We start from the raw sequence: 67,428 nt of genomic DNA, 5'->3' as shown, positions 1-67,428 counted from the left end.
GGTAAGTATGAAAATAATGTGAATCACATGCTGCCTTTGTAGCCAGAACAAAGTCCGATTTTGGACTGACCTGTCAGACAGCAGCCTCTATGATCAAAATAGCTGGCATATTTCATCCCTGCAGAAGAAACTGGAAGAAATGCTCAGGACTTCACCAATACATGTGACATGATAATTTTTTCAGTACATTGTGTATATACATTGTAAAAAGATGCAAAAATAATTATTCCCCAAGAAAATTAACAAAGAGTGATCTAGAGTAACAAAAATTAGGATGGTAACAGGGGTAAAATAAAGATGATGGAAGGTTCCCTAACTTTTCAATGGTCAGTGTTCCCAACATTTTGAGATATTTAAAAAAAAGAATATAAAATCTTGTGATCTGCTATATTTTAAACTTACCAAAATGAAAAAAATCTATCAGAATATTACAAGAAACTTTGTCACCTAGTAGTCTGTATGGGTCAGTGCGTTCTCATATGAATTCAGAGGTCAGGGTCAGGTTTTTGCTGTTTTACGTGATGGAAATACAGTACATGGAAACAGATTGATGGGCCTATAAAACAATTACCAGCTTATAACAAAACCTCTGACTGTTTTTACTTTTAGATTGTGAAGCATTGCCCAAAAATCTAAGACTTAAACGGGGGCCAGAAACCTCCGGTTTGTCATCAGTATTGGGACATACAATAAATAATAAGGAAAAAGGACTGAAGCATTTCTAAAAATAAGAAGTAGTTCAAAAAACAACCACAGGCACAGAAAGAGACATTTTTGGCCATATGATGACAGCTCCGAAACAATAAATATCTGTAATTCCTGGCATGCTCCAGCCCTGTCTATTTGTAGGCCTCCTGAATCATTCAGACATTTTTCAAAGAAAGAGAAGGAAAACAAAGCCTTTCCCACTAACTGGTCTTGTCTGTTTCCATGTTGTTGACCAGAACCAGACCTCTATAAGTACACTTCCTCACGCCATTCCCACTAGGTATGTCTTGTGATTCTGTGTTTCCGCTTGTCCTCAGCTCAACTCTTTTAACTTACTTCAGCTGACTTTTCCCTGTGTCTCCGCACTGACCTCCACATTTATTCTTGCACTCTATTTCCCTCAGGGCGCTCTCTCCCTCTTTCCCTCTAAGCTTTCCTATCTGCTCCCACCTGCTTCTTGGCTGTAAACAGCCTTGTGAATCAAATGGACAAACCTCAAGCAGCTGTAGGAAAATTCCACAGGTCTGGCTTTCTTGGAAGAGTATTAGTATTTCATCTCTGTCTTTCTTTGCCTGTATCTGGTGGCAAATCTGCCATTTACCACTTTAAATCCAGTCGATCCTCTCATCTCATCTCAGCACTGCTCAGCTTACTCCTCCCTCCTCTGTTTGCTTTGTAAAAAGAATGATGACAGCCAAGCCTCATCCTTCAAACTAACCTTTGGACACTGTCTCCTCCTCTGACCCCTGTAACACAAGCTTAACGCCCTAAATGAAGTTCTGAAAAACAGACTTAACTTCTGTCCTCTTGAAACGACCTCCTGCTTGCTGTCCCGGACCACTGCTGCTGATCTGCACTACTTCCTAATGAGTATTATCAACCGTCCCTGACATCTGGCTGTGAACCATCTGCCTTTGAGTCAGCTCTCTGAGCTAAAGTTACCCTCACAAAACATCTTCTGGACCCTGTGACATCAACTGTCAAAAACAATAAGTTATTGCCAAATATTAAGTCATTTTTAAAATTTTAGCAATGCCATTTTACTGGATTTTAATGGGTGGATAATGCATACTTATCAGTGTATGGGTAGAGAGGTGAGCTCAATTTAAAAGCAAGATTTACATTCTGTTACATCATTTTGTGAAAGCCCAATAAAAGCTCAATCATAAATTACAGAGTAATAAATTTAGAACTTACATTTATTTATTTTTCCGGAAAATGAACGAGCAAGTGTGCAGGTCCTCTTCTTTGACGATCTACAGCACAATTCCAGGATCACTATAACTGCAAATATCCAGTAAGCAGCTACAATGCATGCTTATCATTTAGTAATTTATGAGCATGCTTTGTTTTATTAAATTATGCTAACAAGAAACAACATGTGGTTGATTGCATTGGCGTTAGTTATGCAAGCATTAGTCAAGAACTAGAACACAATTATGATAATTACAGTAATATAATAATATCTGATGATGGTAGATGTTAAAAACATAAATAAATCCAGAATTCAAAAAGTTTCTGCAATGCATCATGGTGGAGGCGCAACTTTGTGTGCTGAGATTTAGGCTAAAAAACAAAACTCAAAGGATTACGAACTCAGCGGGCCGATATCATCAACCAGTATCAGCTGTCTATAAATGCTGATATTAATCTATCAGTATCGATATTTATTTATCGATATCATTCTATTAATGATAAGGGAAAAATGAAGAGATGATTGAAGAGATGATTGAAGAGATCACCATTCAGATGTTACGAGTGTGAGTTTGCATAGCTTGTCCACCAGAGGGCACTATGCAACTGCCCTGTTTGTAACAACCAGCTGATCCAAGCTGCGTGAACAAGTAAATAAATATCTACGCAAAATCAGTTTACATTTTGTGTCTGAAAGAAAACAAATATTCCTGATAAATTGATTATTAAATGTGCAAATATCAATCTGAAAAAACGTACATCAAGTTGGATGATTATGCACCATCAATATCTATAAAGAAAAACTTGTAATTCTAATCTTTCTAATAGTGGTTCAAATGTTTCTATCATAAGAAAAACAATGTCCACCACAACAAGTCTTTATTATACTGGTATGAGAGGCAAAAGCAGAACTCTCTGTACTGAAAACAGGCCTTAACAGGTCTGAAGTGGTGGGGAAGGCCTTGGTCAAGTCCATATCACAGTGCCTGTGGGCATCAGATAAAGTATGCCAACATTCCTCTGCTGAAGCAGAGGGTATAAAATAATATTTCACTCAGCTGCAGTTTGGCTGTGATTGCACAACGCCAGGCAATATAGACTGAATCACAAAAAAGGCTGAGGGTTAGGGCCCAGTCCTACTAGTCTTAAATTTGAAGCTTAAATCCATTCCGGTAAATGGTTTCCATATTTAACTTTGTACCAAGCCTTTAGTTATGTTCACAGTATGGGCAATAAAGTTACAAAATTGCCAAACACTGGCAGCTACGTTGTCACTGAGTTGCAGTTAAACTGTTGCGCAAAATGCAGGATTGCATTTGTGAACTTTCACTTCCTATTCAGTTAATGTTGCAACAGTAAATCACCAAAACACTTGTTTCACAGGGTTCCTCAGTCTCAGTGACTGAACGAGCAAAAACCTCTGACAAAAAACAAACAAAACAAAAAAAAGTCTGACAGTAAATTCACCACCACCAATCCAATGAAACCACAAAACTAACACCAGCACCGCCAACCCACAGCAACCCTCGTCGGCTTCCTGCTTCCAATGCGTGTCCCTGCAGCAGTGCCAACTGATGAGGTGTCAGAAATTGTCAGACTGACAGATATAGAGACAGTCACACTAACACAAGGCCAGCAGGAACTGATCAGTGAAATAGTGATGCACAGTAGCTGCTTTGCCATTTGTCTTATTCTGCAATGAATCACTTCCTCCTTTTTTTACTATTTTGGTTCCAGGAAAGCACATACAGGACGAAGTAGCTCCTGTGTTTAGCTTTGGTCAAGTGTGATAGTCTAATGCTGTTAGCCAGTTAAAAATACTTTTTTCCGTCTTTTGTGTGCGTGTGTCTGTGTGTGTGTGTGTGTCTGTGTGTGTGTGTGTGGGGGGGGGGATTTGTCTGCCAAACTCTATGAAAAGCTCTTCTCCGCACTGTGCTTTTATGAACTGCACGCTCTTTATTACTGTAACACTTCTCCAGCTCTGTGGAGAGACAACACTCTGTCTGTTCACATTTTCTATGCTGGCCTCGGTTAATTGCCATAATGTGCTCCTAGTCTGTTGCAATTACTTTTCCCCCCTAAAACATTTAAATGCTTGGGTGTGGGCAAAATGGCCTGCAGGCATTATTAAGGTGTCAGAAAACATACTAACGCCACAATCATTTGCTGTACTGTTGACAAACTTATTTTTGACTGGGAGGTTCTGTTTATGAATGAACAGTATGTCTGTTATGCATTGACCTTGTGACCTTGATTTGTTGATTGCTCTGCACTAAATAATTTTCATCGTTAGTTGAAAATTGACATCTGTCTATTATTGCAATATAGCCTGTATATAAAAGATAACCACTATAACATCATGCCTTGGTCAATGAAGTCCTGTCTTTCAACTGTAACTTGGTGTTATGCAACTTAACAGTGGTGGATCTGACAGTAGGACCCTTATGCCAGTCCTTTATCTTCCATTTTGAATCTAATGAAGGCTACAATTATGTTGTGTTAAATAAAACATGAAATTAGCAATTGAGACTATAAACACAGTAAACTGGGCAGTTTCCCCACAGATCTCAAAACAGCTTCTTTTTGCAACCAGAGGAGTTACTCTAAAGAAATCAGACTGGCTTTCGATTGGCCAACTTATCTGTGCGATTAGGGTTACATCGCCACCTGCTGCTTCGGCATGCTGTGGACATTAATATTTTCATGTGGACAGTAGAAAACTCCTCATTTACATGCACTCAGACTAACCCTTTTAACACAATACAGCGACAGAACAGGTGCGAAAGTGAGAGAAACTGAAGCATGCGAAGGCTTGCACTGAGATGTGGTGAAAAGAAGCATAGAAACAGATGCAGGTAATGTGTGTTTTAATTGAACAATAATGCTGTAGATGCTATTAGTTGTAACCATAGCTGTTCCATCACATTTATCTCTCCCTAACTCACTTCCATTTCTGAGCTTTCTCTAAAACTTATTCAACTTTCATTGTGTTTTCCCCCCACTTTTATGTTTTATTCAGTTTGTGTTTTGCGTGCTTTTTCAGCATTTTTCTATTATTTTTTCACGGGTTCAGTACAATTAACTGATTTGCTATGGATTTGGATTCTTTCAGATTGACAGTGTGATGGATTTTGAAGGATACACTTTTGACAAGTTGAAGTAACACTCCTTATTTTCTTCCTGAACCTGGTCCACAGAGTAAAAAATCTTCTTGAAAAAGTAGCTAATTTATGATCGATACTTGCTGAAAATCCTGTTTTTAATCCACATCAAGATTGCAGCTGCAACCATATTCCAGTTTATTTTCTTTTTATCTCCCTTTCCATGGTGACCCTGCATTTTATAACCCCACTTAAGGACCAGAATCATTTCCAGCCTCTCTGAGACCTTTCATTGTCATCTGTTCCATTACTTCACAAAGATCACAAAGATGCGAGTTCAGAGAAGCAATCCACCTATAATTAACAGGCTTACAGGTTTTCCAAATTCTGGGCAGTCTGCCCTCCAGTCTAAAAATGCCTCAGATGCCTTATCACTAACATCATCTGACCTAACCTTTTGGATGATTTTCGCTTTGATTTTTCCATCCTTCCATCCATTCATCTAAAAAAAAAAAAAAGCACTTTTCCGTGAGATTTGCTTATGTCTGATAGCTTTTTAACAATCACTTAGTTTCTGTTTTGTTTTGTTTTACAGCCAGGTTGATTCCACGTGCATGCTGCCCTATGTCACTTACGTCATTTTCTTTGCTGAGAAGATAAATTTATCCAAAGGTAGACAATACAGAGTAGTCCAACAATAGTTCACAATCTGAACCCCTTATCCTGCTCAGGATTACTTCCCTAGCACATCACATTCAGGAAAATGTGAGGCAACTGCATCCACCAGGACATTTGGTGCTGATAAAAGCATTTGTCTTTATTCAAAGTCCATGTAATATAGGCCAAAAGCATCTAATCACAGAAACACTTTGTCCATGTAATAATTATTAAATGCCACTATATGGGCTACTACAGGGTCATAAATGATACTTACTCTGTCTCTGACGTATGAAAAAACTGATACTAGCCAAGCCGCTGTCCTAACAGCACCTCTCCTGACAGCTATTTTAAAAACATAATGTAAAACATTCACCTTCTCAAAATTGTACATTTGCAGCGTCTATGTAGAAATAACAACCCCAGAAGTCCTGTGTCCATGAGGCCCAGGCTGTTTTGATGGACAAAAGGAGCCTACATAATATAAGACAGGTGATTTTAATTTGTGGCAAATAATAGCTTACCAAATCATCCAAATAACTTATCTGGAAACTTATCCTGGAAATCCAAATGCATGTTAACAACAACAACTTGGTTACAGTATTAGTTTAACATGTGCTTACTTTTTAACTTTGATAACAAAATGTTTACGCACATAAAAATATTTATCTTGGACTTGATAAGTCTGAACATAGTAGCTTATCTGGCATCACACACCCCGGTCGTTACTAAAGGAGAGCTGAGCATAAATTAAGAACACGTACACTAAGTATAAAAGTAAATTATCTCCTGGAACGGGATCAGAAGATGACGGTGACAAGAAGGTTTGAGTGTTTTATGCCTACAAGTAAATCTAAAAACAACCATATCATAGCTGTTTTAGGAACCGTGGAAATAGTTCTCAAAGTGGGTGATTTTTTTTTCCCCCACAGAAAAAAGAGAAGAAAATAAACCAGTCGGACCATAAAAGCAGGAGACTAAAGCTCAAAGAGTTCAGAAAAGCATCACTGTAATTGGTTTAAGGTAGTTGGCAGAATGAATGAACGGACCTCTGGGGCTGGCTTTACAAAGATAGATTAGACTGGTCTGTATGGTTAGATAAAGTCTCACATTTCCACAATGGAAGTCAGACCATTTAACAAAAACAACAATGGACTAATTTTCAGCCACAGAAACATCTTAACCCCAGACTAACTAACTCTATTATAATAATCTAATATAATAATATACCAACTATTTGTACCCAAATAAAAAAGAAAAGGGAAAACTGCTGATATGCAAGTGGTCTGTAGTTTCCTTGTATGCTGTATTATAAATTATATTAGTGAAATTCAACCTTTCAATTTAATTTTATTTATTTGGCACCAAATCACAACAACAGTCACCTTATATTATAAGCTAGAGAAACTAAAACAATAAAGAGAAAACCCCAACAATTAAACACGAATCTATGAGCAAGTGATTTTGGTGACAGTGTGAAAGAAAAAATCCCTTTTAACAGGAAGAAACCTCCGGCAGAACAAGGCTGAGGGAGGGCCAGACATCTGCTGTGATCGATTGGGTGATGGGAGGACAACAGGACAAGAGACACACTGTGTAAGAAAGCAAGAGATACATAATAACTAGTGATTAAATCCAGATAGGTGTTTCAACGTATAATGGGTGAAAAAAAGGTGAGTAAAGAAGAAACTGAGTGCATCATGAGAAGCCCCCCAGCATCCTGGACCTATTACAGTATAACCAAGGGAGGATTCAGGGTCACCTGACCCTGCCCTAACTATATGCTTTATCAAACATGAAAGTTTTAAATCTAATCTTAAAAGTAGAGAGGGTGTCTGTCTCTTGAATGCAAATTAGGATCTGATCCAAATTAGCTTGTGTTTTATTTTTCCATTGATTAATATCAACCTGTCCACTGTTTATTCCCTAGACCAGAGGTGGCAGCTCATATATATCTTCAACGCTATATGTTTTATGGTCCTCCTCTTAATTTACCCATAATTCACTGCACTATTGTCCTGCTTAAGATAGTCAGAGTCTAAAGTTCTTTGTGCAATGGATGAATTTAGTCACCTACAGTGTATGTGAACTATGACTGCTTTATCAAAGCCATAGTCAAAATCTGTTCCCTGAAACTTCTGTGTACTCCTCTCATAGGCTCTGTATGTAATGAAGGTTTTACTTTGTTTTTTTAGCTGCTGCCATGTCTAATGTTGGTGCTGTTTCAAATTTCAGCAAAACTTTTGCTAATGCCACTATCTCAACGTTTATCTTTCAAAGGCAGAAAGAAAATTGTATCCCAGATGTGATTATTTGAGATCTCAAGACATCTATATGTCACCTTCAGACTCCAGAAGTTATCCTGTCCTTTTCTTAGGTAACAGTAATGTAAAAATTGCTCAGTACAGGTGAAGGTTATGCTTTCAAAAGTAGAAATACTTTCTTTGTATATAACTATTGGATGTGGCTGATACAATACTACATATGGTATAACATTACTAAATCTGCTTCATCTACTTAAGAGCAGTAAAGGTGTTCTATCACATAAACTCACTTAAATCTTTTTGTCTTTTTTTTTTAAACTATTTGGCTCTTTGGGATTTAAACAGACATAAAATTACTCATGTCTGAGAAAGATTATGAAGAACCTCGCGAACCTGAATGGATAAGTGTTTAAGAAAATGAATAGGAAGAAGTTAAACAATGTGGCCCCAGCTAAAGCAGATACATTTCCACAAATTGGATACATTTCCACAGCAAACTGTAGTAAGAAACAACAGAAACTGGAAAAGTATAGATCTTGAATGAATGCCGTTGATGTCCAGCTAAGAAACGCCTCTGAACTACCTGTTAAATATAAAGTAGTAGACAATATTATCTCCATTTTTGGCTTCCAGAGTTCTTTCAGTTATTTCTCTTGTTCAGTGACGCACCACTTTTGCAGAGTTATGCTACTATGCCACCTTGTGGATAATATAATATAACATATCTAGTCTGTCTGTCACAGAGTGAACACAGAGGGGCATACAACCATTCACACCTAATTTAGAATTACCAGCTAACTTAACACGCATGTCTTTAGACTGTCAGGGGAACCCAGAGTGTCACGGATAAATACAACAAAATAAAACTAGTACTGGTACCGAAAAAAAGAAAATTTATTCATAACACAGGTGAAAAGACCCAGGGAAACCAAGTAAACGATAAAACGATAGCAAAATAACGCTGAAAACCGATAAAAACCCTGAAAACCATACATTTCACACCCGAGCCTCAACTCTCGCGGCCCGGTACCAAATGACTCACGGACCGGTACCGGTCCGAGGCCCGGGGGTTGGGGACTGCTGACTTAGATCACCTGGCTTCCCCTTTCTGATGCTCGAATTGATCTTCTGTATTTTTCTTGACCATGTCTACCTTAATGGACTGAGTTGCTGGATGTGAATGGCTGATTGGATATTTGCTTTAATGAGCAGCTGACCAGGTGTACCTAAGAAAGCATCCAGTGAGTGTATATTGCAGTTTGATGCCTTTAAAAATATTTTTTCACATCATCAAAACTAAGTAGTAATTCTATTTTCTTTTCTCTTTTCTAAAACTAACTATTATAGGCAGCTTTAAGGCATATTATTTATTTATTTGTTACATATTATTAAGGCAGTGTCTCACAGTAATGCTTGTATTTTGTCAGTTCTTTTGTGTTGGCATACGTCTTCTTCAGGATTATATTTCTCCCATTTTCCTAATAATAGGAGATAAGGTAAAGATCAGTTAGAGACAGTATCTGTAAATAATGTGAGATTTGTACAGCCACAATGTTTACACCATACGAGAATTAACCAGCTTTCACAACTTCTAGGCACACAGCACTGAACACCGTGGGTGTCCCATTGGGATCATCACTTATTTGGAAACATTTCTATTGTTGTTTGGGCTACACTCAGAGTAGCGCATATTTGGAGCTTATTTTTTTCATATTTGGATTTTCAATTTTCTTGTGTTTCCATCAGTTGCATGGTTTTTCTCAGCCTGATATTTTTATTAAAGTTTTTGCATCGACTTTTACAAAAGACAAATTGAACAATATGCCGTTTTCTTTTTAAAGAACATAAAGCAATATAAGACATACACTCCCACCTCATAATTATAGCAGTACCAGTGGGTGTACAAACAGAAAAAGGAAAAAATCCAATCTAATAATACTAGTAACAAACCCTAGGGTACAAGACAACAGTTCCTGAGTGTACAAGGGAGATGTGGAGAGTATCCAAAACCCCCACCTCCACACAGACACATAAAAACCAAAACACACAAAAAAACAACAAAAAAAAAAAAAAACCCACACATGATAAATGGTCAACTTAGTTATAGGGATAAATCAATTCTGTTAGAGAAAAGAAATATGTATAAAGTAGTTAAATAAATACCATCATAGAACGCAGGCACAATAGAATCCATATACTTAAACTTAGGCCTCTTACTTGAACATAAGATAAGAAAAAATAAAATATGATAGAGTCTGAGCTGGCTAATGCATGGTTTTTCTTAGGTTGCAGCCCACTTTGTTCTCAGAGTCACCACACAATAGGGCTCTCTGCAGACACCAGCGACACAGAGATATGCTCATAAGGCATCACATCTGCATTGAGCGCTGGAGATCACAGTTTATTTACCCAAGACTATTTTTTCACACTAGACTCACCCTCCCACAAATGATTGCTTTTTGGCACTATTCAGTAGTGTCTGTTTGTAGTCTTGCAGCACACTGATAGGATCATCTTTTGTGCTTAAAATACCAAGATGTCCCTGCCACGTTATAGATTGAGTCTTGGTGAACAGAAGCCGAGAGACATAAAACTACAAAGAAAACATTACCCCATCTGGAGACTTTTGATGGTTGAAGTCTCTGCTTGTGTTTTAAAATCAGGACCAAATTCAGCGCATGCAACTGAGCCTTAATCCCCAAAGAGCATGGCCTCATTCCAGTGATTGATTCTCATTCAAATGAATATTGATTGTCCTCATTCAGAGAGTTCAAGCAGCCATTTGTAACAGTAACAGTCTGATATCTCCTCCTCTATTCCTCTTCCTCTCGCTGTCCTGGCTGTATTCAGTATCAGTAGGATACTGTGGTGTAATAGTTACAAAAGCCTACAGACAAGGTTCAAGGTAAATAATAGTTTTTTTTAATCAGAGCTCATAAATATAATCGGTATCATAACCATATAGTATTATAATCATTGTCATCATGCCAGCCTTACCAGGCCATTACTGCCAGAGCTGTCCAGGGTACTCTAGTGTTTAGCTCATCATTACCTAACACCCTAATCTAATAGATAGACAGAGCAACCTTTTTCTCTAAAGCTCACTCTGCAGGGCACAATCCCTCACGTACTGCTGAAGCTTTAAGGCACACAGTGGTCTCTCTTAATTTGATGCTAGCAAACATCTCAGCTCCTGTTACTCTGACAAACTGCAGCCTGCATGGCAGACAGATTGTCCTAAATACAGGTGTTACTTTCTTAAGTTTGGCAACATTTGATTTTTGCGTCATCGTTGACCACAAGTTTGGTGATTTTTATTCCATTTTCAAAGTGATGTGTCTCTGTTTACATTTCTTGTGTTGTGCTAAATCAGTTATTGCCTAATTGAGCCAGCAGTCTCTGATGTATATAATAAAGAAACCTATGGAGCAACAAAGTGTATTTGTTTTTTTTGTACACCTATCTTGGCTTTAAAATACAAATATACCTGAGATACCCAATAACAGTCATTAGTTACTTCTTTTCCCTATTCGCACTTTGCTCCTCTCAGATGGTTAATGCATATCACTCTTCAATTAGTTTCGTTTTTGCATGCTGCAGTCTGGTGTTGGTTCTCATGCTGACAAAGAAATGTTTGCTTATCATAACAGGAAATTGTCATGCTCTGTGGTGACCACTGGGTTGTGCAGCGTTCCATCTGTACCATGTAATTTTTGCTGGCAGTCTTTAAGTGTACCACATGCACCTGTTTCCTGTCATTCTGTATTTGTAGTGGTTGTACAAATGTACCTAACACAGTGCCCCTTCGACCATGGTACATGTCGTCACGCCCTCATCTTGTTGAATTCAGTTGGGAAAATCCAAAGTTAGCTGCGAAGATTAGACCAGGTCAGCTGATCATAGCCTGTATGCAAATAAAATATAACAAGTCATTATGTGACTACTTTCTAATTAAATATTTTCCTCACACTGCACCGGTACACCCGATCTTAGGTTGGGTTCCCCCACCTCCCAAATCCCACTTTAACTACTGACCCCTTTTTCCCCTAAAAAATTTTTTTTATCAGATCATAAATATGAGTAAAAATTGGGCAATGTATGTGTTTTAACAAAAATTAAACATTTTTAGTTTGACAAATTTCCTTAATATATATTATATATATAATATATTCTAAAATTGAGGCGTGAACCCAATAAAATATGGAATAACAAGTTTGGTTGTATGTTTTTTCAGAGAAAATAAACAAATTATAGTTTGGTGCTATTTTGCAGATATTTATTCCACTTAAATTCAGCTTTGATCCTCTGTTGTTGTTAATGATTGGTTAAAAGAAACTGTGGTGTGTGGGGCGTGAACCTTTTCCAGTTTCCCAAGTTTGAGAAGCAATGCTCTAATGGTTTCTCCTTTGCTCGCTCCTCGTGGAGCTGGCAGTAAAAGAATACTATAACCTTGGACATAGATCTCACCATAATGATGATAGATAAAGTGCCAAACAGAAATTTACTGGTTGGAAGGAGTACAGAAGCACTCGAACAAGTAAGTGTGAGACGTATGTTAGTGCAAGAAATCCTGTGCAGGCTACAATATGTGCCTTCAGAGGTGGTAAGCAGAAGAGTCTAAAAAGAGTAAAGTATTTGCCGCAGCAACACTTTTAGGAACAACTAATACAGTTTTTGCCCTATCCAAGCTTTTTGAGCCAATTCAAATGAAAAATTACCTTTTTTTTTAAATGTTACAATTTCTCACTTACAACATTTGATTGCAATAAAATAAAGTTTCTGTTTTTATCTCCATTTTATTTTTTAAATTCAGTTGAAAACATCATCCTTGAATAAAGTAATCACTGGTTTAAGCTTCAACTTAAACTGTTTATATATTTGGTTGGTTATTGTTCAGTTCCTTAGGAGTTAGTTCATTTGCGTTATAATTACAGAGGATTATAATTAGCACATTTAAAGTTTCTGAAGATGCCAACAACCACTGCTAATTTGCCTGTGTATATAAAAAGCATAGCTACATTAAATCCCCACTGCTTCTTTAAGGAAATGAGTGTAGCTCTGCTGAGTAAACATTTGCTTTCTATATGGCTGTATTTATTGCTTTAAAAACAATAAAACCTCTGCTGAACAAATGGCAACTACAATAATGACTTTATTGTGCTGATGTCATGAAAGATTTTGATGAATCATGCAACAGTGTAATGCAGGAGGCCACACCTACATCGCTATCAATTACAGCACCATTTGAAAGTTTCAAGCATCACAGGTGGGAGCAGAGCCTTGAACACTAATCTATGGTTTGTCAATCCGGTGGCAGTTCCTCATCTGTACGAGCTTAGAGCCATCTGGTTTAGAAAATTGTTACTGCAGAGACACCTATTGGCTGCTGACAGTATTAGCTTCTTTATTTAGCTCACTATAGTTTTAATGCAGATTTACAATATACATTCATCCATTTACTTTGTGAAAATAATATATATATATATATATAAAAAGTAAAAGCTGTGATTTATTGATGTACAGAATTCAATTTGAGGTATTTGGTGGTGATAAGGATCGGGGCATTACCCTGTAGACACGGGTGGTGGAGATGAAGATGAAGGCTTGAACTGGGTTGCACAAAGGCAACTGCAAGGAAAAATGACAGATGAGCGGTGAGATTTAAAGTATGGAGTGAAGGCTGATTGGCCTGAAGAAGGCAAGCAGAAAGCTGATTGGGCTAGACCTGTGGTGTCACAATCAGCTTGAGAGTGTGGGAAAGTGGAAATGATGTAAAGCTTAGATTAGCCAGAAGCATAAGCTTCATGTAAAACTGAGGTTATTGTAATCACCTCTAAACATTGACTTAATACTTACATTGGTATGACATATACGTATGTATGTACAAATATGTAGGGACTGCTTTCTTGCATTTGCCCAATATAAAATTAGAAAAATCCTATATTAGAGTGATGCTAAAAACTCTCCTCATCCCCAGCTGATCCAGGCAGACGGCTGCCCCTTCCTGAGCCTGGTTCTGCCATCGGTTTCTTCCTGTTAAAAGAGGGTTTTTCCTTACCACTGTCATCAAGTGCTTGCTAAGAGGGCTGGCCATTTGCCAACAAACGATTGTTGGTGTTTTCTCTGTATTATTGTAAGGTCTTTACTTTATAATATAATTCTCAAATTTAATGGACTTGAATTACTTCTTGTATGTTTGTGTTTTTCAGGCTCTTGTTGTGGTTGTAATTCTGTAATGGATCTTTGTGCCCATCTACATTAAAGCTGGGGTAAACAGAACTCTAAGGCTGCATATTGACCTGAAAGATCCTCAAAATCTATTCATTTCCACTACCCAAATGACATAAATGACTACTATGTCTGACAACACTTTGAGTAATGACAAAAATCTCATGCTTTGTGGATGTATTTAAATCATCACCTGAATACCTGAATACTTCAGAAGAGGTTTGGAGGACAGTGCATTCGCATTTATCTCTCTGTTCTCTCCCTTGTCTTGTATATCTTCACCAGAATTTCAGTAAGTGCCTCCAAAAGCAGCAGAAAATATTTATATTATACCTGTTTTCGATGGTCCTAAATGAAATCCTACACTTTTTTTCTCCCAATTCAGGGAGATATTTTTTCTGGTACAACCTTTGTCCAACAGGCCCTTGGGCCTTGGTTTTTCACTTCTAGCAGTTACTGCACTATATACTGTCAAAGGTTTGTACACAGGAAAAATTTCCTTCCTTTTCTATGGAACTCACAGATATTTTCCTAGAAAACTACAGTGTCATAGTACAATAACAAGTGTTATCGTACTTGAGAAGACTATGCCCAGTCATGGCACGATAATACTTGTTATCATACCATGACTGGACATAAAGTCTTCACAAGGCCATGTGACTACACATGGAGATTTAGAAACACATCACACACACACACACACACACACACACACACACACACACACACACACACACACACACACACACACAAATTCTCTGGCTTTCTTCATTGCTGGTTTAAATGTGCTGACTTGTTGTAGTCAATTGCCCGTGGACTATGATAACCATGAATTGGCCTTATGTTGCTGTTTAGTAACAAGACATCCACAATTGAAAATTTTACAGAAGGAGTAGTTACATAATTACAATATGTGTGTTTCCAATAAATAAATAATACATTTTATCCAAGGTGGACTGATCTACACAGACACTTTACAGACCATCATCGTGGTTATTGGATCATTCATTTTCATGGGCTTTGGTAATATTTTACTTACAATTTATTTGTTGGACAGTTTAAAAAAAGGTGGGTGGTGGTGATTCTCCTCAGCTTTCCATGAAGTGAAGGGCAACGAAAACTTCAAGAGACTCTAGATGCAAGCTGTCCCTCAATCAAGGGTAACATCAGTGCAAACTGCTATGAGCCCCTGCCAGACTCCTTCCATATCTTCAGGGATCCAGTTACAGGAGACCTCCCATTGCCTGGCATGGTGATCGGACTCATTATTTAGGCTACCTGGTACTGGTGTACTGATCAGGTGAGTAAAGAAATAAACAGAAACACTGGGCAGCTCAGGTGCAGTTTTTAGCAATCATTTACAGTTAGTCTGTCGTCATAACCAGAGACTCAAACAACTGATTTACAGATTAACTCATTAACATATACACATTAATGCCCCTTCATATTGCTTTTTGAAGCATACTCAACAAGCAGTCTACAATGGGAGGATAACTATGCTTTTAGTTTAGTTCTCTTAGTAAGAGCCTGACGCCAATGTAATATTTTTTGTTCCATTACAGATAAAGATGATTTGATTCATTGGTTGTGAAGGAAATTAATATTTAAAGTGGAACATGGTGCCATAGGCTTCCACACAGCTGTCAGGTGGCTAAGTCTGCGTAAAGTGCTAAAAAGAGTATGGGAGCAGAAACTCAAGCATTTTGTGAGGAGAAAGGCAATTGTATTTCAGATCTCTCATATGACAAATTATTGATGTGCACTAATAAATGAACTAAATAGCAAACTACAAGACCAGAATCTAATATGTGAATTGCACACCCTGTGATGACGTTTATGAGAATGTTGCAATTTATATCAAACCAGTTGGAGAGCAGCATTCGTACTCACATGTCAATAGTGAAAGAAATTGTACCATCCGTTGATCGCCTCAGGTGGTACTCATCCATGTTTGGAGCCTTGCATTTTAACTTTTTAAGGTGATTTGAAGACTTCAAATTAGTTAAGAGTGAAATGCATATGATTTTGTCTCCCTCCCCTTGCACTTTATATACTACATCCAGTGATGTTCAGCTTGAACTCACTGACCTGCAGTCTGATTCACTCCTGGCAAAGCATTTCACGTCAGTATGCTGACAAGGTGTAAAATATACACTCAAGTTTTATCCCAAACATTCATGTTTTTACACACTGGGTTATTCATAGATTAAATAAAGGATGTGTGTTAGTTACACAAACTGGTAAATGCTATTGTGACCATTTACCTCACGGCATTCACACTATAAAGATGGCCTAGGCTATAAGAAGATTGCCAACACCCTGAAACTGAGCTGCACACGGTGGTCGAGACCATACAGCAGTTTAACAGGACAGGTTCCACTCAGAACAAACCTCGCCATGATCGATCAAAGAAGTTGAGTGCACGTGCTCAGTGTCATATCCAGAGGTTGTGTTTTGAAAATACATGTATGAATGCTGCCAGCATTGCTGCAGAGGTTGGAGATGTGGAGGGTCAGCCTGTCAGTGCTCAGACCGTACGCCACTCACTGCATCACATGGCTGTCCTCCAAGAAGGAAGCCTCTTCTAAAGATAATTCATAAAAAACGCCTGCAAACAGTTTGCTGAAGACAAGCAGACTAAGGACATGGATTACCTGTGGTCTGATGAGACCAACACAAACTTATTTGGTTCAGATGGTGTCAAATAACCAGGTGAGGAGTACAAAGAGTGTGTCTTGCCTACAGTCAAGCATGGTGGTGAGATGTCATTGTTTCGGGCTGCATGAGTGCTGCTGGCACTGAGGAGCTACAGTTAATTGCAGGAACCATAAAGCAGAGCATGATCCCCTCCCTTCATAAACAGGGCCACAGGACAGTATTCCAACATGAAAACAACCCTACACACACCTCCAAAAAGACCAGTGCCTTGCTGAATAAACTGAGGGTAAAGGTACTTAACTGGCCAAACATGTCTTCAGACTTAAACCCTTTTCAGCATCTCTGGGGCATCCACAAATGGAAGTTGGAGGAGCGCAAGGTCTCTAACATCCACCAGCTCCATGATGTCATCATTGAGGAGTGAAAGAGCATTGTAATGGCAACCTGTGAAGCTCTGGTGAACTCCATGCCCAACAGAGTTAAGGCAGTGTTGGAAATAATGATTGCCATACAAAATATTGACACTTTGGGCACAGTTTGAACATTTCCACTTAAAGGTGTACTCATTTATGTTGCCAGCGATTTAGACATTAAGGGTTGTATGTTCAAGTGACAAATAAAGTATGCTGAAAAGCATGAAACCATGGTCGGGTCTGTCGTACAGTGATGAATTAGAATGGATGAGATGGATGGTAACGTTTTCAGACAATTTAATTGAAATTTTTGCTGTATAAGATGTATATATGTGTTTAAATGCTTTATTATTGCTCACTCACAACTTACATAACTTCAAATGGAGCTTTATATTCATACACAGGGAATTGCTGGTTGGGCTCCCATGAACCCCAGCTGGATGGGCTCTCCAGAGCCTCCGGCCAACGTGGAAGGTGCAGTCTCTGCAGAGTGTGCTCACTCTGAATAAACTGGCTTGGGTGCATAACAGTCCATAGGGGAGGCCTCAGTCTTTGCAGGTGCCAAGAAGAGGCCTAAGTTACAGTTTGTGACATTTGTATTTACAGACAGCTTAGAACCCAGCTGTGAAACACATGGCTTGGACTGTTCATGAATAGTGAACAGTATCGACCAGGTCCAAAAACAGACAGATAAACTGTGCTCACCTTACAGTAAGCACAGTTTGAAGAACACATTGCTGAAAAGCTGGTTCATGAACAAGGTACATGGATCTTTCCAATAACAGGCCTGAAACTAAATACTGCAGCCAGCTTTAGGTTTAGAAACATTAAACATTTTCTTATAACTCCCATTAGCAGAAATGAATGTTATTTTCAGTTGTCCCAGAGAATCCTTAATTATGGCAGATTTGGCCATGCTACATGCAGTCCTATTCCCATTGTTAAACACCTCTAAACACATAGCTACAGTTCTTTCAGGCACAGGGGTTATAATCACTGGACTTAAGTCTTTAGAAACAGAGTCAGTAGAACAATAATAGTCTCTTTTACTAGGCAAATTGGAAACAAAAGCCTCCTAATTCAGCTCTGCTGGATTGGCGGTACATGGAACTGATATGGAACCTATAGTCAGTACTATTTTAGTCTCAGCTCTCTCGGTTCTCAAGAGAGCTGGTGGCAAGAAGCCGCCATTACTCATCCCCGCTGTTTGATCCGGCAGCGTGGTGCAGAGGAAGCCGCTGGGTAGCCGACTCCTCATTCCCAGCTCACATTCTGGCCAGAAACATGGCCGGGCAAACCTGCTGCTGCGGCTGGGTAATGACTGGAAACCTGGAAGGCAGTAACGGGGAGGAGCCTCAGGGTGCTGACCTTAATCGCTGGGATGCCAGAAATACAAAACGAAACCGAACTGGAATACAGAAACCTAAACCAAACACACAGAGAAACACATAGCCATGAGGGAGATGGCAACACAGGACAGAGTGAGACGCAGACATGAATGAGCACGAGGGAAAACGAGCGAACAAACCACGGGAGGGAACACAACTGAACATGATCTAACTAACCAGCCAGACAGCTGTCACAATAAAACAGGAAACACTGAGACGTAGACTGACACGAGCTTGACAACAGGACATGGAACAAACATGAAAACTTAGAACAGACTGGGGAGACGAGATGGGAAAAAAGGAGAGAAACTCTGGAACAGGTAAGGGAGACAAAACAGAGACACCTCTAAGACTGCAAGGGCAACAGAGAGGTAGAGAAAACACAAGACAGAGGTCGAGCGAGCGAGAGAGGGCGAGGGAGGGCGAGGGAGAGCTGATGGGCTGGGGAAACATGGGTAAACATGCCAGACAGGGGAGACATGGAATGAACACAAGGAGGGGGAACTTGACAACAGGAAAGGAAAACAAGACACAAGGACACACATAAACAAAAAACACACAGAAGACAAAGACACAAGGGCAACCTAAATAGACAAGAAACTAAAACATAGAATAAACTCAAAATTACTAAATAAACCTGAATAAAGACCAACCAACCAGAATACAAAATTGACACCAAAACAAAAGAACTCAAAAACACTTTGTCAAATGACCCAGGATCATGACAGTTACACATTTTAACACATTTTTCAGGTCAACATTCTTGAATCAGCAACGTTCATATGTGCATCCACCTTCAGCCAACTGGAGTATGTGTTAATGTCTTAGACAAACCCACTCTTTGTTTTCCCTTCTTTTACATCTACACTATCTACGCCTCCTGCTTTCATCTCCCTCTCACATGCACACCAAAGGTTATAAAGGTAATCGCTTTCTGTAAACGCTTCAAACAGAGCCGACTCAAACAACACTGCTGTTGTCTGTCTCAGCTAAAATGTCTCAAGATTATTCTTATTTTGAATTCTCTTACATAAACAGAAATGCAGAAAATGATGCAAAAAACACCACGGCTCTTAATAATGCTGCAGATATCTCTGTTATTGTGGTGTACTTCCTGGTCGTCTTGGCAGTTGGAGTTTGGGTAAGTTTTGCAATCACTTTTAAAACCAATTTCTCTGCAATTCCTCAATAATTTTATAAACTGTTTCCAGCTAAGAAGATTTAGTATAGTTTGTATGTTAATGTGTCCTAATGTGTCTTACACCCCTGATTCTAAAAAAGTCAGGACACTGTGTAAAACGTAAATGAAAGCTAAATGCAATGATTTGAAAATCTCATAAATTCATATTTTATCTCTAGTGGAAATTTCAAATTAACCTAAAAAAACATGTACCATTAAAAAAAATCCTAATTATGAATTGGATGGAGGAATTTTGTCCCATTTTTGTCTAATAATATAGGATTCTAGCTGCTCAACACTCTTGGGTGTTCCTCATATTTTTGCCTAAATGGTTGGAGTTGGTGAAAGGTCTGGATTAATGCCAGGGCAGATCAGTCTTTTCTACTATGAAGATATCCTGTTGTGATAGATGCAATGAGCATTGTCTTGCTGGATAATACAATGCTCTCACTGAAAAAGATGTCGTCTGGATGGGAGCATATGTTGCTCTAGAATCTGCACATACAACACCTTGCAGCATTAAAGGTTCCTTTACAGATGTGCAAGCTGCAACGGCATAGGAAGCAAGTCACCCTCATACCGTCGAGTGACTGAGTGCTGTTAACAAGCCATGTTTTTCTTCTCCTCTTTAGTCTGGATGTCTTTGTTCCTTCAATGTAGTCTGTTACAGTTTTGCACATATTTAAGGATTTTCTAAAAACGTGCCTTTGTCCTGTTACAGTCTATGGTCCACACTAACAGATCCACTGTAGGTGGCTTCTTCCTTGCAGGGAGGAGTATGGTATGGTGGCCGGTGAGTATCTTTATATTTAGAATTAGATCCTTTACAGTATTCTTCCTGCATTTAGAGCCATTAACAATTTTTTATTGCTGTGTTCAAATGGAAAACAATGCGATGTAAGCTATCATAAAAGAAGCATTTTATGGTACAGTGGTGGTTATCATAGTCACGTCATAGCAAGAGTGTCCCCCAGGTTCAAATCCTAGCTGTGCCATTCTGTGTGAGTTTGCATGTTCTCCCTCTGCCTCCAGGTATCCAGCTTCCACCTGTAGTCTAAAGACATGCATTTAAGGTTAGCTGATCATTCTACATGGACCATGGATGTGAGATAGATAATGTGCTGTATGAATGCGTGGTCAAATTATGACTACACATAAAGCATGTTGAATGCACAGGGTTTTCCCAGGTGCCTGGTTTCATCTTATAATCCTAAAAAATGCATGTTAGGTTAATTAGTGATTGTGTTCTTATAGCTGGAATGTGTTATTAAGATTTTGTTTTGTATGATTTGGCACCCTCTTGGGGCCACAGTTGGCACTTGGGAAGCTTGTTATGCCCAGCTAGTAGTGGTGGGAAGTTCGTTTTCAGACCTTTTCAGAGTCCTGCTCTTGTGGCTTGTCTCCCAAAGAAGAGCTGGCTCTTTTGGTTCCCAAATGGCTCTTCATTTATTATCATCTGTAGCCTCACATTTTAGCCTTATTTGGCAAATATGAATGCTTTGTGTGTTGACAAACCCTTTTGCATTGAGTGTTTTTATGAGAAACCTTGTAATTGCATAATTTTGTGCATTTGTTCACACAAAAACAAAACGCTGCAAACAAATCCACAGAACAGAAACAGAGCCAAGGTAGCTGTTCAGTAGCCAAACAGTTTGTCCTCAGTGCAGGTTGACATTCAGAAAAATCAAATGCCTCAGCTTGGATGGGCTGATGCGGTTTCTCCACTTAGTTAGTGTCTGCTTCTTTAAACTGCAGCCAGATGCTGCTTTGTTTATGGGTGTCAGTCATATTCACTGCTGTATATCATCTCACTGACTGACTGAGGGGTAGTGATGTGTGGAGCGGTCCTGAACTATCAATGCTTCCATTACCAGCGTTTCATGTTGCAGGATCAATTCCCATATGAAAATATCAATAACTAATTTGATTACACTTTTCTAATTTTAAATTTTTTACATTTTTAATTTAAATATGACTTACAGACAAAAGTAAACTCCACAATTAGCGGGACATTTGGCAATACCCTTTGGATAGGAACTACAATCGCCTTCCGCCTCTCATTCAAGTGCGTGCTAAGGCTCCACAAGAATGTGAGTCAGTGAGATACCCAAGGCACAAAACAGACCACAAAACACTCAGTCTTGACTTTGTTCACAGATTATAACTGCGTTTATGTTCAGCATATAAATTATGCTGTGTGCAATGTGTGTGGGAAGACAGTTAAATACTGTAGCAATGCAAAAAACCTTGTTAAAAAAAAGTGGGGTGCTGGCTCTCACTTGATGGTTTGATACAAGTGCCCAGTAGAGGTGAAACCTTTGGCCATGAAGACTGTTTTGAAGCCTGAGGAAGAGTGCTGGTATCTTCCATTGTTTGGAGTATACCATCTGCAAAAGCCTGGACAAGTAAGGGTTGTTTTTGACTCAAGTGCCAAACATGAGGGGGAGTCATTGAATGATGTCCTTTTGGTCCAGACTTGAACAACACTTTGGTTGGTGTGCTACTGCAGTTTCTAAAGGAGCCCATAGCAATAACTGCAGATGTGAAACAGATGTTCTACTGCTTTACTGTAAGGGACGATCACCGAAATTACTTACACTTTCTCTGGTACTGTGACAATGACCTTGCAAAAGATGTGACAGAGTTCTGCATGACAGTGCATGTGCTTGGCAATAGCCCCTCGCCAACTGTGGCGATGGATGGGCTACAAAAAGTCTAGTTTTGAACAGAGATTAAGACTAGTAAAGTCCCATATAAATATGATTTATGAGGTTGTATGAGATTAACAAATCATCATCATTACTTCTGAGTAATCAAATGTGTAAATCATTTACAATTTATACAATACACTGAGATGTGGGCTAGCATAAAAAGCATAACCAAGTTGATTCTTGAATGAATTCTTAAGTCTCCTTAATTTACAAATGGACCTACTGACAGATTGAACTGTGCTCTCCACAGATCGGAGCATCGCTGTTTGCCAGCAATATTGGCAGTGTCCATTTCGTAGGAATGGCTGGTACTGGCGCAGCTTCAGGAATAGCCATTGGTGGATTTGAATGGAATGTGAGTAACTGTTCCTGAGCCACTGATTCATTATCAGTTTTTATTTAAAATAATTTCCTCGCCTCTGATACTGAATAAGTTCATGTCAGCTCATAGTTTATTGATTTTTATGAGCGCTCCATTGTGCAGAGGAAAAAAGGATGAAAGGAAACAGGGTTCCTGATTATTGCATATTTCTTGTGTGTTTCAGTCTGTTTTTGCGATTGTTATCCTGGGATGGATCTTTGTGCCCATCTACATTAGAGCTGGGGTAAACAAAAGCCCTCATATATATATTTATTTACCCTTTATAAATAAGCAATGATTAATGAGTAAAATCTCATGTTTTGTGGATGTATTTAGATCATCACCATGCCTGAGTACTTGAAGAAGAGGTTCGGAGGACAGCGCATTCGCATTTATCTCTCTCTTCTCTCCCTTGTCTTGTATGTCTTCACCAAAATCTCAGTAAGTTCCTGAAAGAAAAGCAGAGAATATTTCTATTGTGCCTGTTTTGGATGATCCTAAATGAAATCCTACTTTTTTTTCTCCCCATTCAGGCAGACATTTTGTCTGGTGCACTTTTTATCCAACAGGCACTTGGGTTGAATATCTATCTCGCTGTTATTGCACTTCTGGCGATTACGGCACTGTACACTGTCACAGGTTTGTACACGGGGAAAAAATCATTTCCTATTTTACTGAACTTACAAACAGACATTTTCCTCATAAACTACCCAAGAAGCAATATCTACAGTTATATTATGACTGGGGGTAAAGACTTCTCAAAGCCGTACGTGGAGATGTAGACACACGCCACACACACACACACACACACACGCACACACACACACACACACACACACACACACACACACACACACACACAATCGCTCTCTTTCTTCAATGTTGATTTATCTTTGCTGAGTTGCTGTGGTTGATTGCCATGAACTAGGATAAGCCTGAATTGGCCTTCTGTTGCTGTTTTGTAACAACACATCCACAATTACAAGTTTTAAAGAATGAGTAGTTACATACGGTGGCCCCTACAGACAAAGCACATGCAAACCCCAAAACACAACGGAAGTGCTCCAGAACGCTAGGGGCAGTGTTGAGCTCGATTTGCAAAATAAACGGCAAGTTTGTCTGTATGGGACGGTCTAGTTTCCGTCACGCTTCCCAGGTTGCCTAGCAACCATGATACTAACCACTGGAAACGTGTCATACAGCTTTGTTTGACAGAAATGAAGGAGAACATATTTTGTTCATTTGTTTGTTTGTTTCTACAAGAGCTTTGTGTGATTTGATAAGTATCTGAGGCTGAGACCACAGGACAGTAAAACATGATTTTTGGGCTTCATTTCTGTACTGAACAGTCATTTAAGATTAGTTAGTAAATAAGAATTAGCTGATGTTGTTCATGAGACTAAAGTCATATCACTTTGGTAATGTAAATATAATATGGCCAATATTATAGTTATTATATTAATCATTATTAGCTATTACAGCAGTGAACATGAACTCTGTGTCAAATACTGAGCTTCAGTACAGATTCAAGTTGCAGTTATTTATATGTCTTATCACCTTAAATCTTCACTCAAAGACAAGTATCTTTGACAGTGCATATATAGGTGTATCATATATAAGAGACAAATGTTGTTCCTTCAGTATGTTGGCATTACTAAATTTGGCTCATTGCTTACATATATTTATAAAAAGAAAATGTACAAGCTGTGATAACTGTTTCTGATAAAATGAAGAGTAGACTGATATATGAAATATTCCTTTATTGGGTGAGAAAATCAGACCATGTCATAACTGCTTTAAGTCATACAAAATAGATATCAGAGCCTTAAACAGGCTGACTTCTGCTAAATGGGTCAAACTGGGCAGAAAGTATACAAACACGTAACATCCTTATAGAATATGATGTAACACTATAGATCAACTTACCTCAGAATATATAAAGCATATAAACAATTACAGCAATATGATGCAACAAACACAGCAGTGCTACTGATCCAAAATACTCAAAGCTTCATAGAACTGGAACAAACATTTATTTTTAGGTCCATTCTGCTGCTGATACATACTTTAGGTTTCTGAACATTAAACTTGTTGCTGCCTTTCATAGTGTGTAACTTGAAGGCCCTGAGTACTTTCTCCCACACTGAAAACACTGGAATGATAAAATTATTTGAACATTACCTAATAAGACTGATTCAGGACAGACAATTAGTGATTCTAAACTTTTCTAGCAGTTCTTCACAAACAGGGAACGGTCTGTCTATTCTCTCCATCTGTCAGCTGCTGCTGGCTCTTCCTCCTCATCTTCCTCACACACTGCTGAGTTTGTCCTGGTGGATCATCAGGGGTGCAAAGCCTCACAGATGACGTGCAGCAGTGGGTCTCTCAGTCTGTCCTCACTCTGGACACTTGCAGTTGTCACACATGGAAATCAAATGTGTGATAAGCTGCAGGATTCAAACACAAGTGTGACTTATCAGAGGTGTGGACTCGAGTCACATGACTTGGACTCGAGTCAGACTCGAGTCATTAATTTTATGACTTTAGACTTGACTTGAAAAAATGTTCTAAGACTTGTGACTTGACTTGGACTTTTACACCAATGACCTGGGACTTGAATTGGACTTGAACCCGTTTACTTGAAAAGACTTGATATTTTACCCCAAATATAAAATTTAACATGCATATTATATAGAGATTGAAAATGTGACGTCATTCACGGGTAGAACCGCAAAGGATTCTGGGAACTCGTGGCAAGAGGTACTAGCGCACGCAGGCTTTCAATTGAAATCAGTCACACAGCGATAAAAAGAAACACAAAAATGTCAAGAAGCCGTTGTATTATTAACTGCAATAGCCGGTCGCATGACAGCCACGGGAAGCCGACGGGTAAAGAGATCGGTTGTTATCGGATTACCTCGTTGAAGAGAAATTGTTCGAGCCATGTTTCCGAAGTAACAAAGAGGCGACTGGATTGCAGCCATTCTAAGACCAAATATAACGTCCCAGAACACTCCAGCTCACAGGTTAGTCTGCTCCAAGCATTTACACGAAGGTCAGTGTTTTTTAGTAGTTAATACGTCATTTTCATGACATAATTAGTGATATAGGTTACAAGCAAGTCTGGCGCTGAACAGAAATTGTCGCACTATGCTCCTTTATTTATTGTGCATAAATAGTGAATTGTCCTGACACAATATTGCGTTTCTCCTCTGTTATTATGGTACATTGACAAAAACATATACTTTTATTCACAGGATAAAACAGGTTTTTTGTATCACTAATTACCCAGTACGATTACAGCATACAGTATTATTGTCACTGCTACATTTCTGTGATGCTACCAGAAATTATTTCCACTGCTAATTAATTACCGTTGAGCTCAAAGGTCCTATTAATAAACGGTTAACGAATGTGTATTTATGAAGACGATTTGTGAGACTGGTAAACTTATGATACGTACGATGGTCTTTCGTTCTACACGGTGCATTTCAAGGTCCTGTACCCATCCGTCGGTAAACTGTACCTAGGCTTGTTGCAGTGACCGGAAGTTACTAAACTTCATGAGTGTATGCACTCACTCCAAGAAGCGTATAATTATAAATATGCATATAAATATGCTAGGATGAGATAGCTGACTTCATCTAACTAGCAAATGTTGTCCAGGCTACGTTGGTGATGCAGTTTTTTTTAATGTGTATGATATTTTTGTCATGCGATTTTAAAGCCGGTCCTACAACCGCATCCAAGAATAACATGCAGCTTATCTCAGAACTGTCGGTGAAAATTATTCTTGGAGCTAGGTTTAATTGAGCTGCATTTTAAAGAGGTGCAATTTCACAATTTGTGTATATTTTCTAAGTTCACTATTTTGTTATGTGTTGAGAAAAACACAGATTTAAAAATTACATGGTCTAATATTTACATTTAGCATATAACTGCAACATGCTTTTTTCGTTTTTTTTTAAAGACTCGAAAGGACTTGAAATTCAAAATTTCAGACTTGTGACTTTACTTGGACTTTTACACCAGTGACTTGAGACTCGACTCTGACTTGCCTGACATTACTTGAGACTTGACTTGAGACTTGAAGATAAAGACTTGAGACTTACTTGAGACTTGCAAAACAATGACTTGGTCCCACCTCTGTGACTTATAAATGCATAAATACATTACACAATCAGAGAGAAAGAAAAAGAGAGAGAGTGCAGGACAGACAGACAGGTGACAGTCTCAGGTGTATACACTGCTACAAAACAGCACAAAAGAAGAAGGATTTAGTGTTTGTGATATTACGAAACAAGAAGAGTTCCCAGATGGTACAGTGGACACATGTGTGACTGCTGTGATTAAAGCATCTTTCTTTCAGCTTAACGAGTGAACCATCAGCTCATTCAAACACATGTTAAAGTCCGTTTGGCTCGACACCACCGAACAGAGGCAGCAATATAACATAGCTAACATTAACAGTGCAGTGGATCCTGCTTGTGCCGTGATATTCAGGACTGCAAACCGAGCAGCATCACTGACTTTCAGCTTGTTGTGTTTGTGGATATATGACTGACTTTAATTATCCACAAAATCATCACATTCTCTGTAAGATTAAAGTCAATTATTGAACGGCGTATATTTTGAAGTAAAGGCTTTAAAACCAAGTTAGTACAAACATCGCTAATGCCACATAACTTTCCCGACATGTGGCCAACATGTTTTAATGTTCATTATAAAAACATTTGCGCATAAATAAGTGACATAATATTCAGTACTTTGTAATTTGAGCTACTCACCCCTCCCTTCCTGTACTGAATCGTAAGCGAATCACTCAGGACTCGCTCACCCCCTCCCTCTTGTGCTGAATCATAGAGCCAACGAATCACTCACTCACTCACTAACCCCCTCCTTCCTGTGCTGAATCGTAAGCCTAAGCGAATCACTCAGGACTCACTAACCGCCTCCCTCCTGTGCTGAATCGTAAGCGTAAACGAATCACTCAGGACTCGCTCACCCCCTCCCTCCTGTGCTGAATCATAGAGCGAACGAATCACTCACTCAGGCTGTGTCCCAATTCAGGGTCTGCACGCTTGAAGTACGCGCACTACACGTACTACGTACGGTGCGTACTATAAGTACGAGAAGTGCGGAAGTGAGAGGCTTGTGAAATGGGACGGTATACGCTTCGTCGCGCTGTTCAGGTTGCCTAGCAACCATGATACTAACCGCGAGACACGTTACATACAGCATTGTTTTTTTTTTTTTGTTTTGTTTTTTTTTTTTTTAAATGACATCAAAAACAGCAGTATGCGACATTACGTGATGGCAGAGCTTCAGTTCATCCTTTGTCTTTTTTTTTTTTTTTTTTTTTTTTTTTTTTTTTAATAAATAGGACAGGGGGAATGAATGAGAGAAAGAGGGGGAGAGAAAGAAAGAAAACCAAAGGCGAGAAGAGACGGTGAGAAGGGGGGGGAAGAGAGAGAAAAAAAAAAAAAGAACTCCTGGGTCACCTGTATGGAGAAAAAAAACAAACAAACAAGAAAAACAAACAGAGGAGACAGCAAACAACAAAGAGTAACATAATAATAGAGAAAACAAAGCACCATCACAATAAACTAGCTAGTCATAGATATCAATATTTACTAAATAATAAACGATATTGTGCAGCACGCAAGATAGACAGCGCACAGTGTGCTTTGAGGCAGCAGCCAAGAAAGCTTTAGTCCGCGTCTGTGAATACCCATGTGTGCATACCTGTGTGGATCAGCATGCTTGCATTCCAAAGGTTTCTCCATGTAATGATCTGCTAGGGAGTGTGGGGGGGCCACAGCCCCGTCCTCCAGGGTGTGAAGCGGGTATGGAGGAGATCAAAACTCCAGACATCCAGAGGCCCCCAGAACACAAGAGACCATGGAAGACCAACAGAGGGGCAGCCGCGCCACTGTTCCAGTAAGAGCTGAGGAGAGTCCCAGATGAGGGCTCGCCCAGCAGCCGCGGAGCAGAAGTCAGGGGGAGTTGCAGTGACGCGCCCGTGAGCTCCGCCGGCCCCCAGCTGTGCCTGAGTGACCGAGCCCCAGGCCGAGAGGCCGGGGGCACCCCACCTCCAAAGGGGCCCGAGCGAGCCCCAGGCCCCAGGCCCCGACAAGCGGCCGCCAAGGAGTGAGCCGGTGTGTACCCGGACGCCGACCCCCAGACACAAAGAACCACCAACACACCGACACCTGAGGGAGTCCGCCACCGGCAGGGGAAGTGGTGGTGGGTGGAGATAGGCCTCCAAACCTTGGAGGGCCTGAGGTGTCCCCAGAGAGGTGGCGTCTGATACCCAACCTGACATATAGACACAGACATACAGGCACACACAGACACAAACATCCATTCCCACCCTCATGCTCTCATATGCACTCACTCCACACTCAACCAACGTGGAGACAGACATAAAGAGACGCTGTACACACAATCACACTCCCCAAGCGTACTCTACAAACCGGGTCTAGGTACCCTTGCCCCTGGAGGGGGGAATTGCACCCAGACCCAGGTGGTGTTACCCTTTTCCCTGCGGTGGGGAGAGGCAGACCACCCCGACTCCGCAGCAGCAGGGAGGCCCCACACCCCAGACCGCAGTCGGACGGCCAACTCCTCCTACTAGCCCTCCCGCTCCAGCAGGCCGCAGAGAATGGGGGTGGGAGAAGACTCCAAACCTCCCTCCACCCGCTCATTGTAGTGTTGATGCATATGTGTTCTAAGGTGCAATTAAAACCCAGGAGGGCATGGAGCTACCTGCCAAGGAGCAGCAGGTAAGCGCATAGTCCCTCCTGCTAGCCCTCAATGACTAAGTGTATTTAAAATTGAGAGGTGGGCAACGACGTCAGGGGTGAGGTATACACCCTGATGGTAATTTGGACTCCGTGATTGTGCCCACCCCCAAGATCCTATATGTATGTGTAATGAGAGTGTGAATAATGTGAATGTCTAAGTTGTGGGATAAAATTGAGGCAGAGGCAGCCAGAAGGGGACGGGGGGTAGCCTCCTCTGCACCCTGGTGACATACCCCCACTCCAAGGCCCTGCATGTGTGGGTGGTTGTGGAGGAGCGGGAAGAGGGAGGCAGCTGGAGATGGGGAGGGAAGGAAGGGAGGGGCAGGTAACCCCTCCCTGGGGCCAGCTCCCCCGCTGACCCCAGTAGGCACTCCCACCCTCCGCGACCCGCCAGGGAAGGGGGGCCCAGGCCCATCAGACCGGGGCCCAGTGCAGTAGCGCCCCCCGGCTCCACAGAGCCCTGGACAGTCCACCCAACCCCACCACAGAGAAAACTGCACCCACCCCACCATCCACACATCTTCCAGACTACATAAGACGGTAAACGCCCAGGCTGAGATCTTCCTCCACCTCTCCTGTATCTCCCCCTCCTGCAGAGAGTTCCTGAAGAGAAGAAAGCTCCTGCAAGATGTGACCATCCCCCCCACCAGTTGAAGAGCCCCCCAGGCGGCTCGACGCACCGGCGGCACCCTGCTCCAGGGCCGGGCCCCCATGCACCCACCCGCCCACAACCCCGGCAACACACCAACCAGGACCCAAGCCCCCGAGGCCCGGCCCGGGCCCCAGCCCAGAGACGGAGCGCCCCCAGAACCTCACGCCCATCCCGGACCCACCCAGGGGCAGCCAGGTTGCCAGGTCAGTAACCCACGTCCGTCAGCACAGACCCTCCCCTAGCCCCGCTGCACGCAGCCGCGAGGAAACAGTCACCTGAGAGCCAACAGAGCCCCCAACCGGACGTGACCGCTACCCCGGGTTGAGCCCCCCAAGGAAGATGCCTCCGGGGAACCCCCCGACGCCCTAAGCCTGTCCCTACCCCCTCACCAATCACAACAGTGAAGGCGGGACCAAACTATGACCCCCCACCCCCACTAGGTGATGGAGCTGATAAAAGGGGCCCAGAGCAATTGATCTAATGTGGTGGCAGAGGCTGTGTCAAGACTAATGTAATCTAATAGATAATTTCTATATTGGTTAGAATTAAGATTATTTTTATTTTTCCAGTTCATGAGGACTGTTTTCTTGGCTATGCATAGGGCAGTGAAGATCATATGGGCTATATTCTTTTCTGAAGTGACATTATCTAAGCTGCCCAGTAGACACACTAAGGGGGAAGTTGGAATGTTACATTTCAGACACTTTGATAAGTCTTCACATATCTCGCGCCAAAACTTTTGCACTGGTGGACAGAACCAAAGAGCGTGGATGTAATTGTCTGGTGTATTGCCTTGACAGTGTGAGCAGTTGTTGGAAGATGTAAAGCCCATCTTGAACATCCGATGACCTGTATAGTGCACTCTATGAAGTATTTTGTATTGTATTAATTGCAGACTGGGATTTTTAATTAATTTAAAAGTTTTTAAGCAAATCTGAGACCAGAAGTTTTGGTCTAGGTTGACTGATAAATCTGCTTCCCACTTTGCAGTAGGAAGGGATATTGATTCATCTAATTTAGAAAGTGTTCTGTATATTTTAGATAATAATTTGGGGGATTTAAGAGTAAGAAAATGTGCCGCACTTAGTGGTGTTTGTAATTCAACTTGACTGAGGTTAAATTTCTTTTTTACTATGGATTTAATTTGTTGATATTCTAAAAACCTTGTCTTGTTGATCCCATATTGTTCAACTAGTCTGTCAAATGGAATAAATTCTGTTCCCTCTAATATATGTTCTAAGTATTTAATTCCTTTACAACTCCATTCTGGGAAATTAATCATATTATTGTTTTGTAATATGTCAGGGTTATTCCAGATAGGTGTACGTTTGCATGGGATTAATGAAGACTCCGTTATTTTTAGAAACTCCCACCATGCTGTTAGAGAAAAGCTGATGTTGATACTTTTAAAGCATTCATGTCTTTTGATGTTTGAGCTAATAAATGGTAGGTCTGAAATCTCTAGATCCTTGCATAGTGCCTGTTCAACATCTAGCCAGGGCTCAACTAAGAAGGTATGTTTTAACCATTCTGAGATGAACTGAAGCCTGTTGGCTAAGAAGTATTGGTGAAAATTAGGCAGATCTAATCCTCCTCTATCCTTGGTTCTTTGTAGCGTTTTTAAGCTAATACGCGGGGATTTGTCTTTCCAAAGGAATTTGGAAATATATGAATCCAGAGATCTGAACCAATCTTGTGATGGTTTGTTAGGGATCATCAAAAATAAGTAATTTATTTTTGGCAAGATCATCATTTTTATAGTGGCGACCCTTCCCATGAGTGATATGGGTAAAGATTTCCATCTAGTCAGATCGCCTTCTACTTTCTTTAGAAGTGGGATGTGGTTTAGTTTAGTTAAGTCTGAAAGCTTAGGAGAGACATTAATACCTAAATATTTAATATTTCCGGATTGCAGTGGGGCAGAGGAAGAATTATGGAAGGAGCAGTTAATGGGGAGAACTGTAGATTTTGGCCAGTTAATTGAATAATCTGAAACTCTTGAAAACCAGTTTATTAAAGTAATTACCTCAGAGAGGTTGGTTTGTGTGTTTTGCAGAAAAAGCAACACATCATCCGCATAGAGACTGATTTTATGTTCTATGTTCTTACATTTTATGCCCTTAATTGTTGTAGCCTGTCTAAATGCTGCTGCTAGAGGTTCGATAAAAATTGCAAAAAGTGAAGGGGAGAGTGGGCATCCCTGTCTGGTGCCCCTCAGGAGACAGAAGCTGGAGGATGTCTGGTCATTTGTTCTGATACGAGCCGTTGGGGAATTGTATAATATTCTTATCCAGTTTATGAAAGAGTTTCCAAAACCAAATTTGTGTAAAGTTGCGAATAAAAATTTCCAATTAACTCTGTCAAATGCTTTTTCTGCATCTAGAGATAATATTATGGTTTCGATGTTTTTATCGTATGAGTAGTCTATTAAATTAAGTAATCTACGAGTGTTTGTTGAGGAGTGCCGACCTTTTATGAAACCAGTTTGGTCAGGATGAATTAAGAGGGGGGTCATTTTCTCTAATCTCTTTGAGAGAGCTTTGCAGATTATTTTAAGGTCTACATTTAAAAGAGAAATTGGACGATAGCTTGAGGGAAATAAAGGGTCTTTGCCTGGTTTTAGCAGGAGACTAATGTTGGCAGAATTCATATTTGGTGGTAGTCTGCCCTTTTCCTCGATTTCCTGCAACATGCTGTGGAATACTGGTGCCAAAATTGTCCAGAATTCTTTGTAGAATTCTGCAGGGAAGCCGTCTGGACCTAGAGCCTTATTATTGGGCATACTTATCAGGGCTTCCTGGAGTTCACTTGGCGTCAGTGGCGAATCCAGTTCCATTGCTTGACTGTCTAGTAATTTTGGAAGAGTTACGTTGTCAAGAAACAGATCAATTTCATTTTTAGATGGGTTTATTTGTGGTGAGTATAAAGTTTCATAGAAATCCCTAAAAATGTTGTTTATTCTTCCAGGATCATATATTGTGTTCCCCGATAAATCTTTAGCAGCACATATAGTTATTTTTTCTTTATTTATTTTTAGCTGGTTAGCTAGAAATCGACCTGATTTGTTACTGTGTTCAAAATTCTGCAAGCGAAGTCTTTGTATAAGGAATTGTGTTTTTTTATTAATAGTTTCATTTAATTCTAGTTTTGTTTTGCATATTTTGTTCAATGTTTCCTGATCTTGGTGGGACGCGTAGGCTTCTTCTAGTGATTTGATGTTTTTTTCTAATTCCTGAATATTTTTGTTTTCTTCTTTCTTTTTGTGTGATGAGAAAGAAATTATTTTACCTCTCATCACAGCTTTCCCTGCTTCCCATAGAACAGAAGCAGATATTCCGGGAGTGTCGTTAAAGTCTAAATATGAAGTCCATTCCTTTTTAAAGTATTTAATAAAGTCTTCATCTTTAAGTAGTGATATATTAAATCTCCAGTTTTTACTTGGCGTAGTATTATTCTTGTGCATTAGTGTTAAAGATACAGGAGCATGATCGCTGACAGCTATAGGATGAATCTCAGTGTCTGAAATGTCACACAGCAGTGAGCTGCTGACCAAAAAATAATCCAGACGAGAGTAAGAGTGATGAACATGCGAGAAAAAAGTATATTCCTTACTGGTGGGGTGAAGAGAGCGCCATGCATCGCAAAGACCAAAGTCGTTCATATACTGTTTGATTATATTTGTGGACTGCCAATTACGCTGAGTTCCTGTTGTGTTGAGCCTATCCATTTCTTCATTTAGTCCAAGGTTGAGGTCACCGCCAAGAATGAGTGTGCAATCAAGGTGTTCAGAGAGTGCACTAAAAAAACCGTGGAAGAATGAGGGTTCATCAACATTTGGACCATATATACTAACAATACATAGTTTTTTGTTCAATATTGATAGTTTAATAATTAGAAATCTACCCTCTGGATCTATAACTGTATCGAGTACTGTAAAATTAACATTTTTATGTATTAAAATTGCTACTCCCCGTTGTCTAGAATTATAACCGGCTGCAAACACGTTAGGAAACTCAGGTGTTTTAAGTTCATTTAAACCTGTGACAGGTTTGTGAGTTTCTTGTAATAAAACAACATCTGCCTGTAGTTTTTTAAGCTGGTTAAATATTTTTAACCTCTTTCCTCTGGTGCCAGCTCCATTTACATTCCATGTGACAAACCTCAGCATGCCCTTAATTGTGCGTGTATGTCTAATGATGTATGCTGGGTGTTTCGTTTAGACAGGTGGAGAGAATATGGAAACATCCCTTGTTTGTAAATAGAAAGAGAAAAAGAAGTGTGGTGAGAGACTCCATAAGTCTGACTATGTGTGTGAATATTCACTAATATGAACAAGCGTGGCTTGCTTATGTGTCCTGCAAGTCTGTGCGTGCTGTGAGGCTGTTGTGAATGTGCTGCCGTTGAGCTGATGTGTTTGCGTGATCGTGTTGTGAAAATATGGAGAAATAGAGGGTGTTGTTTGTAGGTGAGTGGGGAAGTAGGTGACCACAGCAGTGAAAGACAAGAGAAAGAAAGAAACCACATGAACTGTGAGCGACAACAAAAAAAAAGAAACGAAACGGAAACATTCCAATTAAAGCAATGACGGAGGGTGACGGTGTTATATCTGCTATGACATCATATTGATATTACTAGCTTAAACTCATGTTAAAGGAGAGAGTGTGAATGAATAAGAAAAGAGTGTAGCGGGTTCTTATCTGGAGTGCAGTTAATATAACTACGGTGTGGTGCCGAGGTCGCGGTAAAGCTGTCCGTCCACGTAGAGCCGGTCCACGGCGATGACAGCACGGGAGCCTTTCTGGATGAAGCTACGTCGAACTGGGAACAGGACCTTGCGTTGTTCCAGGATCTCTTTGGGGAACTGGTCGTTCACGCTGAAGTCCGTTCCTTTCAGCTCTCTGCCGCGACTCTTCACCTGTTCCTTCTGTTTGAATTGACTGAATTTGGCCACAATAGGCCGTGGTCTCCCGGTCCGCGACCGCGCGCCCCCCAAGCGATGTACTCTATCGAAGTCGATGTTCTTTACGGTGTCCTCCGGCAGCTTCAGGTGGATTTTAATGAAGTTTTTCACCGTTGCCTCTGCGTCCTCTCCGGCAGTTTCTGGAATACCAGAAAACACAAGATTATCTCTCATGCTACGGGCTTGTAGATCGATAACGGACTCTTTTATTTTTTTATTTTCAATGTTTAGCTGGGTCACGTTATCGGTGAGAGATTTAACCGACTCCCGTAGCGTGGCATTTTCAGCGGCAAGCGTTTCCACCTGCTGCTGGCTGAATTCCAGGGATTCTCTCAGAGATTTAAATTCCCGGTGTAAAATCTCCACCAGGGACAGCCTCGCATCGAAACTGGACAATCGCTTGTCGATTGACTCCAGGATTTCTGCGATGTCTTTGCCGGCAGGCGATGTTGTACCGGGGGAGTCTGCCTGGCGACTTCTCTTCGATGACGGCGTCTCGATTTTGGCCGGGGAAGATGCACTCTGGGCCTTATGCATTACTAAATCTTGAAAACAGCGGTCGATGTAATCTTGGAGAGCGTCTAAACTCTCCCCGTTGTCCTCCAGGGTGTTAGAGATGATAAAACAGATGTTGTTAGTTATATGACAATTGATTAGTATATTTGGTAATACTGAAGCTTGGAAAACCTTTGTTAAACTCTATGCTACCATTTGCTTTTTCTCCGCCAAAATCTCCGGCGTCTGACGTCACCTACAACATCACTTCCGTCACTTACCGTTCCCTTCCGTCCTTACCGTTCTACCGTTCACATACAGCATTGTTTGACAGAAATGAAGGAGAAAAAATGTTTTGTTGGTCATTCATTTTTGTCATGACATCACTTTGATTAGTTGAGTATCTGAGGCTGAGACCACAGGACTGTAAACATGATTGTTGGGCTTCATTTCTGTGCTGAACAGTCATTTAAGATTAGTTAGTAAATAACAATTAGTTAATGTTGTTCATGAGACTAAAGTCATCTCACTGTGGTAATGTAAATATAATATGGCCAATATTATAGTATTGTCAGAATATTGTGATATATATATATAAAAAAAACACCCAGCACGCCCATGCGGGCGGTTTATCCTTCAAGCTTGGGTCCTCTACCAGAGGCCTGGGAGCTTGAGGGTCCTGCGCAGTATCTTAGCTGTTCCCAGGACTGCGCTCTTCTGGACAGAGATCTCTGATGGATCTGCTGGAGCCACTCGCCTAGCTTGGGAGTCACCGCACCTAGTGCTCCGATTACCACGGGGACCACCGTTACCTTCACCCTCCACATCCTCTCGAGCTCTTCTCTGAGCCCTTGATATTTCTCCAGCTTCTCGTGTTCCTTCTTCCTGATATTGCTGTCATTCGGAACCGCTACATCGATCACTACGGCCGTCTTCTTCTGTTTGTCTACCACCACTATTTCCGGTTGGTTAGCCACCACCATTTTGTCCGTCTGTATCTGGAAGTCCCACAGGATCTTAGCTCAGTCATTCACCACCACCCTTGGGGGCATCTCCCATTTTGACCTCAGAACTTCCAGGTTATACTCGGCACAGATGTTCCTGTACACTATGCCGGCCACTTGGTTATGGCGTTCCATGTATGCCTTGCCTGCTAGCATCTTGCACCCTGCTGTTATGTGCTGGATTGTCTCTGGGGCATCTTTACACAGCCTGCACCTGGGGTCTTGCCTGGTGTGATAGACCCCAGCCTCTATGGATCTTGTACTCAGAGCTTGTTCTTGTGCTGCCATGATTAGTGCCTCTGTGCTGTCTTTCAGTCCAGCTTTGTCCAGCCACTGGTAGGATTTCTGGATATCAGCCACCTCCTCTATCTGCCGGTGGTACATACCGTGCGGGGGCCTGTCCTTCCATGATGGTTCCTCATCTCCCTCCTCTTTCTTGGGTTTCTGCTGCCTGAGGTATTCACTGAGCACTCGGTCAGTTGGGGCCATCTTCCCAATGTATTCTTGGATGTTCGTTGTCTCATCCTGGACTGTGGTGCTGACACTCACCAGTCCCCGGCCCCCTTCCTTCCGCTTAGCGTACAGCCTCAGGGTGCTGGACTTGGGGTGAAACCCTCCATGCATGGTAAGGAGCTTTCTTGTCTTTATGTCAGTGGCTTCTATCTCCTCCTTTGGCCAGCCTATTACCCCAGCAGGGTACCTGATCACGGTACCCTGCTGGTACGTGTTGATGGCCCGGATCTTGTTCTTACCAGTCAGCTGACTCCTCAGGACTTGCCTGACCCACTGCAGGTACTTGGTGGTTGCAGCTTTTCTAGCGGCCTCTTCATGGTTCCCATTCGCCTGCGGGATCCCCAGGTACTTGTAACTGTCCTCTATGTCTGCAATGTTGCCTTCTGGTAGTTCAATCCCCTCAGTTCTGACTACCTTCCCTCTCTTTGTTACCATCCGACTACACTTCTCCAGTCCGAACGACATTCCAATGTCATTGCTGTATAGCCTGGTAGTGTGGATCAGTGAATCGATGTCTCGTTCACTCTTGGCATACAGCTTGATGTCATCCATGTACAGGAGGTGGCTGACAACTGCTCCGTTCCGTATCAGAATCAGAAAGGGTTTTATTGCCAAATGTTGAGCAGGTAGTCGGTATCCGTAGCCAGTCTTGTTAATGATCTCACTGAGGGGGTTCAGGCCTATGCAGAACAGCAGTTGGGACTTGTGCTATGGGCTTGGAGTTGGCCTCTAGTGTTGTACGCCATATCCCCATTGAGTTCCTGATGAAGGCTCTTAGGGTCCCATTGATCTTGTACAATTCTAGGCATTCCAGTATCCAGCTGTGGGGCACTGAGTCATAGGCCTTCTTGTAATCAATCCAGGCAGTGCACAGGTTGGTCAGTCTGGTCTTCAGAATCAGAATCAGAATCAGAATACTTTATTGATCCCTGGGGGAAATTATTTTTTGTTACTTTTTGGTGAGTCTTGGTGAGTTTGGTGAGTCTTTGGTGAGCCGAGTCTTGCAGTCTCGGCTGACTGTTCTTTCTACCAGTAGCTAGTGTTTTGCGCCTCTGGTATTCTTGCCAATTCCTTTCTGTGTCCCGCTCATGTATTGACCCATGTGCCTGTTCATCTTAGCCGATATGATGCCTGACAGGAGCTTCCATGTAGTACTGAGGCAGGTTATTGGTCGGTAGTTGGAGGGGACCGGTCCCTTCTTGGGGTCCTTGGGGATCAGGACCGTCCGACCTTTGGTTAGCCATTCTGGGTGTCTCTCGTTAACTAGCAGCTGGTTCATTTGTGCTGCCAGACGCTCGTGGAGTGCAGTCAGCTTCTTTAGCCAGTAGGCGTGAACAATGTCGGGCCCTAGTGCTGTCCAACTCTTCATACTGGAGACCCTTTCTTGGATATCTGCCACTGGTTACTGGACCCTGTTCAGGGAGGTCGCTGTGGTCTGCCCTCAGATCCACTAGCCACTGAGCATTGCCGTTATGGGTTGCGTCCTTCTCCCATATGCTCTTCCAGTATTGCTCCGTCTCCAGCCTTGGTGGTGCTGTTCTCTTATTGTTCCCTTGCCCCTGAGAGTACACCTTTGCTGGTTCTGTGGAGAACAGCTGGTTTATTCTCCTGCCTTCTATCTCTCTGGTGTACCTCCTCAAGCGGCTGGCCAAGGCTGTGAGTCTTTGCTTGGCAGTTTCCAAGGCCTCAGGTATGGACAGCTTGCTGTATTTCTTATGCACCTTCTTTGTCGCACCTTTCTGCAACTCCGTTAGTTGGCTAACCTCCCTCCGTGCTACTTTGATCTTGCCCTCTACCCTCCTTCTCCATGGAGGGTACTGCCCCTTGTGGCTGTTCAACTTGTAGCCAAGCATCTCACTGATCACTGCTGCCGTATTGTAGATCAGCTTGTTAGTGTCGGTAATCGTGGTTGTAGGTATTGTCCGTAGTGCTGCATTAACATCATCTAGCAGACCTTCAGAGGGTACTTCACGTAATCTTGGTAACCGGCTACGGGGGATCCAGGTTTCAAGCTTGGCCATGATCCTATTTTTCAGGTCAGTTCCTCAACGATCCTTCTCCTATCGCACTTGGGGCGATGTACCCAATCTCGGGTGGGGGTGATGATATCTTCCCCCCCCCCACCTGGCATCCTGACTCCTCCTTGCCGTAGCATTTGTGTTGCACCTCATCACCTTCTTTTGAATGTTGGAACACTGAGCTACTAGTTGTTTCGCCGTCATTGTGGATGTTGGGTATCGAAGAATCCATAGGTCCCTCATCCTATTCATGTAGCCCCTTCCGCTGGGGTTACTTGCGTAGTAGCATTCCAACAACGCTCTGTTTTTATCTCTTGACCACTGATGCCTTCTTGTTCCAGTAGCCCACTTTTCGTCAGGGTGCCCTGGTTCCTCAACACCTGACGCGGACCTTGTTGATCCAGGCGACGTCCGAGCCGGCATGCCTTCATATTTATCTGTCTCGCTCATGTTTGCGGTAGGCTTGCTTAGCATAGGGGGTCTAGCCTTAGGACCCTTACTGGATACAGACGCCCCAGGCAGGAATCGAACTTGTGATCCTGTGTTGCAAAGGCATGTAGTCTAACCACTACGCTATCCAGCTGCTGTCAGTGATTTTTATATATATATATAAATCACTGACTTTCAGCTTGTTGTGTTTGTGGATATATGACTGACTTTAATTATTAAACATTCGCACATAAATAAGTGACGTCATTTTCAGTACTTTTGACAGTTCACTCTTCGGCCGCTCCATCTTATTAGGGAAATTCCACATACATAAATGTAAATTTAAAAACTCAACCCCATCATTTAATTTGTTTTTGATTGAAATTGAATATTATTTAAACTCTCTTAAATTAACTTCCAATAAAAAAGGTTTATCATTGATTGAAATTCATTCAGAAATGTTTAACGAATGAGCTGTCACAACTTTCAAGTACACAGTTGTTATGAAGTCTGTCACATTCCCCCCCCCCCCTTTTTTTTCTTTTTTTCTTTTTTATCCTTTATTTATTTATCCTTCTTATTTCATTGTACTGTATATTGTTACTCTTATTTGCCTTGTATGTCTACTGTACAAAGTGAACTGGAATGACTGACTGTTCGCTTTATAATTTCAATAAAGTTTTGAAAAAAAAAAAAAACCTCTTCGGCCGCTCCCTTCTGCCGTATTTTGCGGCAAAATTATCCACATCCACCGCCGCGCTATGAATTGTGGGATATATGGGACCACGAAGCGCGCACCGGACCACGCTTGATATTTGGGGAAATCGACAGCGCATTTGGAGTATGCATTTGAAGTACACTTCGAATTGGGACAGCCGTCGTCGCATGGCGGTGACGTAACCGCACTTAAAATGCGTACTTCAAGCGTGCAGACCCTGAATTGGGACACAGCCTCACTCACCCCCTCCCTCCTGGCTCACAGCTTCCTCTTCTTCTTGGTTGGCAACCAATGTTAAGGCGCATTACCACCCCCTGGCTCACAGCTCAGTGGACATTTAGATGAGAAAATATATATTTAACACATTTAAGGAAAATACTAATGAAATAAAAAATAAAAATATATTAAAATAAAATAAAAATGAATAAATGTTTATTAAGCAATTTTGATAGGAAATTGCTTAATTTTAGAAATGTTTTGCTCTTTTTTGCTCTCTAAAATAGTTGTTTTCTTTTAGAATCATTCATCTTAGCAGTAGGATTTACATGAAAAGAGAAACAAATTAAGTTTTAGTGAAAATGTACATTTTTTGCACTCTCTGGTCGACTGACTCAGTGACCCAAATGACTCAAAAAATCCGATTCACTTTGGTGAGTGACTCATTAAAACTGGATTCAGTAAAAAGAATCAAATTTACTATCACTAGCTGTGACGTAATCGGCCTTAAAATGTGGCCTTTAAGGCTGCAGACCCTGAATTGGGATACAGCCCAAATCCGGTCATTGGCTGTATCCCAATTCAGGGTCTGCAGCCTTAAAGTACGCATTTCAAGGCCGATTACGTCACAGCGGCACGCCGAAGGCTGTCCCAATTCAAAGGCTGCTCGAAATGCGGCCCTGAAATGCGTCCTTCATTTCCCTGAATTTTAAGGCTGTGGCAGTGTAGACTTCGTGGCCCAACATATCCCAGAATGCATAGCGCAGCGGTGGGTGTGGATAATTTTGCCGAAAAAAAACGGCGGATGAGGGGCGGCCGAAGAGTAAACTTTAAGCAAGTACTGAATATTATGTCACTTATTTATGTGCAAATGTTTAATAACGAAGAACATTAAAACATTACTGTTGGCCACATGTCGGCAAAGTTATGTGACATTAGTGACGTTTGTACTAGCTTGGTTTTAAAGCCTTTACTTTAAAATATACGGCGTTCAATAGCTGAGCTTAATCTTACAGAGAATGATCAAAGCTCATGTAGAAACAAACAAACAAATGAACAAAAGATTTTCTCCTTCATTTCTGTCAAACAAAGCTGTATGACACGTTTCCAGCTGTTAGTATCATGGTTGCTAGGCAACCTGGGCAGCGCAACTGAGGCTAGACCGTCCCATTTCACAAGCCTCGCACTTCCGGCCTTAGCGGTCTTTGAGTATGCGGCCCTTGAGGATCGTTGAGGCTGCGTACTTTAAGGCTGCAGACCCTGAATTGGGATACAGCCATTGGTACGTCCTGGCTTGTGTAGTTACTAGGTAACAATAGCTCAACACTGCCCCTAGCGTCCTGGAGCACTTCCGTTGTGTTTTGGAATTTGCATGTGTTTTGGGGTTTGCATGTGTTTTGGAGTTTGCATGTGTTTTGGAGTTTGCAAGTGTTTTGGATTTTGCAAGTGTTTTGGAGTTTGCAAGTGTTTTGGAGTTTGCATGTGTTTTGGATTTTGCAAGTGTTTTGGAGTTTGCAAGTGTTTTGGAGTTTGCAAGTGTTTTGGAGTTTGCATGTGTTTTGGAGTTTGCATGTGTTTTGGATTTTGCAAGTGCTTTGGAGTTTGCAAGTGTTTTGGAGTTTGCAAGTGTTTTGGAGTTTGTACGTGCTTTGTCTCTAGGGGCCACCATAGTTACATAATGACATGATGAGTTTATTGAAGAGGACTTTTTTATGTATATTAGTGCTGATAAAATCTCAAGTGATTAAGTGAAGATTTTCACAGACTGATAACATCATATATTTTATCCAAGGTGGACTGGCAGCAGTGATCTACACGGACACTTTACAGACCTTTATCATGCTTATTGGATCATTCATTCTGATGGGCTTTGGTAATATGAAAAATTTTACATACAAATTATTTGTTGGAAAGTTACAAAAATAAATAATAATGTTGATCTAACTTGCACATGATTTTCCTCAGCTTTTAATGAAGTGAAGGGATATGAAAACTTTGAGAAACTCTACATGCAAGCTGTCCCCTCAATCACGGGTAACATCAGTGCAAACTGCTATGAGCCCCGGCCAGACTCCTTCCATCTCTTCAGGGATCCACTTACAGCAGACATCCCATGGCCTGGTCTCGTGTTTGGACTCACTATTCAGGCTATCTGGTACTTTTGTACTGATCAGGTGAGTTAAGCAAATAAGCATTGGGCAGCTCAACTGCAGTTTTCAGCAACCAGTCTGTAGTCAAAAACCGAGACAAATTCAGCTGATTGCCTCGGTGTGTTCATATATTCATGCTAGACTGAATTTAAATAAGGAGAGAACAATTGGAAGAAATTCAGTTAAGTTATGTAACCTAGAGGTGGTGAAGAAAATGCAGATGGAGTCTTGGATCCAGCTATGAGTAAACAGGGTGAAGCAGAGATGAGGAGGACCTGGGCTGCATGAATAGGAATCATAAAGGCAGAATGACAGACAAGCACTGAGATTTAAAAGTATGCAGAGAGGAGAGTAGCAAGGAGAGGGCAGGGGGAAATGATTGGACTAGAACAAGGATGTCAGGACTCAGTCTGATGTGGGAAGTGGATGTAAAGAATAGACCGAATGCCCGGGAAAGCAGGTAGATGAGTGATTATAGATCTTCCTCATTAATCTTACGTGTAAAGTCATTTCAATAACAAAAGATTATTTGAAAGAACTGAACATAATTTACAAAGATACAGAATTCAATTAAGTTATTTGGCAATTAGGCTATTGATCAATGGTCTTTAATCAATGGTCTTTGATCAATGGTCATAACAATTTGCATATTAATGATCAAGAAACTAACCTCACAGCCCATTGTTCATTCAGTGGGCTAGTTTCTGTCATTGTGCCAATGTACTGTGTATAAGGTTGGGCTCTAGTGTGGTGGCAAAATAAAAACCTAGAAACTTGGCTTGATACAAAGTACACTACAAGGCCGAGAATCCTGCGTGGCAGCCTGAAGAACATAACAGAACATTTCATAAGCAGTGACTGGTGTTGTGGTGCTTGCGGTGCGCACTAGAGTGAGAGAGAGAGAAAAGGTGTTGGTGGGTGCATAGTTTGGGCCAGAGGTTATAGTGACTACTGAAATGGAGTGTCGGAGTGGCTTACTTGGGCAGAAAGACGTTTAGGCTCAGAGGGGGAGGCAGAGGTCCGAGTGGCTGGCAGAGGAATGACCTGAGCTTTCTAGGCCCCTGTGTGGGATGGTGATAGCAGCAGAGCAGGCAGGTAGTGCGGTTGGTGGTACTCCCTGGAGTGTGGCTGAGAATCCTGAGAGGTTTTGTGTCCAGAATCCATAAAGGTGAACCTTAGTGTTGGTGTCGTGGTGTAGCAGGCTGGTAGAGCTAGGAGAGAAGATGACTAGGCAAGCATACAAGGACAGTGAAGCTGGCGATTAATACCCTCCATTAATTGGAAGAGGCAGGGAACCACACAGGTCACACCCAGCTGCTCGCACCCTCAAGCCCTTCCCCTCCAAGTCTTGAACAATTTTGTCTCATTGGTTACCTGCTAATTGCAGAGTAGGCATTTCCTTCTTAAAGTCAGGACATCAACAATTTCCATACCAGTCTTTTTATCACAATAAATCCACATCAAACAGATTAAAATGGATCCTCCCTCCAGTGTCTTTTGATTATTTTAAAAGCAACCTTCCAGGCTAAAACTATTTCCTTTAAAATGTTAACTTCTCTCACTGGAGTCTCCAATTTCAACTGGCTTCCCTGCTGCAACTGTGTCCTACAGATGTCGAGTGGAAAGCCAGTCTTGAATTTGCTATTAATGTTCATGAATGAATGAATCTAATAGAAAACTATAAGGCCAGGATCCCAGTGAACATTTTGATAGGAGGAAATATGCAGTAGGTCTCAAGCCAACTGAAGACCAGCATTCTTACTCAGATGCCATCAGTGAAAGAAACCATAGCATCAAGCGATCACCTCCACTGATGCTCTTCCGTGTTAGGAGCCCTTGAGTTTTAAAGGTGATCTGAGGACTTAAAATCACTTGAGAGTGAAATGGATCTCTTTTCACTTGCAGTGTAGATAATGCATCCAGTGATGTTCAGCTTCAACCCATTGAACTGCATTCTGATTCAGTCACAGGTTTCACCTCATAAGTTGACCAGGTGCAAGTTCCCAGCAGAAACATGCTCACTGTATGATTCAGGGTGAAAGGTCTTGTACCTGGGGAGCAGGTGTGAGCCTTCAGCCTAGAGAGAAAGATAAGCCATTCTCCTAAACTGATGAGCCAGTGCGTTGGACTCTGCAATGTGTATGACAGACTGTCAGATGTGGTTTACATGGTGTGGCTGGTCGAATAGAAAAGGGTGGTTGTGCTCCATCGTGACTGTCATGCACTCAGGGCTCCAGCACTAACCCTAGACTCTCAACCCAACTTGAGAGACCACTGAGAAATCTTCTAATCTGACTTAACGACAGTGTCACCTCCCCCAACATCTCAAAGATTTTGACACAGACATGTGGGTTGTTGGGGACAGATAACCACCTAGGTGAGGGCTGTGTGGAGTGTGGGAGTGTCTAAATGTAATTTCCCATCATGCCTCTGAAACACTGTGTTTCATATTGAATTTAAGAAATTTATGTTTACTGTTATGTAACCTGCTGGAAGTACAGTGTTAGTATGCTTTTTAAATGCAGAATAAAAGAGCACAGCCTTTGGAGTTGTAGGGTTTACAGCAGTATTTGAAGATTCAGTGCCTCCTTGTGAGTTTCTTGCTGTCTGATTTCTCAGCTTGTTGCAATACTTCACATTGAGTAAATGTATTTTGTTGCTTACCACCACTGAATTGTACTACAATTGTTTCCTAATTGTAGGTGATTGTGCAGCGCTGCCTCTCTGCCAAGAGTCTCTCTCACGTGAAAGGAGGTTGTATCCTATGTGGATACCTGAAGATACTGCCCATGTTCCTCATGGTTTTCCCCGGGATGATTAGCAGGATCCTGTACACAGGTGAGTGTGGTGTGTGGTTTTAAGAGTCTGTTGTATGTAACTTATGTAGCAAGCTTACTGGTATATTTAAAGTTGTGATAAAATGAAATACTGTGGATTTCTGCCTTTAATCTAGATGTGGTAGCATGTGTGGATCCAGATGAATGTGAAAAACACTGTGGGACCAGGGTGGGCTGCAGCAACATTGCTTATCCGAAACTGGTCGTGGAACTCATGCCTAAAGGTTGGTGACCTTTGTCTTATTAACTTTTAATAATTGCAGATTTTTTTATATTTCTACTTTTTAATCTGTTACTCTATTTCAGGCTTGCGAGGTCTTATGCTGTCTGTGATGCTGGCCTCTTTGATGAGCTCCCTTACCTCTATCTTCAACAGTGCCAGTACTCTCTTCACCATGGACATCTACACTAGAATTCGTCGCTCTGCTAGTGAGAAGGAACTCATGATTGCTGGCAGGTAAAACACATTTTTGCCATTGATTGCAATGAGAAAAATGATTGCATTGCATGACTGATTGCATTTTTTGTACAGAGTTTTTATCTTGGCCCTGATTGGTGTGAGCATAGCATGGATTCCTATGGTGCAGGGATCCCAAAGTGGTCAACTCTTTGTCTACACTGAATCCATCACCAGTTACCTTGCCCCACCTGTTGCAGCTGTCTTCTTGCTTGCCATTTTTTGCAAACGTGTCAATGAGACTGTGAGTTGCCTCCTTCAGTGTTTGCTTGACTTTTTCATGAAATAAGAAAGAAATCTGTTCTTCACTGTCGTTTTGTGCAGTGAAAGAATCCTTCACATACCTCTGGGATTTAGTCAGGAAAATGTTATCAAGAGCAAAGCTTTTGTCATTTGTCGCTTGGGGAAAAACTGTTTTTATGCCGAGTGTTAGGGATAAATGATTAAACCAATCTGTAAGTCTGTAGAGGAAAAATAAGACAAATAGTTCATAGCTCGGCTCAGTAGATGGACTGGGAATAAAATAGAGCTGTCAGAGTGCTTCTTGGCAAAAATAGTTATTTCCACCCACAACCACTGAAAAAGTTCAATTAATAAGTTGTTTAATCATTCCAGACATCCCAGTAGGTCCTGACCAAAAAATAGTATTACACTTGGGCAAAAGTGGTAAATATTCCTTCATGAACTGTCCAACTACTTTTTGTAGACACATTTTTTATATTTTGGATCTGTACATGTACACAGGATGCATGTTAGCTAACAAGAGTTACAAATGCTGGTATGTTAATATACTGTAAGAATCATGATTCCAGCTTCCTGTTCAATATGCATCCAAATGTAGCGCTGATTCAATCTCACTTTTAGCAAGAAGCATTTATCCAAAACTATTTCTTCAAACACAATATTATATATACATATATATGTTGCTATCTATTACTATTTTACTATATTGTATTTATTTACCATTTTTAAAACCTTTAAACTTTTTAAAACTATTTCGATAAAAAGTAATATTTGTCCTTTTTTCTTTCTTTCCACAGGGTGCATTTTATGGCCTCATAATTGGGCTGTGTATGGGCTTGAGCAGGATGATTACAGAGTTTATTTATGGGACAGGTAGCTGTGCTATCCCCAGTAACTGTCCCACTATCATATGTGGAGTTCACTACCTTTACTTTGGGCTCATTCTGTTTGTCATCTCCGGCATCGTCATGCTGGCAGTGTCTCTCATGACCAAACCTATTGACGACAAACATGTAAGTTTTTAATTTAAGACACCAAAATACCAATGCACCTATAAATTGTTGTATAGAGCATGAGATTTCATGGTCATTGATCACACATCAACAGTGTTGGGTAAGTTACTTTAAAATAGTAACTTAGTTACATTACTAGTTACTTCTCTCAAAAGTAACTCAGTTACTTCAAGTTACTCGTTACTTTCAAAGTAACTAGTTACTAGAGAAAGTAACTTTGGTTTTACTCAGATTTCTCTTGTTAATGTGTTTCTTCCATAACGTTGCCAGTCTTCTAGCTTGCTTACTTGCCACAAGTGCACTGTGCCACCTACCAATAGAAAGGAAAAGATAATGTGCATATTTCCACGAGAGAAATCCCACGCCTGGACCATCATTGACTGCTGCCATGATTCTAGCCTACGTCACAGCGTCATGTGCGCTTTTTACATGCAACACAAAAAATGCAGTCGTGGTGCTTTCGATTGTACTCAGAACTCGGAAATTCTGCCTTCTGAATAGGAAGATGTAGGTAACACCAGACTGCAGATGAGCTGCATACAGGGCTGGACTGGGACAAAAAAATCGTCCCGGGCATTTTGACTAGAGACCTGCCCACCATTATAGGAAAAATCATAAAGCCTTTGAATGAAAACAAACACTGTTGTGACAGTGAGGTACACTGTTTTGATGGTATATATGCATCAATCTATCAATCGTTTGTTGTAAGATTCAGATAATTATTTTTTAAAAGCTAGACATTTTAAATGAGAATAAGAAAGAAAAGTATTTCTTTGTGCCCCCCTTTCCCTGTTAATGCCCTACCTGGCCCCCTGGCAACACTTTGCTAGATCCGCACCTGCACAGTTACCAGCTGTCAGCTACCTAAAAAAGGATCCTGGTGTTATTTGTCTCTCAGAAACAGTTCATAACTTCCCTTCAACTCATTCATGTCACCTAAAAGGTAAACCTGTTTCTCCATCACCTGTTCAGCTCTGATGATTCAGTAAGGACATCTCCTGGTTTCATCTTCATGTTTCCCTCTCACCAGATAACCAAACCATATCATGACCAGCAGGTTTACAGCTGTGGCTCCAGCAAACATCAGCTGATTCTAGAAATTAATATTAAATAAATTCTAACAACAGCTGATCAAGCTTAAACGTGCTGCTGTTGTTTAGCGCGACATCCGCTGGTTTCCTCTTTCGGCACAAAGTGAGCGATAAACAAACAAGAGAGCCGATCAGCTGATCATTGATCAGTTTCATGATTGAAGTAGAAACAGGAGAGGGAGGGGGGAGAATGAGAGAAGAAGAGGCAGCTGTGCAGCAAAGACAGAATAACTCCAGCTTTGTGTCTTTTTCATTGTAGCTGAATTACGGGACAAACTGTTCCTTTTCACCTCAATAAGAAACGTTTAATATTTTCTCTGAATACCAGACAGGACGGTTGGCAACTCTAATAACTTATGAACAAAATAAAGTTCAACATCATTAACTTCATAGCACCACCCAGCTGTATAGAAACTCCGTCATGCTAGCTAGCACGCAGTACGGAAAAAGTCAGAATAACGAAAATAAACTACACCTAAACTTGGTTTATATCTGACCCAGAGAGACTGCAGGTCATAACTTCTTACCTGAAGTTCAGTTCACACTTGGACCGGCGGCCGCCTCGGGTCTCTTTTCCTTCTGCGTCCCCTTTCCTTCATCCACCTGCTGGCCTCCACCACTTGCTAATGTTACTGAATCTGTGGAAGCTCCGCGATAGCCACCACACGAAGTAACGAGTAACGACCCTATCTAAATCCCAGTAACGAGTAACGCGTTCCTGATTTTGGCATAATAACTAGTTACCGTGCTCGTTACCACAATAATAACGTAGTTACTGTAAAGCGTTACTTAATAACGCGTTAGTCCCAACACTGCACATCAATGACATAGAGGTATTATGTCTGTAGCCTAGCGCAGCCTTGAAACTTTCTTCTCTTTGTTGCTCCTGTCATGATGATGAGGAACATACTGCTCTCCTATGAAGTCTGACAGACATCCACCATCACATGAACTCCATTATTTATTTGTTTGTTTTTTTGTCTTGGTATCCCAGAGCAGCAACTTCCAGTCGCCTTTGTTAATCTAGGTTCTGATTGGAAAACAGATATTTGTGACATATTTGTAAGATAGCCAATGCTCAGTTTATGTGATTGACACTGAAGATATTTACACAGAGGAGCACATTGATAATATTCATCAGCTAACAGTAAAGATTTCGGATGAACCAAACTAGCCAGATGTGGTCAAGTGCTGATCCAGATCTTTGGTGACCTACCAAGCCCTGATGATGCTGCTGTTTGCTTGTCTGTTACAACCATTCAAGCCGTGGCTCAGGAAGACATCGGTAATGAGTTGGTTCAGAGATACTTAAAAGAACTAGGTGCGAGGTAGTGGTGAAGCAAGTTTTTTGAGTGTTATTCAGAGTAAGGTCCAAAAAGCTCAACATAACCTCAACACTCACAATGACACCCAACTAAGAATAGTGGCACATCCCCCCAACACTGTAACTATTGATCAATTGATCATGATGAACCTACCTACAGTGCACCTTCCAGTGCTGTGGTGGAACTTGATAGTATTGATCTCACTCTACTAAACCCAACTCAGATCTAGAAGCTCTTGGTCAACACAAACCAAATCACGCACCTTTGCTGGCCACACTCCCTCTCCCACTGGTGAGGTAGACTATGAAGCATGACAGACTCAAGTAGATCTCCTTCTTCGTGCTTACCTTTATAATGATGAACAAAAGATGAGTAAATACTTTGAAGGTTGCTCAGTCCAGTTGCAGAAGTTGTTAAGCTTCTTGGTATGAACTCCCTACCCACTGCTTATATTAATCAGCTTCAATTAATATAAGCAATTTAGTGTTGTAGAGAAGTGTTGTTTGCAGCATTTCTCAGATCCAATCAGAATAGTGAGGAAAAACTGTCAGCATTCTTGAAAATACCCCATCATTGCAAACAAGGAGGGGCTCATAGCTGATCCCCGACTTAATCCCACCCCATCTTGCATCCATCTGTTACTTCTACCGCACGCGACACTGTAGTTTCACTGCTCTCTTACATATTAATCTTACATACTTCTCTGCCACTCATGACTTCTTCACGCGATACAACAGTTCCTCTCTTGATACCCTACCATATACTTTCTCCACATCTACAACACCTCCCGACCTCTCGTGATCCTTTCTGACACTCTCTTCACTTCTACAACAGTATACACATACTCTTAGTTTGAATCCATCTCCAGTGCTCTTGGCCTTGCTTCTATTCCATCTACTCTTTTGCACACAATACATCTATCTTCTTCATTATATCCTCCAGCTCTCTCCCTTTACCAGCCATAGTTGTAACCAGCCTACATTTAATGTTGCCTCTACACTCCTGCTTTTTTCTTCTATCTTGCTGCCTCCTAACACACCTTCCCTCTATCCTCATCCTCCAGCTTCCACCAGACTGATCTAGTATGGAGATTTAACTTGCTTTAACCTTCATATCTGCTGAGTCTCCTTGTTAAACTGTGTTTAATCAGTTATTAAGAAGTAAAATAAAATGATAAATTTTCTGATAATATTTTTCACCACATTTTGTGCCGTTTGACTAGTTGTATCGACTGTGCTGGAGCCTGAGGAACTGTACAGAGGAGAGGGTCGATCTTGAGATGGATGATTGGACTGATAACCAAGATTCCAACAGTGTGGACTCAGACGGTAATGAGCTGACATACGCAGCAGAGTAAAATATAGCACAGTAAATATGCATCCATACATATAAACAAATACATGCAGACTTTCGTTTGTCTTGTTTCTTCTTTTGCAGATGATGAGCCTGGCTTCTTGAAGAAAGCGGTGATGTGCTTCTGCGGCCTGGAAACCAAAAAAGCCCCCAAGCTGACTAAAGAAGAGGAGGAAGCGCTGCAAAGGAAGCTGACAGACACCTCAGAGGTGCCTCTGTGGAGGAACGTAGTCAATGTCAACGCCGTCATCCTTCTGTGTGTGGCTGTGTTCTGTCATGCCTATTTTGGCTAAGAGAGCTTTTTTCAACTGCTCTCTGACTCTCTAATTTATACCTCTCTGACCTGTCTTCCCCATGTGATGTTTTGTGTAATGTATGTATGGTCGAAGGGTAAGATGGCGCCGCCATTGCGTGCCTTATGAAATTTCCCCTTGTGGGACTAATAAAGGTATATCAATCAATTAATTTATACAAATTTAACAGACTGCTCAATAGGCCTCAGCCCTAAAACCCTGTTTAAACCTTATATGTTTAGAGCACTGTGCTTGTCTTTATCGCTTCTTGATATTTAAATGTTTAAGTGAACCAGTAGACAGTACTGTAATAATACAGTGGTATGCAAAAGTTTGGGGACCCTTGATAATTTTCATGATTTTCCTTCATAAATTATTGGTTGTTTGGATCAGCAATTTCATTTAAATATATCATGTAGGAGATGAACACAATGATATTTGAGAAGTTAAATGAAGTTGATTTATGAAGGAAAATCATGAAAATTATCAAGAGTGCCTTGATACCTTGCCCTGTGTCATGTATTACTGCTAATGTTCATGTGATCCATTCCCTTCTCTGTCAGCTAATTCAAACGGCTCTACACTCTTGCACTTATGTATTCTGTATCATTACTACTGTATCAGTGTTGCAATTATTATATTTGAAAAGCACTCTCCTTTTTTTTTTTTTTTAACTCTTTGAGGTATTTGAAAGCTTAAGTGAAGTAAACTGTGCTGTAACATAATAACACATATTAGACCTCAAACAAGTTTAGGTAATATATAAATATTTGCACATTTATATGTTATCTATATTAACGGTAACTTTACAAAAGATCTTAAATGGAGCTGCAGGTTTGTCTTCACTCCAAAACAATTAGTGGAAATCTACGATTTTATTTTTCATGAATTATAATGGATGAGACTTAACATTTTCAGACATAATTTAATTGAAAGTTTTGTGTTTAAATGCTTCATTATTGCTCGTGTGTAAAAGGAATTGTTACATAACTTTAAATGGAGCTTTATATTTAGCCACTCTAAAGAAGGTCTCTCCACTCCACAGCAATCTGTGCATGTTTAGATTTACTATTCACCACAAAAATGGTTCAAAAGTTTATCCCAAAATAAACTTTCATAAAGTTTCTTTTACTTAAAAACTAAGGAAACAAACATTTTTAACACGATCTGTGTGAGCTTAGTGCCATGTGGCTCGTGAAGCTGTTACTTTAGAGACACCTGTTGCTTGCTGATAGTACTTGCTCCTTTTTACAGAGGTTCACTTCATAGATCATATCCTTAAGTTGACTTTGTGATGGAGATCAGCACAAAACTACAAAGTAAGAGATATTTATTTTGTTCTGCATAAGTCTCCCTCTTTTTTAGGGCTTTATTTTTACTTACAAATGTATATTTATGTTCTTTTAATGGAAAAAGATGAAGATCTGTCTTTGATGTTTTGAGAGAGATCGATAGATCTATTACTCAATTTATAAAAACATTTTTGGAATTGGTAAAATATTAGAAAACAAATAGATGGATGGTTACACTGTTATGTGAAGGCTGTGTGCAGGCAGAAATGGTGGACCCAAAATGCAGACGCTCGGAGGCACAACGTGAACTCAAAACAGCTTTAATGCTGAACTCAAAGTAACAAACTTCCAAAATACAAACATTAATGCAGGCAGGAAAAACCAAGACACACAGCATGGGTGAGGGTAGATAAGAGTAGATTGCAACACAGACACACACAGGGCTTAAATACACAGAGGGAGCAATCAGGGAATAGGTAAAAGGAGAGAAACACAGCTGGGGCAAATGAGGCCTAACAAAACAAAGGAAGCAAAACCAGACGCATTTACATGACACACGGACTTTCAAAGTAAAACAGGAAACATAACACAGAGACGCGAACTTGACAAGGGGATACAGCTGACAGGGAAGACAGAGCCAGTGTTGCCAACTTAGCGACTTCGTCGCTATATTTAGCGAGTTTTCAGACCCCTTAGTGACTTTTTTTCTAAAAAAAAGTTGCTAAAAAAAGATGTGAAAGCGCGTATCGCTTTTACTCTCAACAAGCAGCGGGTGCTGTAATGCAGTCAGTTCTTCTTTTACTCTTTTAGGCTACGTTCACACTGCAGGTCTTAATGCTCAATTCAGATTTTTTGATCAAATCCGATTTTTTTGTCTGCTCGTTCACACTACAAATAAAATGCGACAGCAAATGAGCTCTAGTGTGAACGCTCAAAGCGGCCCGCATGCGCAAAAGAAGATGTCACACAACGCGCTCTGTTTAGACACAGAGCAAACAATATTGTTTGACTGATGGCCCTTAATATAAAGACTTCGGACTTCACGTTTCCCAATTTTTGCTTTAAGTTATTTTGTTATTTACATAATAATGTAGATAACCTAATAATTATCCTTATTGCTGTTTTAGAGAGGAGCGGTGCTTCAAAGGATAGTTGCAGATTTCTGTCAGAATCTGCAGATTATGCAGTACAAATAAAATGTTCGCGTTTCTCCAACGTTGTCTTCCCAGCAGTTTCACCGGATGGCCAGGAAGCGTTCGCGATGTCTTATCGGGCGCTTCTCCGGTGCTGATAATTGGCGTCTGTCTTGTGTCAGTGACGTAAAAGACGGATTTAATGCGACTTGACCGTTCACACAGCAGTCGCTTTCTGAAACATCGGATATGTATCGGATTCAGGACCACATACGAAAGTGACCCAGATCGGATTTGAAAATATTGGATTTGTGCCGTTCACACTGTCATACCATGATCGGATACGGGTCGCATAGGATAAAAAAAAATCGGATTTGATGCGCTTTTGCCTGCAGTGTGAACGTAGCTTTACTCTTATGCTGTTTTGTGGATCACAAGGTTTAAAACTACTTATAAACACACACACACAAAGTAACTCCACCAGAGTGCCTATTTCGGGTCACTTTTGCCGGTCCAAGCCCGGGTAAAGGAGCAGGGTTGGAATTGTGACATTAAAAAAACAATAATTGCTAAAATAAATTTAATTTGTAGTTCTAAATAAACTCTAAATGCATTTAGGACGTTTTTTACTCACTTTATGTCTCTTCCACAATGTTATTTCTCTCTCCAACAACATAGGTTACAATTAGATTAGCATGACCAATTATGCAAATTAGGCGATGACGTCATTTAGCGACTTCTAGCGACTTATAGGACAACCAATAGCGATTTTCCTTACTGAGGAGTTGGCAACACTGGACAGAGCAACTAGAGAACAAAGAGACATAAACCATAAGACAGAACTCTAACAAAGAAACCAAAGACTAGCGATGATAAGTAATATAATAAACTCAAAACCCTGGGTCAACGACCCAGGCATCCTAACATACACATTTACACTTAAATAAGAAACTTTTTTTTTGCTGCTACAGCTTTATGTTAGCCTGCTGTTATCAGACAATGATAAGATGAAGGATTTGTATGCTTTACTTGACTGTTTTATTGCACTTATCACAAGGTAAAACACCTGTAGGTAAACAATGTTGTGACCAAAGACCCTTCCTGATTTTCTTATTGTAATATTTATCAGACTCTCATATTTCAGATCATTAAACACATTTTTTTATATTCAAATACAAATAAACATAAAACTGTTATTTTTAATTCATTAACCACATTTATTAAACATCCAAGTTCAATATCACAAGCCACAACCAGGCCTCATTACACCTCCTACACATTCTGAATCAAGAAATCACTGAAACAGAACCCGTCTGTCAAAATGAAGCAGTCTAAAAGATCTCAAACATCACGCCATGACCTAAAGAAACTGAAAAACAGATCAGAAGCACAGGAACTGACATCTATCAGTCTGTCAATTGGCAGGCGGGACTCAAAGGCAGGACTCTGACAACAGGGTAAATTAAGCTATTTAGCAGATAAACTATTTACAGCAGGAATTAATCCACAGTCCAGATCTAGCTCTAACTATAAACTTTATCAAAAAGAAAAGTTTCAAGTCTAATTTTGAAAGTAGGGAGGGTGTCTGTCTCCTGAATCCAAACTGAGAGCTGATTACACAAAAACCTTCTGAGCTGTCCCACCATCTCTATCCACACTAGCCACAAGCCACCAGGCTGTTACTGTAGAGACACGGCAGACATTGCCGGCTTACAGCCAATCCTCCTGAGGTGGTCCATCACCGCCGAAGTTGACCCGTAGTCAAGTTCCATCTCTGACGCTGTCCAGGCCCCATAACTGTTCTACAGCCTTGCACCTCACCAGTGTTTGACTTTGCAGTGCTCTGTTTCTTGTTTTTGTTCACTTGAGCCTACGAGGTAGCTCTTCTGTGTTTGTAACCCTCTTCAACACAAGTTGTTTTGTTTCCCTGATGTATAATTTACAAGATTTGTAAATTGGCATTTAACAGTGTACACTAGGGATGGGAATCAAGAAAGAAACAGTTGCATTATACTCCTAACACAACTTTGGTTCTTTGCAAACATCTGCTGTTTTTTACAGGATGTGTAAAACACTGATGAGCAGTCAGGCTGGTGCCTCCATTTCTACCTATTCATGTTTCCACTGTATAATCACCACCACAGCTACAGTCTCACGCCACACACTTGGGAGTGTGTGGTGTGAGACTGTAGCCTCAGGGTTATATATTTTTAAATGATAATTATGAGACAATGTGTTTCAGTTATTTTACAGAGTAACATGAAAGTAATGTAGCGAGTAGTGTAATGAAGTACTTCTCATTTTTCCCAACACCGATCATAGCAAAGAGGGGAAATACCTCCAACAATGTGTTATCCTGTGGCGGACCACCAGGTGGCTCCACTCACACCCAAGTTGAAGGGAAGTGTTGGGGTGGAGATTTTGGCGCTCACTATATGTGAAGTTCTGAGAGTCAGTTAATAAAGTTGGAGTGAGACACTGAGACCTCTCCTGTCGTTATTACATACCTCCACATTGGTGACCCCTGTAGCGAACATGCTAAGGCTCGACGACGAAGCCAGCTCCGGCCTGGAAGCATCGGCTGCCGCCGGACTTTCACCTCCGCCGATGGCTGCGTTTGCTGTGGCGCTTAAATTGCCGGATTTTTGGCTTCACGATCCTCCTTCATGGTTCGTGCACGTAGAAGCTCAGTTTGCTCTTCGTGGAGTTTCAGCCGACGATACTAAATACCACCATGTGGTGGCCTCACTTGACCCGCTGTCAACCCGCTGCGTGATGACTCTCCTCCGGGACCCCCCAGCCCAAGGCAAGTACGCCGCCCTCAAGGCGCTGCTGCTGCGGCGTTACTCCCTCTCTGATGCTGAGCGGGCCGAGAAACTCCTTTCCCTCGCGGGCCTGGGCGACGGCACCGCTCTCGAGCTCATGGAGAGCATGCTGTCCTTGCTGGGCGCGGATGACGGAGGATTTCTCTTCACCCACCTCTTTCTCCGACAGCTGCCGGCTCCAGTGCGCGCTGGCCTTGCCAACTCCCCGCTATTGGCCACGAAGGATTACCACTCCCTTGCGGAAGAGGCGGATCGCATCCTCCTGGCTACCAGGACTTTCAGCGTCCAGGCGATTGTTCAGGACTCACCAGCGTTTTCCCCCACCCCCTCACCGATGCTCCAGGGGCCCTCCGACTCGTCCACGGTGGCCGGAATCGCTGCACGGCGGCACGGCGGCACCGCGGAAAGGGGCTTTGTTTTTATCACCAGCGTTTTGGAGCGAAGGCACGGCGCTGTCTCCCGCCTTGCAGTTTCCAGACCCAGGGAAACGGGCATGTCAGCGCTCTGTAGCAGCCGCGACCGCTGGCAACAAGGAAAGGCTGCTTTTCTTAGAGGACTCCGGCTCGGGGAGGCGTTTCCTGGTGGACTCCGGCTCACAGAAGAGCCTTCTTCCCCCGGCTGGCTCGGACAGGCTAGCTGAGGGCTGCGGGCCATTGCTAACAGCGGCTAATGGCTCTCCCATCAAAACCTTCGGTGAAAGGTTGGTGACTGTTTGCTTTCACGACCGTGACTTTCAGTGGAACTTTGTTGTTGCTGCTAGCTCTGTGCCTATAATAGGCGCTGATTTTCTTTGTGCTCATGGACTGCTGGTTGATGTTGCTAACAGACGTTTAATTGATGCTGTGTCATTTTCCTCATTACCCTGTTTGACTCGGGGTGCTCAGCCCGTGGTGCATGCTAACTCAGTAGATTCGGGTGACGTTTTTCAGTGTTTGCTTTCTGAGTTTCCCTCACTCTCTGTCTCCACTTTCTCGAGCACGGTGACGAAGCATGGGGTGGAGCATTACATAACTACAGTAGGGCCCCCGCCTCGACCCTGCCAAACTGGCTGTCGCTCGGGAAGAATTTGCCACCATGGAGCGTCTGGGCATCGTGCAGCGTTCGAACAGTGCCTGGGCTTCTCCGTTACACATGGTGCCTAAATCTGATGGTCGGTGGCGACCTTGTGGTGATTTCCGCCGTCTTAATAATGTCACAGAGAACGATTGTTATCCCATTCCCCACATCCAAGATTTTTCCGCCCATCTTGCGGGGACCTCGGTTTTTTCGAAGATCGATTTGATACGGGGATATCACCAGGTTCCCGTGCGCGCGGAGGACGTCCCCAAAACCGCCGTAATTACACCTTTTGGCTTTTTCGAGTTTCTGCGCATGCCGTTTGGCCTGAAAGGTGCCGCCCAAACCTTCCAGCGGTTGATGGACTCGGTCTTGCGTGGGCTGCCCTTTGTTTTTGTATATCTTGATGATATACTGGTGGCCAGCAGCTCGAAGGAGCAGCACATGTTCCATCTGCGTCAGGTTTTTCAGCGTTTGGCGGAGTATGGACTGATTATTAATCCGTCTAAATGCCAGTTTGGTTTGCCCGTTCTCGATTTTCTTGGGCACCGTATTTCCGCCGAGGGCGCGGTTCCATTGCCTGACAAAGTCCGAGCTGTTTCGGAATTTCCGCGTCCCATGAATGTTAAGGCACTGCAGGAATTTTTGGGGATGGTGAATTTTTACAACCGTTTTCTCCCCAGAGCGGCACATCTGCTAAAGCCCCTTTATGGGGCGTTAAAAGGTAAGAAAGCTAATGACTCCGTTGACTGGTTTCCGGAAAGCATCCAAGCGTTTTCTGATGCTAAGTCAGCGTTGGCTAATGCTGCCCTTCTGGCCCACCCATCCCCCTCAGCGCCGATTGCGTTGACCACCGATGCGTCGGACATAGCGGTGGGTGCGGTGCTGGAACAGCGAATCTCGGGTGTCTGGCAACCGCTCGCCTTTTTCAGCCGTACGCTACATGACAGCGAACGCAATTACAGCGTTTTTGACAGGGAGCTACTGGCGCTCCACCTGGCGACTCGTCACTTCCGATTTTTTCTCGAGGGTAATCACTTTACCGCATACGTGGACCACAAACCCTTGACGTTTGCCATGTCCAAGGTTTCTGATCCATGGAGTGCACGCCAGCAGCGCCAGTTGGCAGCCATTTCTGAGTTTACCACGGACATTCGGCACGTGGCTGGTAAATCCAATCATGTGGCTGACTGTTTGTCCCGTGCGCTGGTTTCTCCCGTCTTTCTCAGCATAGACTACTCCACCATGGCTGCCGATCAGAGCGGTGACCCGGACATCCTCGCGCTTAAATCCACCCAGACGGGCCTCATACTAGAGGAGAGACCCGTGCAAGACGGTGGTCCCCTCCTCGTCTGTGACGTTTCCACCGGCCGCCCTCGCCCAGTGGTTCCCGCTTCCTGGCGTCGTCAAGTTTTTGACTTGGTACATGCTCTCTCTCATCCAGGGGTCCGGGCCTCTGTTAAGCTGGTCAGCTCTAAATTTGTTTGGCCAGGCCTTCGCAAATCTGTTAAGGAATGGGCGTCGGCGTGCATTCCCTGCCAGCGTGCAAAGGTTCATAAACACACCAAGGCTCCCCTGGAGCCGTTCTTCATACCCGGCAAACGTTTCGATCATGTGCATGTCGATCTGGTGGGTCCTCTGCCACAGTCACAAGGTTTTACGCACCTTTTGACTGTTGTTGACCGGACCACCAGGTGGCCGGAGGCAGTCCCCCTGGCGTCCACTACTGCAGCAGTGGTGGCCAAGGCGTTTTTGTCAAGCTGGGTCTCGTGTTTCGGCCCACCCGCGGACATTACGTCAGACAGAGGCCCCCAGTTCATTTCCGAGCTTTGGTCGGCCATGGCTGATGGACTGGGGGCTAAAGTCCACCGCACAACCGCATACAACCCGCAAGCTAATGGGATGTCTGAACAGTTCCACCGGTCGCTTAAGGCTGCTTTTCGCGCCTCCTTAAAGGATGGCAATTGGGTTGACCGCCTCCCGTGGGTTTTGCTTGGGCTGCGCTCTGCGGTTAAGGAGGATCTCGGCGCTTCCCCAGCTGAGCTAGTGTTTGGTCAGCCCCTCCGCGTGCCTGGAGAATTCTTGCCCGAAAATCCTTCGATCCATCGGTGCTATCTCTCTACCCTCTTTTGCACTCGCTTCGGGTTCCTGTTCCAAAGACTTTAGAGACTGCTAAGTTTGTTTTCGTCAGGCACGATGCCCACAGGACACCGCTGCGGCCACTGTATGGCGGCCCATTCAGGGTTATTGAACCGGGCCAGAAACATTTTGTTTTGGATTTTGGGGGTCGAAGGGAGACTGTGTGTGTTGACAGACTTAAACCTGCACATGTTCTTCCGGACAGTAATGTAGTGCCGGCCCAGGCCCCTCGCCGTGGCCGCCCTCCTTCGATGGGGTTGACAGACTCTGGTTTTCCCCCCAGGACTACCCCCGGACCACCGGCGTTTGAGCCTCCTCCTGCCTTTCCTGCTCGCCTTCACCAGCCTCGTTCATTTCATTTCATTTCATTTCATTTTTATTTATTTCACACTTGGTACTACAAATCAAACAAAACAACCACATCTTCTGTCAACAAAACACAACAACCATGTGTGAAAAGGAGCAGGAAGAAGAAATATTCTTATTAAACCCTGCCCCCTATCTACCATCGAACTTATATCACCGATGGGCACCAAAAATCAGGAACAAACTAATATTGACATTTCTCTCCGGTCGAATCCCAAACCAACATCACATTCATTCGCATTCTTCATACTGAGTTATCGTTTTAAACATATAACACTTTTTAAAACATTGTAAATTTATACAATTCTTTAAATTATAATGAAGTGAATTCCACAGTCTTATACCCCTAACCGTTGTGCTCATTAATCTTTGTGTAGTCCTGGCTAACTGATGTTTAAAATAAAATTTCCTTCTATTCTCTTCTCCCCTTGAACACATCAAAAATACTCTTTGTAACTTAAAAGGCAAAATATTATTTTTAGCCTTAAACATAATTAATAATGTCCGTAATTTCACTAAATCTCCTAATTTTAATAATTTTGATTCTATAAATAATTTGTTTGTATGTTCTCTATATTTAACATTATGAATTATTCGTATAACTTTCTTCTGTAATAGGTTTAAAGGTTTTATGGTATTCTCATATGTATTCCCCCAAACTTCAACACAATAGTTGATATATGAAAAAAACAAAGAAAAATATAAAATACGCATTGTTTTATAATTTAATAAATCTCTTATACTACCCAAAATATAAATACTTTTGACCATTTTCTTTCTAATATGTTCAATATGAGATTTCCATGTCAAATTCTCATCCACTATTACACCCAAAAAACGAAATTCAGTAACTCTTTCAATCAATTCTTCCTCTATAAACATAATGACTTTATCCTCCTTTACACGATTGCCAAATATCATATATTTCGTTTTTGTCAGATTCAAAGATAATTTATTTACATCAAACCATTTTTTTATTCTTAACATCTCAGAAGTCATAATTTCAACCAAGTCTTTCAAATTCTCTCCAGAACAATAAAAATTTGTGTCATCTGCAAATAAAATCGAATTTAACCTTTTAGATACGTCACAAATATCATTAATATATAAATTAAAGAGTTTAGGTCCCAAAATAGAACCTTGAGGAACACCACATACAATCTTCAGTCTTTCAGAAGTATTGCCAAAATAATAAACATATTGCAACCTATTCTCTAAATAACTCATTAACCAATTCAATGCTACTCCTCTCACTCCATGGTTATACAATTTAGAAATCAAAATAGAATGTTGTATCGTATCAAAAGCTTTTTTTAAATCAACAAATACTCCCACTGTGTATTTATTATTATGTGTTGCAGATGAAATATCTTCAATAAAAGTCAACAACGCTAATGCCGTTGACCTATTTTTACGAAATCCAAATTGGTTTTCATGTATTAGTTGATATTTTTCAATAAAACTATCAAGTCTTTGTGCAAAGAGTTTTTCTAGCAATTTTGAAAACTGTGATAAAAGAGACACTGGCCTATAATTGTTAAAACTATGCTTATCTCCTGATTTATATAATGGTATTACTTTTGCCACTTTCATTCTGTCAGGGAATACTCCTGACTGTAGCGAAAGATTAAAAATATAACAAAGAGGAGTACTTATACAATCTATTGTCTTTTTAATTATGACCATGTCTATACCTTCACAATCAGTAGATTTTTTATTTTTACAATTTTTTACGATTGCTACTATTTCTTTTATGGTAGTATCGGCTAAGAATATGGAATTAACCATTCTATTATCACCTATCCAGGCTTCCTCATCTCCTGGATCATCATTTTTCCTGATTAGATTTGCTAAAGTAGGTCCAACATTTACAAAAAAAGAATTGAATTCGTTTGCTACTTCGGTCTTATCTTTAACAACTTGATTATTATTAATAAAATAATTAGGCCGAACTATGGGTGTGTTCTTATTACCCAATACCTCTTTAAAAATATTCCAAATGCCCTTAATATTATTTTTGTTTTCCTGGAAAACTTTATTATAGTAATCTTTCTTAGCTTTCCTCAATATTAATACCAACTTATTTTTATATAGTTTATATTTCATTTCCGCATTTTTAGTTCTATATATTATATACTCCCTATATAAATTATTTTTCTTTTTACACGCATTTGCAAGACCCTTAGTTATCCAAGGTTTCATATTCACAGGATGGACCTTCCTCTGCCTGTTCTCTCCCTCCCAGGTTCAGTCGTTCGGGTCGTTTGCTTAGACCCAGGGTCCTGGACTGAATAGAGACCTAACTGTGTGTTGGGGGGGGGGGGCGGTATGTGTGGCGGACCACCAGGTGGCTCCACTCACACCCAAGTTGAAGGGAAGTGTTGGGGTGGAGATTTTGGCGCTCACTATATGTGAAGTTCTGAGAGTCAGTTAATAAAGTTGGAGTGAGACACTGAGACCTCTCCTGTCATTATTACATACCTCCACAATCCCACATTATCTGAATGATATCAACATTCAAAATAAATAAGACATTAGTTTAATAAGCAGAGATCATATAGACCAACTGAACATGATTTATGGAGATAAAAAATTTCAATTAATAAGCCATTTGATTTGGCAATTGGACTCCAATGACCCAACACAGCAGAACAGAATAACTGTTTATATTCATGGACTAGAGGAACAAGCATTGAGTTTGGCAGTGTGAGAAAGAGGAAGTGATGTAAAGAATACAACTGCAACTGAACACACGGGAATACAAATGAGTGATAACGGATCTTTCCTAATTGAACTTAAGCTTAAGCTTCATTTATTGCAACGGTGACACTGAGCTTTTGAGAACAAAAAGCTCTTTGTCAAATGTTTTTAAAGGTGGCCTGGATTATATCTATGCTTAAAAAATATAAGAGATTATTTAGCATATGCTCGCTTGAGATGCTGTGCAACAGAACTTTATGGCTACAACGTTCTCCCGTTTACAGCTGCACACTGACTATTTTTCGCAGCAGAAAAATGTCCAGCATGTAACAGTAGCACAGTATCAGTAGCATTGGTATCAGGTGATTTTTGCATACACATGTAATGATCTCTAAGCAAACAGTAAACAGAAAACAGCTTTCTTAAAGCGAAATGAATGAGATTTATGAAGCTGAACTCCAACTCTGTTCAGGTTTTCCTATCTGCACTTGTAAAATAATTTCACATGGGTTCATATTTGTGTGCGAGTTGGAGCATGTATTTATGAGTGCTCAATAGTTAAACACAAATCATTGTACAGATTTATAAATCTTAGTTTAGGCTTGTGGATCATATCATAACTAACTGAAACTAATTTAAATCCATAATCAAACATTGTCCTTGATGTGCAAATTATGAGTGTGACAAGTTATCAGTGAATGTGTTTAATAGCAATGCTTATTTTACTGATGGGCATAGGTGTCAAAATCCAAACAGATTAGACTGGATCAATTGGACTGAATTAAATTTTAGCTATAAGTCATTGCAATGCAAATATTACCTGTAGAGTTTTGTTTTTACAAACCCTGGTGTATTTACTTGAGGTATTCCCTTTGTTATGGCCCTGTCCATAATCTGTTTTGGTGGCTGTTGTTGTCTGTGCCTTTAAGTCTTTGCAGGTCCCAGAGTGGATGAGCTGAAGGCTGCTGATTGGTCCCCTGGCCATGTGATCTTCTTCAAATCCCTCACCAGCAGTTGTCCTGGGGCAGCCACTGACAGCAGCAGCAGACCTGACCCTGGCCTCCAAAAACCTGAGACTTTTGTGCCTGTGATTTTTGTGGCTTTTCTGAGTTTTGTATATAGTGTGTACACTAGTTTTCATTGTAAATAGCACATTGTAAATAGCACTGCAACAGAAGGGGTGAGCTGCCTTATTGTTTGTCCTTGCACTGTTTTCTCCTGTTTATTTCAAGTTAGGGAGTTAGGTGTAGCGCTTGTCTTTTGTTTGATGTTTGATTTCACATAGGGTTTTAGATAGCACCTCCTCCTGACTTAGCTTGTTTTGTTCGTTATTTTGGCCTTTGTTCACCCCAGAGCTTCATTTTTGCAGTGTAGATAATAAATCACGATTCACTAAGAAATTGGTTTACTTCTGTGTATGGTTTTGGGGACCAGGGCGGGGCAATCTTTTCAAACTTGTGTTGCGTTCCTGTACCCCTAGACTGGGGCGTAACACCCTTGTACGGTTAATAATTAACAATATTATTTGGTAAACAGTTACACATTTTAACACATTTTTCAGGTCAACATTCTTGAATCAGCAACGTTCATATGTGCATCCACCTTCAGCCAACTGGAGTATGTGTTAATGTCTTAGACAAACCCACTCTTTGTTTTCCCTTCTTTTACATCTACACTATCTACGCCTCCTGCTTTCATCTCCCTCTCACATGCACACCAAAGGTTATAAAGGTAATCGCTTTCTGTAAACGCTTCAAACAGAGCCGACTCAAACAACACTGCTGTTGTCTGTCTCAGCTAAAATGTCTCAAGATTATTCTTATTTTGGATTCTCTTACATAAACAGAAATGCAGAAAATGATGCAAAAAACACCACGGCTCTTAATAATGCTGCAGATATCTCTGTTATTGTGGTGTACTTCCTGGTCGTCTTGGCAGTTGGAGTTTGGGTAAGTTTTGCAATCACTTTTAAAACCAATTTCTCTGCAATTCCTCAATAATTTTATAAACTGTTTCCAGCTAAGAAGATTTAGTATAGTTTGTATGTTAATGTGTCCTAATGTGTCTTACACCCCTGATTCTAAAAAAGTCAGGACACTGTGTAAAACGTAAATGAAAGCTAAATGCAATGATTTGAAAATCTCATAAATTCATATTTTATTTCTAGTGGAAATTTCAAATTAACCTAAAAAAACATGTACCATTAAAAAAAATCCTAATTATGAATTGGATGGAGGAATTTTGTCCCATTTTTGTCTAATAATATAGGATTCTAGCTGCTCAACACTCTTGGGTGTTCCTCATATTTTTGCCTAAATGGTTGGAGTTGGTGAAAGGTCTGGATTAATGCCAGGGCAGATCAGTCTTTTCTACTATGAAGATATCCTGTTGTGATAGATGCAATGAGCATTGTCTTGCTGGATAATACAATGCTCTCACTGAAAAAGATGTCGTCTGGATGGGAGCATATGTTGCTCTAGAATCTGCACATACAACACCTTGCAGCATTAAAGGTTCCTTTACAGATGTGCAAGCTGCAACGGCATAGGAAGCAAGTCACCCTCATACCGTCGAGTGACTGAGTGCTGTTAACAAGCCATGTTTTTCTTCTCCTCTTTAGTCTGGATGTCTTTGTTCCTTCAATGTAGTCTGTTACAGTTTTGCCCATATTTAAGGATTTTCTAAAAACGTGCCTTTGTCCTGTTACAGTCTATGGTCCACACTAACAGATCCACTGTAGGTGGCTTCTTCCTTGCAGGGAGGAGTATGGTATGGTGGCCGGTGAGTATCTTTATATTTAGAATTAGATCCTTTACAATATTCTTCCTGCATTTAGAGCCATTAACAATTTTTTATTGCTGTGTAATAAAATGTGATGTAAGCTATCATAAAAGAAGCATTTTATGGCACAGTGGTGGTTATCATGGTCATGTCACAGCGAAAACGTCCCCAGGTTCAAATCTTGACATGCAATTTAGGATAGCTGATCCTTCTACATGGACCATGGATGTGAGATAGATAATGTGCTGTATGAATGTGTGGTTAAAATATGCCTGGAGGTCTAAAGCATGTTGAATGCAGGGGCTTTTCCCAGGCACCTGGTTTCATCTCATAAACCTAAAAAATGCATGTTAGGTTCATTAGTGATTCTATACTGACCGTGGATGTGAGGTCGATAAATGTGATGTATGATTGGGTTTGGTTACTAGTCTAGTTTTGAATAGAGATTAAGAACAGTAACGTCCCATATAAATATGATTTATGGAGTTATTTGAGATTAACAAACTATCTTAATTACTTCTGAGTAATCAAATGTTTAAATCATTTAATATTTACACAATATACTGAGAATATGGGCTAGCATAAAAAGTAGGGGTGGGAGTCGATTAAAAAAAATTATCTAATTAATTAGAGGCTTCGTAATTAATTAATCTTGATTAATCACATTTAATCGCACAAGAAGTTCAAATGTTTTTTAATTTTAAAGGGTTTTAGTGGACGACAGAAGAAATATTAGACATTGACATGAATATTGTCAACTGAAGCTCTTTTAATTTATGGGAAAAAAGGATTTAAACTGTATTTAAATGCAAAACAGAAAAAATAATAATATCCTTGGCCAAAACTGGACACACTTAAAAGTAGAGTTATTTTAAGTACTTTAAGTACATTTTTCAAAAAGGTATTGTCTTTAAATAATAATAATAATAACAATTTCAACATAAAGTGGAGTTTTAATTCTTAAAAAAAATAAGGCAGAAACATAAGGATTATTTATTTGACCAGCTTCACCTTTAAACTCTGAGTAACCTTAACCAACATTATTTTGTACATTAGGCTAAAACAGTGTGGTCATCGAACATTTTAGTGCAAAAAATAACAAACTCACTGGACTCACAATACCTCCATGCTTATTTACTGTCCACCTCTATCAGCCAGTTACTTAGGAAAAAACTAGCCTGTTTACTTTTTCAGAGCTCAAAGCAGTTCTCTTTTTTGTTACAATGTAACTTGGAAGTGAGAACATTCTCTCACATGGGACAGAAGTGGCAGCACTAATCAAATACTTGCAGGCCAGGACTGGGTTCATCCCTGCTCGACCTGACCACCAGTCTGTCTCGCTGATGGTGATTTTCTGCTCTGTACAAACTCAGGGCCCTGTTGCACAGGGCTTCCTCATCTGAATCTGGAGCACAATTTCTAACGCCACTGATAGTGGTCTACAGTCCAGAGCAATCCATTTTGCGAAAGAATTTGTACGTTTGTCCGATGTTGACTTACTAATTTTGGTCCCGAAACCAGTCATTTCATCAAATTTGGGCTGCTGACACCCTTTGTTGGTAGTCGAACTGCTAGCACTAACAGCTCCCACGGTTTCTGTGCTCGCTGCAACATGTTTTGCATTTAGATGGTACCGTAAGGTTGAAGTGCTTCGGTGGTATGCAAAGTCCCTTTTGTGCTTTCTTCTGATTCTTCCATTT

At 41.1% G+C, this 67,428-nt stretch overlaps 2 protein-coding genes and 1 pseudogene across 4 annotated transcripts in view; all 3 read left to right on the top strand.

Annotated features, from left to right (window-relative positions):
* Positions 1–7,318: 7,318 nt before the first annotated feature.
* On the top strand, positions 7,319–15,425 carry LOC111500718 (sodium/glucose cotransporter 1-like; annotated as a pseudogene).
* A 4,180-nt stretch (positions 15,426–19,605) lies between these two features.
* On the top strand, positions 19,606–51,436 carry LOC101467218 (sodium/glucose cotransporter 1-like). Its single transcript, XM_014409289.2, has 15 exons — positions 19,606–19,752; positions 20,513–20,584; positions 22,753–22,857; positions 23,048–23,107; positions 23,200–23,304; positions 23,397–23,502; positions 42,467–42,547; positions 42,640–42,848; positions 45,527–45,662; positions 45,778–45,885; positions 45,968–46,118; positions 46,194–46,362; positions 47,159–47,374; positions 51,013–51,118; positions 51,228–51,436. The coding sequence occupies exons 1-15, from the start codon at positions 19,606–19,608 to the stop codon at positions 51,434–51,436; spliced, it is 1,980 nt and encodes a 659-aa protein (XP_014264775.2).
* A 14,262-nt stretch (positions 51,437–65,698) lies between these two features.
* The window catches only part of LOC101467512 (sodium/glucose cotransporter 1-like), an 18,721-nt gene continuing 16,991 nt past the window's right edge, over positions 65,699–67,428 (top strand). For all 3 annotated transcript variants that reach the window (XM_024803266.2, XM_024803267.2, XM_076887077.1), the window contains exon 1: positions 65,699–65,728. In XM_024803266.2, coding sequence (XP_024659034.2) covers positions 65,714–65,728 — 15 coding nt within the window. In that variant the 5' untranslated portion in view covers positions 65,699–65,713. The remainder of the gene's footprint in view (positions 65,729–67,428) is intronic.

Source organism: Maylandia zebra, linkage group LG7, assembly GCF_041146795.1.
Source record: "Maylandia zebra isolate NMK-2024a linkage group LG7, Mzebra_GT3a, whole genome shotgun sequence".
Classification (NCBI taxonomy): domain Eukaryota; kingdom Metazoa; phylum Chordata; class Actinopteri; order Cichliformes; family Cichlidae; genus Maylandia; species Maylandia zebra.
Note: the sequence above shows the minus strand (reverse complement) of the source record. Positions and strands in the feature narration are given on the sequence as shown.

What these genes read in the sequence shown, in the direction of transcription:
- LOC101467218 (XM_014409289.2), top strand. Translation starts at nt 19,606, where the DNA reads ATGTCTCAAGATTATTCTTATTTTGAATTCTCTTACATAAACAGAAAT. An exon ending in TTGGTGGATTTGAATGGAAT is followed by an intron (nt 22,858 to 23,047) that starts GTGAGTAACTGT and finishes TGTGTGTTTCAG; the next exon opens with TCTGTTTTTGCGATTGTTAT. An exon ending in TAGCAGGATCCTGTACACAG is followed by an intron (nt 45,663 to 45,777) that starts GTGAGTGTGGTG and finishes CCTTTAATCTAG; the next exon opens with ATGTGGTAGCATGTGTGGAT.